We start from the raw sequence: 56,209 nt of genomic DNA on the forward strand, positions 1-56,209 counted from the left end.
CATACGTTAGAATAAGATTAGTCTCACAGTAATGAATTGTCTATTGACTCTAATGACTTCTAGCTACTGTATAAGAATAAAAAAAAGGTGGGTAAAATCCTAAATCTCATCAACCCCATGGCACTGGATTTTACCTGAGAGGTCTAAAAATAAGAATTCCTATTGTAGGTGATTTCAGTTTCACAATTCATTCTCTTTCTTTTTTCTATTTTAAGGATTTCTTCCAGTTACTCAGTCTTTAGTTACTGGAGTTTAGAACGAAGAACTTCTTACTCAGAAAGGGGAGTTCAGTTTTAAATGCTCCCAACACATCATAGAGAAGCAGGTCTCTTCCCAAACAGAATTAAGGCTAACAACTGGACTCCCAAAATTTCCTGCAAATGACAGGACATGAAAAGGGAGGGAACAGAAAGTGGAAGAAGCTAAAGACAAGACAAAAGACTGAAAACAAAGTAAAAATTTGTTTTAGCTACAACAATCTATCAAGTTAGCAGAGAATGAGAATATATACTTGCTGTTTTTCACAATGAGGATCTTTTCTCCAATGAAAATATTTTCCTTGAAAACATTTATGAATCCCTAGCCCTCACTCTGTTTTTTTTTTTTAACAACTGGTCCCCTGTAGATTTCACACTACCTTTACAAGGCCATTTGAATATAAATCTCCTCAGTAATAATTCTCAGCCATATATTCAAATAATCACAAAGCTCAGCTGTTTCTCACCCAAATATGGACCCATCTATATTTTCTATCAAATCTCAAAAATTTCTGTAAATAAAGAAAAAAATGACAACAATTTTGCCCATGAAAAGTTGTGATCCTGTTATATGCCAACAAGCAAGCTGCTATAAAATCACCTTTGAGTTTGAAATCCATCTGAGAGGGTAGGTGGATACCCTGTCTAGCAGGAAAAAGAAAATGAAGGTGCCTCCATAGAATGCAGTCAGCAAAGTCTGGGCAAATCATCTGAGGACCAGTGTGCACAAACGCACACAGGTCACAGTTTTGCTTATGTCATTGATGTAGAATATTGTTCCATACAAGCCCTTAAACTACAATGATCTAGAACAAGAAAACCTGTATTTCCATTTCTAGACCCTAACCACACATTATTCTTTGATTCACCATAACTAACTTTGAAAATGACATTTTTTCATAAACAGAAATGAAATTAAAATGAAATTCACATGACATTTTACATTTTACTTTGACGTTTCCCATGTAAAAATGGACTTTTTGTTCCTGAAATGACAAATTCCCAAATGCAATGACTGATTTTGGTAGAAACCTCATTTCTCAGCAAGGAAATACTTAAGTGCAAATATCTTGACCTTCTTTCATGGTGATCTTGGAATCTTTCCATTTGGGGAGCACAGTTACTTGAGGGTAATAAAATTTCCCTGAATACTTAAAAGGAAAATTTTGAAAGATGCTGAGAAGGCAGTAAAATCAGAGCAGTGCTGTAATTACAGTCCCAATGAAAGATGGATTACTCCATCAAAACCTTAATTGATCTGTCTGTAAGGTTAACCAGTTCAGTTAGCTTGGAATAGACATAATCATTTTGTTTACTGCCAGCACTTGTCCCACGGCTGTTACCAAAACTGATCGGTGTACTGACTCTTGCCAGCACTCATGGGTACATCTTTGTTGCCTAGGCAAGCAAAATAAAGGCTCATCTTCCTCATCTGCGGTTATGACTATGCCACACTATCCTCACTGAATCCTCCATTCAGCTCTCTGGCTCCGTATTCAGTGCAAATCTTTCTGCTCAGTCTCTGTGTCTATTTGCATTTCTCCTGTTTCCCCTTTTCTGCACTATTTGTCTGCCAGATCCTTTCTGAAGTCCTAGAGCTCTGCTGCTGCTGCACTCTGCTCTGAGACTCTCGTGGAGGCTGCCATGCACCTCGCACCCTCCCTCTCCTCTCCCCTGGGCCTGCCTCCACCAACACCCCTCCATGGGGCTCCTCAACTCACACCCCAAAGGCTGCCTCTCTGAATTACCTTTCCTGCTCCTGGCACCCATCTGTTTGCCTTTTCATATGCCAAATGTGTCTTTGGGAGTTACTCTGGGAATGCACAATGATAGAAGTCAGTGTGCCTTTCCATGTAGCTAGAAATGAAAAGTTGATCTCTGCTGTCAAGCAGTATTTACATAGGCACTCCAAATAGCTGTCTGTTCATTACTGAGTCATGCCACTCCATTTGGCATCTTGAGATTTCCTTGAAAAACTCAGTGCTGATCAGATTCTTTATCTGGATCTGATGCGGTCTGAGTGTAAGAATGCTGCAATCAAATCTGGATTTTTCACCCATCCTTTCTGCCTTGCAAAAGAAGGGATTGAGCTCTCAGAAAGTGGGACTATATGAACTCAAGGAAAATTCTAGTATGAACTCAAGGAAAATTCTAGTTTGAAATCCACTGATAGCATGTTATGGAGACATATTTTCCAGCTGCTCAGGAAAAAAAGAGTACAGAGGCCAGGGCTTCTCAGGCACTGGGGGAAACTCTGGAACTTGGTTCTGCTTCCTTTTAAGGTCAGTCCTGTAAGAAACTCTGGCCACATTTATACAGGGAAGTTGTGCTGATTTAACTAAAATCCATTTTATAATTCTTCCAGGCTTGACATCCTCAGGAAAATACAGCCAGGACAGATGAAGATGATACTGATCCCTCTGGTCCACCATGAAGCAAAGTCAAAGGTTTTCATTCACATGAGGGAGTGGGCAGAATAAAACATACATTTATGTACCGATATCTTAGCACAAAGCTACTGTCCTCAACACCTTGGGTACTTTAACATGGCAAACTGTGACTCTCTGGGTACTCCAGAATATCAAATTGTGAACTAGGATGTCTAAGGCATGAGCAGGATGCAGATCTGCCAACTCAGCTTGAATGAGCACTAAGTTCTGCAGGAGAAGCGATGCAGAGAGCTGCAAGTGCTGACATCTTAAATTGCTATGGCTAGTGTGACCAAGGCTCAGCTGTCAGAGTCCTCTCCCTGTTGGGACTCAGACTCCTTGCTTGTTCTCCTCTTACTAGTTTAAACCTGGTTTGTGCCCGTTTGGTTTGCAAGCACATTTCACTGCACATGAAACCCATGCGCTATTAACAGCAAGATTTTATTTACTGAATCTCAAGGCAATAATCCTGAAGGAACAGCAATAAGAAACTCTGCTAGGTTTCCCTTCAGGATGAAATTTTGCCACGTAGTATCATACTGACATGCAGGCGAGAATCACTCACCTCACTCCCACTGATAAAACAATAGATCTGTCAAGAGGAGTTTATTACCCTCCTGTCTCCAGCTGGTCTCTCCGCTCCAGTGCTAAAGCACACTGACAGCTCAGTAGGAGAATATTTTTGCACATTTTGCACATTCATTTTTTTTGTAGTTTTCACATACTCTGAATACATTAACTACAAGCAGGATGTACTCGCTTAAATAAAACACTGACCTTCCCTGAAGGCTTCTCTGTAGGTAATGTGCCCACAATATTTTTCAGATCTCCTTTCCTCCTAAGAAGAAACCATATTTAGGTCACAGTAACTTATCTTTGAGCAGTGTACATTTCCCTAGGAGCAGCAGGAATTGCTGACTGTATCCATGCAACAGAACAAGAAAGAGTATTTTAGGCTGATGTTTTACACTTGCTTCACAGGATGACTGACACAGGAGGAAATGGAGCAGCAGACGGAAGCACGTAATAAAGCAGATTATTTAAGCTGTCTCCTGCAGTTCAGGCACCAGTTAAAGGAGAACTGTGGAATCAGCGTGAGGGAGTTTCCTCTGTTTGTACCTTTGGCTTCTCCTCACTCACTGATTAGGGTTTTGCTTTTGATTAATAGACTGTAATGCCCTTGCAATCCATAGGACTCAATGAAGATGAGGAACTCCAGTCCACATCCTGTATCAGAAGTGTTTTAGCAGTTCCTCTTTGATCAGCTGCATATTTATTAAGGAGGAGTCTGAATTCTAAGCTTTTTGGCCTGATTTTAGCTATTCAGTAGCCTGACAACCATCAGGTAGTATCAGGACTTCTTCTCTTTCTGTCTTTTTGAATTATGGAGATCTTTCAGAACTTTGCTTTCTTGTTCTTCATGCATTTATATTATTTTCATTCATTCTGTTACAGGAAAACACATTACAAGGAAAACAAAAGCTGTGTTTTTGCAATTTTTGCCCAGAAAACGCTGTCAGAAAATAGGGGATGGCCCCTAACACCATAAAACTTGATGTGCGATCCCAGTGTTCAAAATACCTGCTGGGACAGGAAGAACAAAAAAGTAGTGAAAAGGCCACATCCTGTATATGAAAATTTGCAGTATTTCAGATGTTCAGCACAGCAAAATCCAGGCTGGCTTCTCCCTGCACCTAGGCTGGAGTGGGAGCTGTGGGAAGCATGGCACAGAGAGCACAACCACTGCAGGCTGGACACACAGCAGTCCCACTCTGGGTACTGATACATGAGCAAGATGGCTCTGTGCCCAAAGCAATCCCCCCTTCCAAGACTTACAGCTTATTAACTCTGGCATGGTGCCAGGCTAAGAAAATGATCCAGAGCTGTGCTGGAGAAGCCCCATGATGTGGCACGTGTATCTGTAGCTTAACACCAGAGCGCTGTCGCTTTGTGCATTGCTGTTCTGGTGTGGGGGGGAGACGGTCCTTAAGAGGTTTGCCCCAGTAGCTCAGATAGGGTCAGGCTCTGTATTTCCTCAGGACACATCTCTAGGGTCACTGTCTTCTGAACAGTTCAGTGTTACAGAGCCATCTGCTACCAAGACCCCTTGGGCTTTGGATTAAAGGAATTCTTGAATACTGCACCTGTTTCCTGAAGCGGGAGGAGACTGGAAAAAAAAAGGGGGGGGGGGGGGGAAGAAAAAGAAAGAAGTACCAGCTGTTACAAGCAGATGCAAGCTAGTTGGTCCCTTCTTGATCCAGCAGGGCTGAACACAGAAAAGCCTTCATCAGCCAGGACAAGTAGGCATTGGCCTATTGCCACAATCCAAGCTACATCAGTCCCTTGCTGATGTTATCAATCCTTGATTTTAATAAATGCAGAACATTTGCTGAGGTTAGTTCTTTCTAGAGGTTTTTTTTTTTTAATTTTCTCTTACATTCTTCACAGAAAACTTCACAGTTTCTGTAGCTTAAGTGATTGTCGTGTGATACAAACCACAGAAAGTATATGCCTAAACTCTGAAAAACTCCCTCTTTACATTTGGAGATCAGTCACTACTACTGAAAAAAGGAACGCTTGATTATTTTCATCCCTAAACAGTAGTGTCAGTTCCCTCTTCAAACTCCAGTTTTATGTCCTGCCCATATTAGGACAACTAATTAAGTGGTGATTTAACCAATCCAGTTCGAATTGTCATTATGCAAACCTGTTCTCTCAGGCATGTCCCTGGATCAGCAATAATGAGCTGCTCAATATAGGTAATAACAGGAATGCCTGAGGTACTATACCATGCCTCTCTATATTGCTCACTGCCAATGGAAATAACTGACTTCCAGAGAGCAACCTGCATCATTTCCTTATAATTTGAGTCAAGTTACTACAGCTGAATAATACCTGTCAGCTAAAGAAAAGGAAATTTTGTGGGCTTTTCAATATATTCCCCCCACAAAATCATCCTGCCTTTGAACCTACAGGAAGGGGGAAATGCATTATGAACTTCCTATGGTTTAATATTCATGGAGAACTGCCCTTTCATGGAACAAAGAGAGAAGGACATCTGTCATGGGGCTTTGAATGAAAACTGAATCACACTGTTTGCATTGTACTTACGTCGCGCTAAACCCATGCATCAGAGCTTCCCCTAAGGTTTCAGACCAGGAATACTTTTTTGCCTGCCCTTGATGAATAACTTGGTGAGTGGGGGCAGGGGACTGCTTTCTCTGAAATATCAGAGCTTTGCTACAGCTAGAGATGAGTGACATACTGCTGGCCTTTAGCACTCCAGTGACTTTTCACTCCTGGTCAATGATGTGCCTTGCACATCTGGGGCCAGGGAGCAACCAGTCATGGGCCAGGGCCTGACCCCCGCCCTGAGGGAGCAGGGGCCTCGGGGCATCCGGGGCAGCTCCAGCCCCGGGGGTTGTTAGTCACCATTGTGGGGCCGGGGGCCGGATCAGGGCCGGGGTTGGGATGGGGGTCAGGGGGCCAGGGGCTGGGCAGGGGCAGGGCCATGGTGGGGCTGGAGCTGGCATTGCTGCAGCATCGCGGGACAGTGACTGACGGCCCTGGGCCAGGCTGGGCTGGAGCCTGGGGATGGCAGGAGCAGGGAGGGCTGGGGGGCCCTCAGGGCCCTGAAAGGACCCTTCACACAAGTCAGGCTGTTGGGAAAAATTGGATGTCATCATTTTTTTGTCTTTCCTCTGTTCTGGAGGAGCCCATTTTCAGGATTCATCTGGCAATGTTATTTAAGGGATTTCCTGCTATTACCAGACCTAGGATTTTCAGGACTTTCTGAACCACCATACCTTTATCTTGCCAGTGGTTCACAAGCTGGCGCTCCAAGGAGCACACAGGAAAAACACAGTGCTGGCTGCTGTTCGTGTCCCTGGAGCAGGGAGCGCAGGGGTGTTATCCAAGATAGTGGAGCACTGCAGCAAAAACCCTCGCCCTGAGCTGCCCCTCAAAGCAGGGGCAGGTCGGGACAGGGAGGGCGCAGCAGCTGGGTCGCATCCCCCCCAGGGCCTCCCAGCTGCTCGGCTCTGTTTTGGTGCTGGGATGGGGCTGTGGGGGGGAGCCGAGCAGGGTTATCAGGGGCTCCTGGGCTTGGATCTCCTTCAGGCTCAGTGCTCCCAGCCAGGGCTCCCCCGGCGAAAACAGGGCAGCTTTCCCTGCCACAGCCTGACCTGAGGCAGGGCACACAAACACATTTCTTCAAGCAGAGCAGCCTATCAAAAGCCTCTGAAATATGCCGTAGATGGTCTGATAGCTCCAGCTCTGTGTAGGCAAAGCTGGTGCTAACCGGAGGGGTCCTCAAGGGCCAGGAAAGGCAACACTGAGGCAGCAGCAAGCTTTCCGCCTGGGATTGTCCCCAGCAGCTGTTTATCTCGGCTTCCCTAAAGAGCCTTAGCAGTCGTGGGATGTGTGTGTGCCAGTCGGTCTCTCCCACCCTTCCTGCCCTACCTCTCTCTCAGAAATACCCTGCCAGTTAACCCAGAACCTGTTGGCCAATGCCAACCACAACTGCTGGGGAGGGAGTTTTGAAGAACATAAAATTCTGACAAATTTGTGGGAACAGACAGGTTGTTGGGCTGAGCAACCCTACAGGCTTAGGGCAGCGGGAAGCTGTAGCAAAAGAATAACCCACATTAGGCACCAGAGTTCATGGGGAGGGGGCACTGTATAAATAATCTGATCACAGGAAGAGCTCCAGTTTGCAGCCACAAGACTGTGTGACACAGCTCTGCAGGAAATAAGGCTTTATTGCCTCCAGCGCTTTGCAAAACCAGCTACTCTGACTTGCTCTTCAGAGTCCCCAGATGCTACAAAAAGAGGTTTGGGCTGTATTTACTCTGCTACATGACAGTGCGATGAATAATGGCAAGAGGAGCTTCATGGGAAAGTAAACAGGTCTGATACTGTAAACCTGACTCTAGTACTTAGGTATCCTCAAAGGGTGCTGTGCATGTGAAAGGACTTAATATCACATTTGTGGTAGAAATGTTTGGTTCCTCGCATAGCCTGCAGAAAGCCTGTGATAACTCCTGCCTTTTGTCATGTAACCATTTAACATGCTCTTTTGCAAGAATGAAGGTGGCCTCACAGCCCCAAGTGCCCCAAATGTGTATCATACATGGGATACAGAGTGTCACTGGTTTTTCTAGACTTGTGACAGACGGACAGACAGCCACATCGCTGCATGTCATCTTCTCCTTTTTTTGGCGTACTCTCGCTTCACTCTGTACTTTCCAGTTTTGTTAGGGCTGTTTGCTTCCTGTATGCATTCAGTCAGCTGACTCTGAGTCACCGGGGCAGATTCGCAGGACTTTCTGAGAACGCCTACAAAAGCTATCATTGACAGCAGGTCAGTGCTCATCCCGAGAAGAAAGGCACCTTGCCTCCCCCCCATTCATAAACTTTCACTGAGTGTAAACTCTCTGGCTTTCAGTGACAGGCGCTGCAGTCCCCCACCGCAGCAAAGACAAAACAAGAAACCGACTTAACAATTTCCAAGAATAACACAGGAGCACTTTTCTTTTTAATTCATCATTTTCATGAATGAATTATTCATTCAGTTGTGGTAATTCCTGAATTCTTGAAAAAAAAAAAAGAAAAAAAGAACCATGGTGTTTTCTATTGGCTGCTGGTGTACAGTTGTACAGCGTTGGGATCTGCGGGGAGGGGACAGACCAACAATGAGTTCCTGAGTCTAAATGAAGAGGTACAATATAATCACAGCATTCAGCACAGCAACAGCCCCATAGACCGAAACATGGGCATCCTAGTCTCAGAGCTGAAAGTCTGCAGATTTGCACATGAGTAATTTTAGGTTGGGAACAGAAATACCTCAAATAATTGCAATTATTTTAATGCTTTGGATGGTATAATACTGATTTTATATTCTGGAGAAAGTAAGACTGTCAAATCCTGCTTTCTTCTTTTTCTCTGACTAGCACAAGCTGATTTACCAAGAATATCCCGTTGGGTATGCCTTGGCAAAGCTGGGTTTCTATTCCTATCTCTGAGTCTGCAAGGCATCCCATGAGGCTCAGACACCCCCGACTGATTAATCCCTGCTTTAACATTAGAGACAGCCCCTCAGACATTGCGTGCACCCTCTCTCCCCAGCTCCGCTTCACCCCCTCAGAGCTCTACCTTGCAGGTGATCATTTTGCAGTCAAGGGTTAACCCTCTCAGGGACAGTATAGCAGAGAAGAGAAGACTACTGAATACAGGAATACAGCCATTTTATTCCTAGAAAGTCCTAAGGGATTATGCGTACTCACAAAGTAGTGACCTGCACTCCTTTCCTCACTTTCCCCTATTGTGTGAAGTCTCTTCTGCCACCTCAGCGCCTTGCCTGCATTTCAGGCCAGGCAGAGTCCACCTGTCTTTCCTCTCTTCAGCTATTTCTCCACCACCACCTCACAGAGAAGTACCCTTTCTAATACCAGTAAAAAAACTCCAGTTTCTTCCCTCACTCAAGTCCTCTAAATATGTCTTCGCTGTTCTGCAAGGTTGGGCAGACTCACAGTCACTCCAGCTCAGCTTTGCATGCCCACCAGGAGATGCCCGGATGGGATTCAGCAAAACTGACTGAAAAATATTAAGATGGACTGTTTTTTCAAAACATGATGCAGTAACACAACACATGAAATGGCAGGTGCACAGCAGATATACCCGTCCTGATGGTATAGAAATCATTGCTCAGCTAAAAAGGAGCTGCAGCTGTCTCCTCTCCAGGCTGAACAAGTCCCTCAGCCTCTCCTCACTGATGAAGCACTTCAGCCCCCAACCATCTTGGTAGCCCTCTGCTGAACTTGCTCCAACATATCGATGTCTTTCCTGTACTGGGGGTACCAAAATAGGACGTAATACTCTACAGGTGGTCTAATGAATGTGGAGTAGAGGGGGATAATCACTTCCCTCAACCTACTGGCTTTTCTTCTGTTAATACAGCCCAGGATTCTGTTGGCCTCCTTTGCTGCCAGTGCACACTGCTGGCTCATGTGCAGCGTGGTGCCTGCCACAGGTCCTCTTCAACAGAGCTGCTCCCCAGCCGGTCTGTCCCCCACCTTGCAAGGGTCTTTTCCTTGCCAGGTGTAGGACTTTCCATTTGCTTTCATTGAACGCCATGAGGTTCCCGTCAGCTCATGCCACCAGCCTCTCTAGGTCCATCTGAACGGCAGCCCTGTCTCTTAACATCTTTATATTTGCTTCTTTCTTCAGGTTTCCTTCTTCCTTCAGTTGTTGTGCAAGTCTAGAAACAGCTGGAAAATACAAATGTTCTCTTAAAACCAGCCCTGCAAGCAGTCACAGCAAATGACAGCTACGTTGGCAGTGAAGCTTAGCTAAAGTACTTTCAACAATAGACTGCCTTAAGTTTGCAATAAGAAATAGAGTTTTTGCAGAAGAGTGAAATGTATTTTTGATTCCCTCACTTCCACACAGAGCACAGAGCACAGAACTGCTTCTTAATTATAGAGAGCAGAGTACTTCAGACAGCAGAGTACTCAGCTGAACTGAAAACATTATGAGGCATCTGTTTTGGGAAATGCTACATGAGTTTATTAGTGAAAAAGGGTATAGTGAAGGACAAATCTGGAACAGAGGGTCTTTGGTTTCCTCACGTGAAACCACCTCCCTAACTAATAACTCAAAAATAAAAGGATGGACTGACATGATCCTAGACCCTGATGTCATTAATTCTCAGAGAAAAATCCTCACTAACCCACTGTTGTTATCCTGGTCTTACACCAGAAAACAGCACTCAGAAGTTTGAAATGCACTCAGAAACTTCAAGAGCGAGCATGACCTTTCCTTGGTGTGCCTGTTTGACATATGTGATACAGCATCAACTCCAGCAGCACAAAGGGAAGGCAAAGCCTTTCAGCCTGGAAGTAGGAACAGTTGATTTTACACTCTCCATTTACCAAAAAGAGGAATGATCTGATTTAGCCATGTTACTGCCCCCTCACCAGCAACCTACCCACCTCAGAGCTCTCTGTTTATTTTTATAATGTGCCTATGACCTCTCAGGATTCAACCCACTTGACACGTAAAGGTTTCATAGGGGGTAAGGGGGGGAAACAACACCCACGATGTCTTTCAGCATACCAGAGAGTGCCTGAAACCTGCTCCCTCTCCCTCCTGCACACACCTACCTCACCCACTCTGCTGTGACCCAAATGCCTGCGCAGGGGACATTCCCTTCCCGCAGACACTTTGCCCTATGACCATGACCAAATGCTTTTCACATGCACAAAGGGCTGATGAAACAAAATGAGAGACAGAGGGTGAAGTCTAACAGGCTGCAGATCATTTCTGAACTAGAGGGCTCTGAGCGCACCCTCACTAAACAGGAAGTTGAACGACGTCAATAGAGTTACACTCTTATAAAAACAATGTAAATGAGATCAGCATTTGGCCTCAGCTGCAGCAACTGAAACAAGCCCTCTGGCATCACCGGCAGTCATCTAAATCACACATATGTTTGCCAGTGTAAAAATATGATAACCAAAAAAGAGAAAAATCTCTTTCCTGCTTAGAGTTGACACACAGATTAACAGAATTACATTCCCGTAAAGGTAAAACACTGTCATGCCACTGCTAGAAGCAGAGCTATGCAGAAAAAGGTTGCAATTTAGAAATTGCCAAGTTTTTGTCAAAATAGTAGAAAAGGTAGCAAGTCAGTGTAAAGTAGAAATAAGCAAATCAACACACATGCAAAAACTGCTGATTAAAAATTAAATATTATTTGTCCAGCTGCAATCAGTAGTCACTTTGGCAACAGGGCTGATGACTTTCCTTTATGGAAATGACCCACTTTCATCTGCCCCGTGCTGCTGGTCTCATGGTAGAAGGTCGCAAGGGTTCTCTGGTAGAAAATATCTTCATTTCAGCTATTACAAAATATCAATTTCCAAATAAATTGGTTGTTGTTGGGAAATGAAAAATAATGGTGACTTTCCCTGGTCATACAACTAAAAAAATCACTTTCAGTAAAGTGGCACTTCATTCTTGTGAAATTGGTACATTCTTAATACATGAGCTCCAGAAGCATTAAGCAGCATTGGCGAATACGCAGTATGACTAATTTAAGTGGGTTTTGTTTGCTTTTTTCACCATTATGTGATTACAAAAAAGTTTAGCTACTACAAAATTCTTGATCAATTCAGCAGAGAAAAAGGAATAATTCAAAAGTTCAAAGGTGGTACTTCAAGACAGAATTTTGCTGGGTAAGGAGAAGGTAAGGTTGCCACCTTTGAAAGAGAAAATAAATAAGGGAATGGCTATGCAGGCAGTTCAGAAGCTTGCATGATCAGAAGCTACTGGCACAACCACAGTGAAAGAGGCCAAACCCATCTGGTGGCACCTTTAGCAGGAGGGAACAATGTGGGAAAATGAAGACCTACACCATGAAGTTATATCCAGGCAGGTAATTAATTAATTTTCAATTTCCACATGCCGATAATAAAACAGCATAGCTTTGCCATTGACTTCAGCTGAGGTATTCTGATTTATTGAGGATCCAGGTCTTTGCTTAACTATTTGATTGATAAAGTAAAATATAAGACAACTCTCTGGGAAAAGAAGATGTATAGTATCTGATCTGAACTTCTCTGAAAGCTTTCAAAAGAGAGATTAACCTTATTTGGATTTGTTTCCATGGAAAACTGTGTCTTAAAAAATTTACTGGCATCACTGTGGCAAGAATGTGATTTCCTGCCTCCCCTCCTGCCATTCCCAGTCTTGCTGTCCTGCCTCTGCCATGCCCCAAACCGTGTCTGATATCAAAACTGCCTTTTTACTACCAAACTGACATGCCATGGGGCATACTTGAATGCCACCATGTAGCTGGAGTGAAACCAACTAGTGTCTATTAGGAATTACTCTTTCAGTTTGGCATGCAGTCAGAATAAGAAATAGCCCAGATTTCTACAGTGCTCATCATGCAGGGCATGACAATAAGCACATTTGGGGTGGTGGATGATGGCAAGTTTATTGAACGGGACTGTAGCCCTCCTGCCATCCTCCAAGTGACTGGGTCACTCAGATATGCTCTAGCCCATTTCCATCACGATGGCCTTCAGCTTCATCAAAGACCATGAACTGTCTAAGCACAGCGGTGTCTGGGTTCACTACGCTGCTCACCGACCTGGCAGCTTCTAGGGCTCAGATCACCAGCAGCGACAGTGTGAGCTAGTGAAGTACATTTTATGGTTTCGAGCTGCCACTGGTTGTAACTGCAGATCAGGTCCATGGGGGCACTTTTCACATCTGTCCTGCAGTGGTGGTTTTTCTAGGTTGGCTTGTCACTATAGAAACAGAAAGCAAATTCTGAAGCTAGGTATTTGCATTATAAATATCTGATTTCCCCACATTATTTTAACTGGAATAAGAATTCTTCACTTCCCTCATAAAAGGTGGAAGCATTTGGTACAAAATGACTTTTATACTAATACTACTTGGCTCCAACTGCAAACAGAATGCAAAGGTTAAGGAATTATAAGATAAACATTAGGAAACACTTCCAACTAGTGAAACTAAAGAGACCCTAGAGCAGATTGCCAAGAGAATGTGAAATCTTTATCACTGCAGACATTTAAAGGGAGGTTATATGGGGATCTGTCAGGAACAACTGAGGTATGCTGGGTCCTGCTTTGGGGGAGGAGGCAGGACAGATAACCTCTGCCTGCTGGGCTTCTTACCTTGTTTTTCATGACCCAATAAAAAGTCGTGATAGCCTGCTACTGCAAGAAGTGCTGGAGCCTTCACTGATGCCAAAAAGTGTCAAAGCCTCAGTTTTAAATATCATGAGAAAGATAGTAACTATGCAGCAACACAGTTTCTCTAACATCAGGCAGAGGTATAGGATCAGCAATGACTCAGAGAAAATAATACTGCCTCCTGAATCATTGCTTCCACTGCCACCGCGTTACTGTCTGCAGTACCCTGGAATTTCCTTCACCATCTCCCATCTTTCAACAGGCCCAAATCAGTTTGACTGCTGATGTGTGGCAGTATGACAACCTAAAGCTGTGGACAGTTAAAGGCAGTAGATTCAGTGAGGGTTATTTCTCAGTAACAAGTATTGTGCTTATCTGTTAGGGAATAAAATTCTCCAGCATGCCAAAAAGCACTTTCAGTTCTCTAGAGAATGGTCGCTTCTCTCAGATATCAGCCACATGGATAAAAGTTGTTGCTTCCTCAAGAAGACAAGCTAAGTGGGTGTCTCTAAGGTAACTCAGACCCTCTCTCTGTTTGTCTGAAAAGGATTACAGCTGTCACTATATGTACATAGGTTGATCCTAGCCCCAATGCATAGTAACACCACCATCTCAGCATGTTGCAGGCTGTGGCATATCAGTGTATTCTGCCTCCAAACTGCTTGCCAATTCCTCTTCCTTCTGTATCACTTTTGCCTACCTTGCTCAAAAGACTTTAAAAAACAGAATAGCATTTTTATTCTTATTTTACAGATTGGGAAACTGAGTCAGAGGGATGCAGAACCAAGAACACAATCCTGTCTCCTGAACCCCAGCCCACGTACACCAAGAGCTGGCTAGTCAGCAAACACTCAGTCCTCAAAGATGTATGGCCGCATCACCATGATAAAGCTTTGTCCCCTCTGTTGGTGAAAGAAGTTGAGATGAGGAAACTGGGCTCAGAGTTCAAGAGGCAAACTACACTTGCCACAAAGTGTTAGCTCAAGGAGCAAGATCCTCCTGGGGCTTTATGCCTATTTTGAGCAGGCAGGCCCTGGCCATGAAGCAGATATGCTCAACTGCAAGGTAGCTCACTCAACAGCAAAAAGAGTCCTCTGGTGGCACAAGCTACTACCTGCTTTTCTGCCAGTGTAGCAGGGGAGAGGAAGAGAGGAGACATGCCTGGAATAAATCTCGGCTGTCTTGGTGCACACCTGTGATATCCCCCCACCCAAGGACCATTACATGCTGGCCTATATAAGAGTAGAGCCTCAGGCTGGTCTCTCAGACAACTGTCTGCCAGGCACAGGATGATCTTCAGCTCTGGCAGGTATGCACCAGCCAGTGCAGTTGTACGGCAACCTGACGCACCACCATGTGAGACGCCTCCTTTACAAACTGTCCCACAAAGTCCAGTAGAAGCCACCATAATCATTTTCCGCCACTTTCAGCAAGAGAGAGGCAGAGATCCAGGGAAGAGAGCGAGGTGCAGACACTTGTTTTTCTAGGAAGACCATTCCAACAACTGCAGTAGCTCTTACTTCACCTGAACTGCTTCACAGCCATCAAGACTCCTTTTTTCCATGAAGGCTAGAGAACACAACCTGTAAATGATGGCCAGTTTGTCACTCATCACTCTTTCAGCTTTACCCACTGATTATATCTTGCCACTGGCTAAGGCCTCAGTCCTGCTAAGAATTGCACATGTGCTTATCTTTAGGTGACGTGACTGGCGCCATCAAGATCACAAACAAGCAAAACATGCATACAGGGCCTGATTCCAGGATAGCAAAGTCTGAAGATAGGAACAGCCTTTCTAACACATGTGAGAAAAGCATCATTGACCTCTGACAGGACTCTGGGATATTTTCTGATAATGGTACTTATATACACAGATGATTCAAGTAGCCACTCAGATACTAACTGTCTGGCTATAACTGTAATAAATGCCTTCATCTGAGAAATTTTTGTGTTACTCTAGTCTAGGGACTGCATTATTTTGCCTTTTGATAGCATACTTTTGCTTCAAAGCTCTTCTAATGCTTTTCTTAGGAAAGACACTATCTGGAGTTCCTCAGCCAAAATCAGACTAGATGAAGACTATGGAACAACACCTTGAATTCTTGGGAGACCTGACCACCCTCCTTACCTTTAGATTTGTGTGTGGTGCTACCTACAGGTCTGTGCACTGTGCATTTATAATCGCTCAGAGATGACTCACTCCCTTCCTGAAGGAACTGAGGGGCTCAATTTCCAATTGAATACATTTTCCCTGGGCCATCCTCCCAAAAATTGTACTTGTGTGTAATTAAAATTTGCATAAGAAAGTTTGAGCAGTTTTAAAGGCTCTCCCTCCCCACTTGCTAAGCACAGAGCTAGTGGCTTCCTGTTAAGGAAACATTTAGTCTGCTTTTGTCTTTGTTAGTCAAGTCTGGCATTTCCCTCCGAGGAGAAAAAAAAAAGAAGAAGAAAAAAAGAAGAAAAAAAAAGATCTTGCTTAAAAGAAAGCAGTCAAGTGATGCTAAGTTAGCCTATACCTATAAGGCTTTTAACAAGCGTGGGCACCTCCTCCCACATCTGGTATATGAGGTGGGCTGAGATGACTGACCTCCTCACTCACCACTTCCAGAGGCCATCCATTTCTAAGAACATCGTGGCTTTTCATTCCCACAGGGGCTTTTCATTCCCACATGCATGTATCTTTAGCACACATTTTTATTCCAGATCAGCGCAATAAGAATGGGCTTTTCCACTGAATGCACAGCAAAAGACAGAAACAAAATGTACAAGTGACTTCAATCTGTCATCTCTTGAAATGGCTACGCCAGCAAGTGAACCAGATAAGCCACTTTTGGGGTGATACTGATCATGTAACTAGGGTGAAGAAAATTGGTTGGATGTCAACAGCTGTCCCTAAGCAACAACTGATCTGTTGTGGCCACTAACAGGTATGAAAAGAATAGATGAGGCTGAGAGGGATCTAACATCTTTAGCAGAAGATTTGTTATTTCTGGAGAAAGACAGTCATAAATGTTTTATCATGCCATTATGCTGTGGAAACAAAGGGAGACAATAGGAAAGGATGAAAGTGGTTTGACCGTCTTTCTCAGATCAGCATCTCTTATTTAACTATTTTAATTCTGTAAACATGCACCTGCTAGGAGAAAAGCACTGTTGCTTAAAGCCACAATGATAGTAACTTTGCAACCTAGCAGGAATTACCGTGATGCAGCACCACTGAATTGAGTTACTGCATGATTTTTCACGCTATTTCAGCAGCAAGCAACAACAGTAGACTCTCCCCCACAGATAAAATAATGGCACGATCATTATTCATCTTCTTTCTCAAACCGTGGCAGTCTTGTGCTACTGGCCCAAGGCAACCCTCACATGATGAAACTTCTCCCTGCCACAACTGTTAGGCAGGCAAATGCCAAGGGCTCTCAGCAGCATTAAACACTTGGGTTTATAAGCCATGGAGCTCAGTGCTTTAATGTTACAGAAGCAATACTGTCAATGCGCACTCAGAAGCATGCTCTTGTCTTTGTGAGGCAAAACATTCAAAAGTGACTAGTCATCTTACTTGCCTTCATTTGGCTGTGTCTTTCTGAGAGCTATCTAAACAGGGCAAATTCTTCTACAATGACGCATGAGGGCCTTCCCTCAGTTTCTTTTGGCTGTCTAACGTATGGTATGCAGAAAAAAAGACACCCCCAAAATAGCCACAAATCTTTGAAGATCTGAATGATAAAGGGAGACATTTAAAAAATAATTACTAGTTACATTACATTTAAAAAGAGGCTTTTATATACCTCCCTAAGGAAGGTATTGCTATTTTTGTGCATGCCTTACTCAGTTAAAACATAGCTATTTGAAGATGTTCGTTAACTGATTTGGCTCTTTTTGGTCTTATTGTGAGGGAGAGCAGTTTGTCTTATGACCCATAACTGCTCTAAGGATACAGTCACTACATGGAAGAGTTACATCTCCTTCTTTTCCAAGTAGGTTAGCAGGATGATGTTTCACTCTACATATTGTTTAAGGGACGGTCTGTTTAAGCTAATTTTTACCCTCACAGGATGACACATGCATGGCCTTCTATTCTACCTTAGCTAATCAAATTTCAGGATTCATTTGAAAATTCTAAATGCCAATACTCTGACTTATGAGGGTCGGTGCTCAAACTTTAAAAAAACATAAACAAAAAGAGTAACTTAGCTACTGAGACAACCTCAGATTTTCGGACTGTAACTCTGTTCATGAGGGTGGTGTGATTTTTTTACTGAAATGGTACTATCCTTGCTTCAGACATAGCTTGCCAAGAGAAAGCTAACTTCTGTCAATATATTTTTTATGTTTTCCTGTGTTACAGAAATACAGAACACATTCACATCTGTGTAAATGTATCTACTTTGGAGCGCGACAGCTGCGTGCCCTTAGCTGTACTACTGTATTTATAAGAAGACAGAATTCAAAAACACCTACAAGATTTTGGAACTTATGCCAGACTTTTTACATAAATGCTTAGGACTTCATTTTACATTTCCTTTTTTTTATCAGTATAAACTTGCTGATAAGAGAGGTGATTTTCTGCCAACATAGTTATGCTGGTAACAGTTCTGATGTAGATGTAGCAAATACTTTATATTATCAGCTGCTGAACTGGAACAAGTTACCTTGGTATGAAACAATATTTTATATAAAATATTTATTTATAAATTTCTTTGTATTTATTTAGGTATTAATACACACACTCCACCCAACAAATACCAATACTATTTTGGTATGAGACAATATATTTATTTGCCAGTACCCACATCCAGCAGGACTAGTATGGAGAGTGCTATCTGTGAGAGACTGTCATAAACTAAAGTTCATTCAGACAGAGAAACCTGTCAGGCTGTAATATATTGGCTGAATTTGCCTCTTTACCATGTCCACAGAATCACAGAGTCGCTGATTTGGAAGGGACCTCTGCAGATCGTCTAGTCCAACCCCTCTGCTTAGAGCAGGGTCACCTGGAGCAAGTTGCTCAGGGCTGCGTCCAGTTGGGTTCTGAATATCTCCAAGGATGGAGACTCCTCAACTTCTCCAGGCAACCTATGCCAGTGTTCAACCAACCTCACAATAAAAAGTCTTTTCTTATATTTAAATGGAATTTTCTGTATTTCAGTTTGTGCCCATTGCCTCTTATCCTGTCACTGGGTGCCACTGAGAAGGGTCTGGCTCCGTCTTCTTTGCTTTTTTACTTTATTTATTTACTTCACTACTCCATCAGATATTTATACACAGTGATAAGATGCCCCCTCAGCCTTCTCTTCTCGAGGCTGAACAGCCCCAGTTCTCTCAGCTTCTCCTCGTAGGAGAGATGCTCCAGACCTGTAATTATCTTTGTGGCCCTTTACTGGACTCGGTCGATTAGATCCATGTCTTTCTTGTACTGGGGAGTCCAGAACTGGATCCAGCACTCCAGGTGTAGCCTCATCAGTGCTGAGTCAAGGGGAAAGATCACTTCCCTCTACCCGCTGGCAACGCTCTGCCTAATGCAGCCCAAGATGCTATTGGGCTTCTTTGCCACAAGGGCACATTGCTGGCTCATGTTACAGATAAGCCATAGGCTTTTCAGTGCAGATGAGACATAGGTCACTTCTGAAGGTGGGACCTGACTTCCAAATCATGCATATATTTCTGAAAATTTCTTCCAGTCCTTCTTACACAAAGGCTGCTTGTGGTTGAATTGGTAAACAGTTTATCTGGTAGGGGAGGTTTATGTGTCCATCAAAAAGTTAGCACCTTCAATTCAAAAAGTCAGAAAATTAGATCATTTGTGTATCCCAGAGCGTTACACTTCACCTCGTCACCCATGCATTGAACTCAGTCAGTTGTATTCTGTTGTATTTGGCTGATGCTTATCATCCAGAAAGGTGTCCTGTTTTGATTTGAAGACATCAAGAGATCCTGGCTCCACTTTGTTCAGATAACTAATCACCATTATTTAGTGATGAAGTCCTAACCTCTCATTTGAACTTGTCTAGGTTTGCCTTCTAGCCAATGGGTTTTGTTTTGCCTTTTTCTACTGTGAGCACCCAGCACTGTTTCCTTTAGCAAATGCCTATCAAAAAACAAGCCAATCTTTTTTCAGTCCTCATTTTTGAAAACTAAACAGATTGTGCCCTTTAAATCTCTCACTGAAAGATGTTTTCTCCAACCTGCAGCACGCCTCTTCATTTTTTGAAATGTAAATTTTCTATTTCAAACCAGAGGAAGGATTTGTGCAGCCAGAGTCTTGTCTAATTTTTACAGCTATATTAGCTGGTCAGATAAGCTATGATCTCTCCATGCACTGAACTGTCTCTTCATTTTTTCACCATTCTTTAAAAATAGAGAGTTTAGGGCAGAAGTGTGTGTGGCTGTATCCAGCAGGCTGCTATGATGAACAGATGTTCTTCCAGATAATAATCCCAATGTTCAAATATACTGGACTGGAGACAACACCATAAAGAATTATACTCAACAGTCCTGCTGCTAAATTACCCTTCTCCAAAAAATCTTCCTGGAGGAGAAGAGGAATACCATGAAGACCACCTTCCAAAAATTCAAGCAGATAAACTAAATGCTCTCTAGCAGTATGTTGCAATAAAACCTCATTAACAGGGTCCTTAGTAGCTCGGGATGAATCTTAGGACTTAAAGGTAACTTACCTCCTTGAACGGTATTACTGTTTCTATGCTCTCTTCAATATCTCAACATTCCTAGGCTTCTCACTTTCTGATCTGGCTTAGGAGCTGCTTGTCCCTAACACCTGTAGCCTCCTCCATGCCACAGGTCCCAACCGTGATTCACAGTACTTGTTGAGAACAACTCTTAAAATGCCACACCAGCAAATACAGCAGAAAATCAGTTGCCTGAGTGAGATACATCCTGTGACTGCGGTGCAGCAAAATGGTATGTCAAGAGCTGCAGCATTTTCTGCTCACAGATACTGTTAACATTTTCCAGCAGTTGATCACAGTTGATCCCAGTCCCACAACTTCAGCTGTAGCTGGAACTGCAGCCAAAGAGAAAGTAAGAATCAGCACAAATCCTTTGTTTAATGAATCTGCTTTCTTGGATTTATATTAAAAAGTGTGAAGATACTTTTGTATTACCCCTTTATTTGCTGCTTCTATAGTGTAAAGAAACCTCCAGTCTTAGTTTGTACTCACTTTATAAAATATCACATGAAGTTAAAAAAGAGAGACAAGACCTTCCTTTCTTTTGTGACTACAGTATATTAAAGGGAAATCTCATGTCTGAAACCAGGAGAAATCTCTAGTGAAAACAGACACCAGGAAAAATATATATCCTGAGTTTTAAAATGCTGCTGATAAATGTTTCACATGATGTCAAAATCATTGCTTTGAATTTACAGACTGTAATAAAATATACATTATATAAATCACACTCCAATCTTATTTTCATGGTGGAGAAGGATACATAATTCATTAATCTGATAGGGGACTTGTGAGTCATTCAGAGTTGTGAGTTTTTCTTCCCTCAGAAGTCAAATGCTTCTGTACCCAAAATAGTGATTGGATTAAGGACCTACATTTGGTCTGGCAGTTTTATTTTTACTCCACTGACGTTTTGATCATTAGCGACCTACATTTGTGAAAGGTTTCTTTCTCTGCCTTTGCTCCCAAATGGCCTCACAGACTCCTGTGACTCACAGAAATTTTTAAAAAACAAAACACCAAATGTGTGATTTTAAATATATCAGTTGCAGTTTCACTATCAGTTATTAGAGGGGATTCCACACACTCTCACTAATGGAAAGGAGTACCACTTTGCTCATTAAGATACAGGTAAATGCCAGTTCTAGGAAACTTTCTTTAATTCCAGAGCTAGAGACTAAATCTCCATCCCTGATTGTGCTGTTATATTGGTACTGTAAGTTCTTTTGATTCCATTAAACCAGAGGCATGCAAACCCCAAAGATTTCTGTAAACTCAAGATTCATTAAGATTTCCCTCAATGTCAGGCTTGGATTTCTTCTCTACTATGCTCTGTATTCGCAAATCAATATTCAAGCTAGACCTGCCCCTAATTATGCCAAATAGCAAGATAACCACTGGACTCCAAGGTAAACTGCAGACTTGTGTTTATGTGGTGTTTCTAGTCCAATGTGACTGGAACAAAAATGCATGTCCTGTTTGATCTTTAGTGAAAAGAGCAAGATGGAGGGATCTGTGGTTTATTCCCAACTCTTCAATGCTCATTTCAAATCCTGATAGGGTAGTTCATAAAACAGTTGTGATACTTGTCCATTCTTCTAAAATCTTGCTACTGAACAGACTATGAATGCAAACATATTAATTAAACACTCAAGATAGGAAATTCCAGAATTCAAGTCACCTTTGCAGGTCTAATTTAGTTGCGCTATGCCTTAGGAGACAGTCCTGTCAATTCATGATCTCATATCTTTTTCCACCCCACTGCCACCTCTTCGCATGCACAGACTGCAAGCGAGTCATTCAGTGAGCGGCTATTTGATCTTTCATGTCCTCCCCTTTGATCAGTGCATAGCCTCACACTTTATCTAGTACTCAAACACTACTCTGAAAATAAAATTACTCTGAGATTCTTGCTCTGGCCTCATTACTAAAGCATCTGAGTATCTTTGTATGTTAGCTAATCTTTGTTCATAAGTCCTGCAACATGAGGGGGTGGTACAATACCTGTTTCACGGATGGGGAACTGAAGCACAAAGTGAATAAGGTCAAAAGTTTCCACTACTTCTATGTACTCCATAGGACCTGATTTCTCAGTTTATTTGGTACTCTACAGTACTTTCTATCTTTAAAGCACAACATGCATTACTTCAGCCACAGAAGTGAGAACTCAGCACTCCTTCACATCAGACCCTAAATCTCCACCCACACATGCATAATGTAAAGAGTACCCAGTCAGTCACCACTTCTGACAAGGTAGGTTTCAAAGATTTGCCCAGCACCACATAGAAATTCTGTGGCAAAGAAGAGGGTAAAGTACAGTTTCCCAGGCAAGCATTCAACTGCCTTTACCACATGGCTGTGCTTTCTTTCATTGCAATCCCTTCCTTCAATGCAATATAGTAAGCAAGACCGAGCCCTGAACACATAGGGAGTGTCCTATTTGCTTTAGCTAACAAGCCTGACTCCCCTCAAGACAAATGCATTATACCATACCTTTACGCGCATAGCTTGTACTCTGACAAAGACAAGCTTTCTGACATATTAGACTTGTGGCTTATATAATGTTCTTAGGGGGATGATGGGATGTGTGAAGCACACAAAAGAAAGACAAATTCTATCATGCAACATCATATTTTAAGTTGCCACCTGCCACCAACGGTTCATTTACAGGACTGTGACCATCAAGCAGATCTCTGTCCCTTGGGACAGACCATCAGCCTTTATTAGACATGTCATCTGCCACCTGGCATCATGGATAATCTCTGCTGTGGAAATGGCATAACTCCAGAAAAGAGTGTGCAGCAGGGCACATGTTTTTCTGCCCATTCCCTCACATTCTCTCCTTTTCCTTCCTCACTCCTCCCTATTCATGGTCCACATACTTCTTCCTTATCCCTCTAATTTTGCTCTCTTCAACTTCCAGTCTCTATTCCTCAAGCTTCTGCACTGAGTTTCAGTCTCCTTGTTTTGCCAAGTCCCCAGTCCTCTCTTCTAGCCCTCCTGGCTCAGTCTTAATCTCTCCCAAACTCATAGTATTGGCCCTTTTGCTGATAGCCTTCACCTTCCTGTTCTCTGCTTTCTGACTCCTTGTCTTAGGCTTTTCTCTGGGCTTCTCCTATCACTGTCCCACTCTGCTCCTTCCCTAGCTTGATCTTTTTCTCCAGTCATTTCCTGTTCTTATCCCATATTTTAGCTTCTAGTAAGAACTGACTCCTCTGCCCTCACTGATTTCCCCAGTCCCAACTGGCTTTTATTCCAGTCCCATTAACCAGTCAATCAGTTGACTGAATCTCTTCCCTCATGCAGCTTCTCAGCTCCTGGTTCCCATCTCCCACAGAAACTGTGCTGAGTCCTCAGTTCACTTTCCCAAGCTCTGAAATTCAGTCTTCTTCAGCCTTAGACGCCATGGATTACCACCAAGTCTCAACTGCCACTCAAATAACATCAAGGTCTTCCCAAGTCACAGATACTCCCCTCTTCTACCATGCTTGCTAGGCAAGAGGAAGGCCACTATAAGCACAGAAGAGACAAACTCCCTCTTCTCATGTGGGATGTGGACTAGTGGGAGGCATTTAATTGCAGGAGGTCCAGCTTTGCCCTACAGCTCTGGGCTGCAGCACACCTCCGCATCACCCTGTGTGGTTGGTGTCAGCACCCTGAGGGTGACACATGGATCTGCAAGGGGATTGAGTATGCTCTATCATGCTGTGGGCATGACACACTTGCAGGATGGTGACATGCTGGAGCTCTGGGTAAAGCTGGTTTGGTTTGGTGGAAGAACTGAAAAATTGATAAATGAACTGGTTTGATCTGGAGCAAAATGTGGATTTTCCTGTTCCTCTCCTTAACCTGAAAAATTACATTTACCAGTTGGGCTGAAAAAATGCTCTTTTACTCATTAGAAAACTTTTGATTTCCATTTCCAGCATTTGTAACACAAAAACAAAGCACTGGGCACAAAGTAAAGAACAAAGAGGCAGTGTAACAACTTCTTACCTTTTAACTAAGCAGCCTGCAGTTAACTTTTTTGGAATGGGAGGGGACCCATTCTCACTCCCCGCAGATGATAGCACCAGATGTTGTAGTCCAGGATAAGGTCCTCCCAACCTTGCCTGTTGACACTACCCCACTCCATTTAAAAATATTTAACTATTAATTGGAGTAACCTCAGTAAGATTCCTCATTATTAGTGTATGATCAAAGCTAACTCCTTGATGCTCTCTCTCCTATCCAGGAAATAAATAATGATTTATTTAAGTGCCACAGTTTAAGCAAGATTGACTGAAAGACTCTTCCTGCATACTCTGTTTTGCCTCACCAGAGCTCAGAGATCGAGTTACTTGAGGAAGGGGGTGAAGGAAACCTGGGTTTGCCTCTGACCTCATGTAACTTTCTGTGTCAGAGGCAGAAAGCAAATAGTGCCAACTGCATTCTGTACATGTGACCTACCTTGGTCCATTAAGTAACTCGGGGAATTGCCACTTCCTCTTGTGTTCACCCGGAAGTATTTTTCAGGTGCAAGTATTTGATCTGACTCCTGATGGTTTCAGGTCAACCAGAACACTTTTCTTGGGTGGCAGGCAAATACATTGTTCACAGAAAGCACCAAGGCCAATCCAAGCCATGAAGTGAGCTCTGCGGTATGAGTCCAGAGACGGAGGAGGGCAGAGCAGCCCTGTGCAGGGGTTTCTGCACCACACAGCCAGCAGTTCATGCTCAGGGAAAGCTGAACCCACTCCCAGTTTGTGTCCCTGGAGCTGTTGTCATAGCAAGGAGCTGTGGGGAATTTACACAGGGTCACTCATTACAGGACCACCTATGGTTTGACCTTAAAAAAGTCTCTACACACATGTGTAAATAGCAATTGACTGACCAGAGGTTTGGATTGATATTTCTTTGAGCTGCAAATAGCACAGTCTTGACACATCAAGTCTCCCTCTTGCCGTATGTCAAGCTTCTGCTCCGAAGAATTGGTCATCAGATAAGTTTAAAGAAAAAGTTGCTGGATTTTTTTTACACAGGAAAAACAATGTATTTTTTTCCCCAGCCTCAACCTTAGAAAAGAATGAAATGTTTTAACTCAGGCTTTCTATCTCTCCCCCCACCCCCAAATTCACCATGTAGTGGAGACCAACATGAGACACTTCACCAAAAAAATTTGTGGTTCGACAAACACAGAAAAAATGGGAAACAAGGTTTTAATGACACTGGTGCTGAGCAATCTTAGTAAACTGGCTTTGCCTGATCCTGTTTATAATTAAGACATAAGGCTGAACACATATTCAGATATCATTCTTGAGAGATATTGTATCAACTGTGTCCAGGTAATAATAGTGATAGCTTAAATTTGAGCAGCTACTCTGAGTACTGAACTAAGGTAAGAAATGGGTAAGTGTGGGTAGGTGCCTCAAATCTGCAAAAATGCTCTTGCAACAGTGAATGTCCAGTTAGGGGGTTTACCTTTGATGAGCAATTCAGCTGTTAAATTAGCTATGGAGTGTAACAGCATTGTGGGGTTTTTATGCATAATCCAGTGGAACTAGGTAAACTACTGCAGAGCTTCAGTAGAATCATGCAGGGCTTAATGAGAAGGAGTTACCCATTCTGCCTGGGATACCTTTGATTCCAGGAAGTTTTTCCAGAGTTTGCAGACTCTCATTTTGAACTTCAAAGTACCAGTGTTGTTCTACTCAGGCCTAGTGTACATTGTTCCCGTTCTAGTGCCTTCTGTCCTGTCCATAAAGGAACTGTTCTCTGTACAACCCAGGAGATGATCCTAGACTAATTAATGTCTGATTATGATATATGTCCAAATAACCAAGGGAGCAGAAGAGATATACCTTCTTTATGCAATCTCCAGAAGAACCTACCACAGAAGCAGAAGGTGTAGAGATTACTTCCTCCCTGCATCTCTAGGGATTCAGTTTATCATAGAAAGAGAACAGAGTTAGACCAGATAGATCCATACTTCTACAGTCTGTGTACTGCACCTGCACCCAGAAGAGTATACAGTCATAGGAGTTCAGGGACTCCTGGGACAATATGTTTGTGTAGAATAAGGGCCCTGCTTTCTGACTACGAACTACTAATGATTGCTGTTCCTGATGGAGGAATTTTACAGGAACAAATTGTTCAGGCTGACGGTATTTGCACAGACTAGATGATAGTGACCATGTCAAGCCAGACAGATGCTAAGACACTGTCTCTAGAACTGATGATCTCAAAGCATGACAAAAAACCTGAAGCTTATCAGTCCATTTAATTTTCTATCACACTGAAGTGAAACAGATTATGCCCTTCTCAGGATGTGAATTCTGAATCATGGTTATAACTGATTGCAATGCCGTTAGATCTGCATGATACTCACAGGGGGACGCTTTCCTGCTCAGGTAGAGGGATGAATGAGTAAGGGCACTGTAAGGACAGACAGACAAGCTAACCCCCGAAACAAAAGCTCAGGGAGTGTAATGCAGAGAGATCTGAACAGCGTGGGCAGGTGCCCTCACGGGTATAGATCACAGATAGCTGTATGTGGGCCAGAGTAAACACACCCCCAAGAACAGAAAGATGTAAAGATTCAGAGCACTCATGAAGATGAGCTGAAAAGCTATTGCCAAGAGTGTCAACAAGAATGAACCCACAGGGAATCTGTGAACACCATCTGCCCCTACTCCGTAGATGTCACTCCAGAGCCTTTATCCCTACTGTTTGTGTTCAGCTGCCTCTGTCATCTCAAGCTTTCGCCTTCTCCATCCCACTTCCCTATCATCTGTGCACACATGGCACACAGGTGTGTATGCTTCCTGGAGCAAACAGTCCCTATATGACTTTGGCGACAGAAGAATGACCCACAAGCACAGACATCTAGTTCTGCAGTCTACCTACCTTGATAATGATTCAGAGTCACTGTATGCAGGAAATTGCATACCAGCTTCTCAGAGTTTCTCATAGTTGCTGTTCCCTGTCTGCCACCATTTCTTGTCACTCCTTTTGCTACTGTTCCACAGATGTCTATGTTGCCAGGAGCCCTGTTTTCGTTAACCTATATCATGCCTAGCACTTTATTTTCCTGCTACCCCGCCTTTCCATACCCTTTGGCACTCATATTGCATATGCCTTTCTGTGTTTCTCAGCAGATGATGTGACACAGGGCAATCTCCTTCATATTCATTCTCTCTCTTTTCTTCTTCTAAGCAGGAACCACCTCTGAAATGCAGCCATGTTTTTAGGAGAATATCATAGCTGCTCCTCAGTGTACACCTAAATGACTTTATTTAGGCCAGAAAATAATAGGATGCCATAAACCAATTGAAACTGTAAGGGCAAACCTATGTAGGCAGCTATAACTGGCCACACTGAAACATGTGAAGCCAGCAAAGCTAGTGACCTTTCCTGCTGTAACAAATTCCATGGAATATTTAATGACTGCAAGCTCCTTGTGTTTCTGCCTCATGTGTTTTCATAAAATTTCGTGATAGGTTATCTGAGAATTAGCCTTACACTTAGTGTTTCCCTTTTATCTATTTATTTTTAAAATGAATGAGTTTGGGGAATGTGTATAACCATAAAAGGGGAAAAATGGCAGAACAGTAGAACAAGGAGCCTGAGGCTATCAGGACTAGCTGCGTACTTGTCTTTCCAGGTTTTTTGACTACTGCTCCACAAGCTAGACATGCCCCGGTTAGGATAAAGGTGTACATACTGTACCTATATTTTTGATGTTGAACTTTCAGCCTTCATCTCGTCCGCAATGGGATATTTCCTGCAATCCGTCTTCAGCTATCATGCAGAAGCATCATACTTAGTGTTCTTACACATGATATCTATTCTTCTGTAGAAAGAAGACTTAAAATGTAAACATACTTTGATCTCAATCATGAGGAGTTGGGTAGCATTTCAGCATCTCTTGCATTTGAAAAATCTGTTTTTGCAATGGAAAAAGCAGCTTTCTGTAAATCCAGTCTATCAAAATAAAGAAATGTCTCCTCCAAGAAGGATGGCTACTTCGACAATCTCATTAGAAAGCATGTAATGTACTTTCAGACAGTGAACAATTACAGGTACATATGAAAAATGAGAAATCTTCAGCCGTTCAGTAGCTCCTTAACCCACACAGTCTGCAATGTGTCACTGTTATGGAAAGAGACTCTTGCCCCCCATAAAAAGAAAGTTAACAGGCAGAGCGATGCATTTGCTTAGTCAGACTATCTTCAATTTTAATACTCTAAGACCATGCAGATGGAAACACAGTTATTTAGGGCACTCTGTGCAGAGCAGAGATGAATAAATTTCTATAGTAGCTCCTAGATGTGATGTGATATGCTGCTTCTCTCTGTTTTTCCCAAATCTATCTGAGACTACTTTAACTCCTCTCCGCCTGCTTCAGTTAACAGTAATCTACATTAGACAGCTTGTGGGCTGTGTTTTGCAGCTACAGAAATTACAGAGGTGGGGGCATGTGACATGAAAACACATTCCCTGCATGTGGATGGCAAAAATCTTACAAAACTCTCTGTGAAGATGGAAATAGATGATTATATTAGTGTTACCAATAAGTGCTGTCATTGCAAAAATGGTGAATCCCTTCTCCCTGAAATCATTATGAATCAGAAAAAAGTCCATGGGAAACAGTACATTTTTTCAGTAAAAAACATACGATCAGAGTTAGCCCATGGAAGTTGACTAAATCCATGTTTACAAAGCAAAATTCTCATTTTCCTGATGGGAGTTGATTAATTGTTTCCTACAAATGAACGATCTGTGGACTCTTGTTGTTTAATTTAGTAAACACTGGTAAATTCCCGCGCAAAAACAAACATCCTTCTTTGCAGGAATTTTTCTTAGGGAAATTCTGGCACTGCTAATATAAGACAAATTCAGTTTCTCTCCACTTGGAAAGCTAGATTGAATTTCTGGCCACTCATATAACTCTCTTGTGTTATTCCCCCATGCACAGAATTTGCACTACGCAAAGGAAATGCCTTTCCTCTGCTTTTGAAAGTCCAAGAATGAATCCACTTCCTCATTGTCACTGAAAACAGCTGTGAGCTTTGAATGTACCCAAAATTTATTTAACCTCTTAAAATATAAGATACTGAAGCTTACTCAATAATTAACACCTTTGAGTGTTAATCCTAGTGAAACCATTTTGCTGACCTTCTGCCAAACAAGGCTAAAACCCAGACCACCAATAGTTATTCTAAAACAAGATTTACAGTAAGCTCTGCGAGTACCAGACCCTTTACACAGCTCTAACCTCATCAATGAAATCAAAATCAGATTCTCTGTACATCAAGAAGAAGTTACGAGGCTGATGCAGAAACTACAGGTGAAGTTCAATGGCCTGTGTTATTGAGGTCAGACTAGACCAATTATGAACATGAGAAACCCATCAGAAACATTGCTTTCACTACAGTGCATCATCATGTGCTGTAGATAAGACTGATAAACTTAATGCACTGCCTGTGATTCATGACTAAATTATTTTCACATGATCACTTTTTATTCATCTAGTAGTTCCTATGTAATTCCATTGCTAAGAGGTGTTGAGGAGAAGGGATATTTCTATCTTGAGAGAAAATGGCATCAATGGTTCTCCCATAGTAAGGAATGATAGTCATTCATTCACATATTTACCAAGCACATGGAAATTAACCATGATTTCAAATAGACTTACTGAAGTTTATAGAGTGTAAGGTTGGCTTAATAAATATAAAGGTATGTAGGAAAAGACATTATTGAAAAAATCAAAGAAATGAGAAAAGGTTGCACTGAATTTTTACCATCCACATGACATAAACTGCATATATTTTGGGACAATATAAAAACTTCCAGGGAGACTACTTTTCATTGGGAAAGGAGCTAAGGTAGTAAAACATGCTAAAGACCTGGAAGATCTGCAAGTCTGCTGAATTGCAGGCTGTTTTATCCAAGGAAGCTCAACTGACTGCATTACACATTGAAGCTGTTCAGGGAACAGAGGACAGAGGAGTTAAGGCTTTAATTAGGTGAAGAGACATTAGCTTAGCTCCATCCCCCAACCTTTTTCATTCCCTCCCGGAGGACTTAGCTCTGTTCTAAAGGCTTACTGCAAGCCTAAAGTCTGAATACCTGTTTTTATAATCTCATCAGAAGGGAACAGAAGAAAGCAACACAATAGTAGTTCTTGTCTCACTTTAGATGAGGCATTGTCTTTATTTGCCTATGTATTTGTTAACTAATGGCAACATCCTGGATGCTGAATTGTTGGCCGAAACAAACATGCCTTCTCAGAAATCTATTTAGGCCCCACTACTGTGGTGTGAACTGTACATTTAGGCAACATGGTAGTTGCCCCAGCATAAATAGCAATGTAAATCCCCAAATGCATGGGCCTATGTTACCTGAAGACAGTTGTTTGCTCTGTGCAGTTAAGGCATGTCTGACTACTGCCCAACATGTTTTGAGAAGACAACCATCTCTGTGTAGAACCTGTCCCATCAGAGCATTATCCATGCCATGTTTTATGCTTACAGCCCTCAAGCTAAATCAAAGTCCTTCAAGATATTCACAGTTCACAGTCAAGTGAACTCTGCTACACCTGGATGGTAACGTGCTTAGAGCAGGGACTAGGCTTTGTAAGTATGCATGATATCCATGTGTCTAGGTGTTAAGGTATGGCAAACAGAAAACAACAAAAAGCTCTATCCTGAAGAGTTTGCAGTCAAAATTAAAGAAAAGAAATATACTTATTGTACAACTGAGGAACTGCGGCATTAGAATGCTAAAGCACAGCCCAAAGGCCCACAGGAAAACTATGGCAAAGTAAGGGCTGGAAAAGTACTGGAACAGCCCACTCTGTTTCTATACCATTTCCTAGGCATTGTCTATTAGCTGCCATGAGGAACAGGGTGGTGAGCTAGATGGGCCTTTGATCTGGGCTGCTACAGCCGTTCTTATTTTCTTCAATTTAGCCCTATCTGAGCCTGTTTCAAAATCCACTGAAAGCACTTTGCTCTCCCAAGTTAAAATATTTTCGGTTTTCTGCTTATTCTTGTTGGGGACTTATTAGAATTGTCTCTATACATTGCAGAGGGTCAGTAATGCTGGGTCTTGCTGCTATCTCAAACATACACATATGTAGCTATCTGTTTCCACAGTTCTCAGAGCCCTTCAGGCTTGATCCATTATGTACAGATAGCACAGGAATGAATGACAGCTAAAAATGGAGTGGGAAAGTTATTATCCTTGCCATTACAACCTTTTCACACAGAATTTCAGAGAATTTCATGAAACAGTGCTGAAAAGACACTCTGAGATTTCATCTGGCCCACTACCTCCATGCTCCAAGGCAAGACCAGCCATACTTAAGCCATTTCTGGCTAAGATAACCTGTTCTTAAAAATATCCAGTGTTTGTCTTCATAGGTCATTTATTGCAGTGTTTCACTCGCCTTAATGTGAGAGTGTTATTCTTAATGTTTAACTTAAATCTCAACAAAGGTGGATAAGACAAGATTTAAACTTTCATCTTCTTTGGACCCCACTGCAATTCTAGCCCTTTACTTCCTGACATTTGTAAAATGGACATTAAAAAGAAGAAAAGAAGAAGAAAAGAGTGAGGCTTGGACCAGCAGCATGAATAAGGATGCCTACTTTGAGTACAGTCCCTTGCCACAATACCCCAGTAGAAGTTGCCTTGGAAATCTGAAATTTTTCTTACTGTATTCAGATGAGTATAATGGAAAATTCACAAAAACAGTTCAGCTCTTGCTAGAGAAGTGGCAGAGATGAGTTTGGGTATTTTTTTTTTGCCATCACTATTTGATTCTGTAGTAAGCATCAGTTTTCTATCTGATCAAGGTTTAAGGGATTTTCCTCCCTCTTTTTCCTATATACCAACAAGTTCTTCTCATCACTTTGCCACCGCCAGGAAAAGGAGTAACGAAAGGGCTTCTGGAAGACAGAAGTGCTGAACTCAAGCGTGACCTCAAGCACTGCTATTGCAATAGAAGGGATTTCCCTTTTATGATCCTTTTCCTCCCTTCTAGATGAATCATACCTCTTACAGAATTATCAGATACTAAAAGACCTGGCTAATGATTGAGTTATTAAAGCCTGAATGTTACTATCCATAAATATTATAATAATAATCATCCTATGATAGAATATTATAGACTATAGTGCTGTCTTGAAAATGATTCCTTCATAAAGCAATCTCTGAAGTACTTGGTAACAATCTTCTGAACACACTGAGGTCTTGGTTTAATTTAGCGAGCATGAACTCCTCCTTCCTGAACAGCAAAAAGAAGAAAAATCCTATTAAAATAATTTAGAGAAACAGAGCTGAACGAGGCCTTGGGAAATTCATTCTTTTTCCCAAAGCACAATCAACTAATGGAATCATTACATATATATGTGTGTGTGTGTGTGTGTGTGCGCGCGCGCGCGTGTGTGTGTACACTTCAAAGAGGAAAATTTTCCTTGCCCTTATATATGTGTATGCATGTATGTTTATATTCTGTGAAATATAAACATTATATCATAAATGGTGGGATACGCTATGTGGTATAATTACAAGAAATAAGAGTATATCTAAAAAGAGGAATGTATATTTACACATTCTATAACTATTTATGTTGTTGATGTTTTTAATGTAATACTATATTGCCTAGGAGATCCAGTTGACAAGACAGAACTTCATTTTCTGCTGTGCAAACTCAGATCAAATGAATTCCTGCCATCCTGCTCAGACCTGTACACTAAACATCAGCCCTAGCCACGTGCAATCAATTTTCAGTTTGTCAAGGTGCAAATAATAATTATGAATATTCAGATATGCTCAGAGTTTAGAATAACAAAAATAAGCTGTTGCCTTTTCAGGTTTTCCTGGGATTCAACATTTCCTTTATAGGCTCACAGCTATTACCTGTGTACCTGTTAAATAATCTCCTTACTCATACTTACCTTCTTTTTCTTCTTCTTGTGAGCAAAAACCAGAAGGGACTAGAACCACCTGCTAACCTATTTGCTGCAGTTTCACATATAAAGAAGGGTATAAATCAGTCAGTTTTATCCTGTTTCTTAACAAAGGTCTTCATTTCCACACCACAGTGACACTCGCTATTCCTTCAGACAACTCCTATAATACTGGCTGAGGGGCCATACTTCAAACCACATCAGATAAATGGCTTTGGTAAAAAAAAAAAAAAAGAAAAAAAGAAAAGAAAAAAAAGCTGTTTTCTAATCAGATCACTTCAGTAATCCAGTACCTCAGCACAAATGAGAGGACAGGGAAAAACGTCCAGGAGCAGGGAATAGCAGCATCTTTTTAAAGTGGCTTGCCTGCTGAAAACAGATTATAAACTGAGTAAACCACACCCCAACTGCTGCGCTAGTTATGCAAGTAATCATTCAGGCCCAGTTCCCCCAAGCATGCAGCCTCCCTGCACCATAGTCATTTCTCAGACCATCAGTCCTTGAGTGTGGATAATTCCTAGTTAACTACTACTTTGCAAGGCAGCAGAGAGGCTTAAAAAAGAGCTGCATTGAAAAAAATCAAAATAAAACCCCTAGAAGAAATGCATGCAAGGAGAGGAGGTTTTGTTAGAAAACAAAAGAATCGGAAGGGATTATTCTTTTTCTGAGCATGTCCCCGACTTCTTTTTTAACACAGGCAGAGAAGAAAGGACAGCATGGTACACAGAGCTAGACACAAGATCACTTTCAATGCTGGGGAAGAGCGTGCTGTCATATAACCACAGCATGTGATACGAAGGCATGAGCTGAGCCAGCTGGTGCTAATGGAAGTGAGGTAAGCGAGCTCAAGTCTGAACTCTTCCAAAATACACCTGCTTCATGAAGGAGTCAAGGTTTAAGGCCTGTCTCCAAGGTGCAGAGCAACCCTGGCTTCTCATCAAGTTGGTGGGAGTGGAAGATGCTCAGGAACTGGCAGGAGATCAGCATCTATAAGGATAGAGTTTTTTAAAACTGCAAGAAACTTTGTTGCACTGCATTTCATTTCTGTGTGCCTTCAGGTTGCAAGCCTGGTGGGCAAGGAACTACTTTTTTTCTTTTCCAAGCATAAATCACCTTCATAAGTAATATCTACAATCACATTGTAAGTTACAATTACAGGTTATAGCCTTAAGGATCATGAAGTGAATTTTTCCATTTTAAAGATTTCAGGATGGTAAGGTATGAATTGATTGTAATCATTATCTTTAATGATTCTTACAAACTGCTAGGTGTAGCCAAGAGTTTACACACTCTCAGATTCAGACACATTCAGACACTAAGATGTCTCTGTCTTGGTAACTTTAGTTGGAAGTCCTGTCCCTTTCCTACAATGGCTTTCCCTTGAGCAGGACCGCATTAAAATATATTAGCATTTTCTGCCTAAAATACCAGCCTATGCAGTTATGTGATTATATATCAGAGTCTAACCTTTAATTAAAAAAATGAAGTCACTTGTGGTTACTTACAATAGAAAGCCAAAACTGTGAAGCAGATGTAACCTAAAAAAAGAATACTGGTTGAGTTTGGAAACAGTCTAGAAGAACAGTCACTTCAGACAGGACAGGCTCCCTTTTCATCTCCCTGGGATGTTACCTCCAGGAGCCACTCCTGGGAGGGCACCCACAACCCGAGACTTATTTATGTGCCACAAGAAGGACACAGCAGGCCAGCTGTCACATTTGTCTGCTCGGCAGAGAAGACCGCACCGCTCAGGGGGAAGGGGAGAAACCTGAATCCCTGATCTTTGGCACTGCTGCTGGTTCTCTAGCACAACCCCCTCCAGTCTGAGGGGCCTTTTGCAGTGCTGTCCTCGCACCAGGAAGATCCCTTGCCCAAATGCAGATGACCAGGGCATAAAGGGGTCGGTTTATTTAAAGACCCGCTTAGGCCTCCTAAGAAGCGGGCAGTTGCGCCCATCCTGCATAGCCAGAGAGCTGGTGGGCAAGGCCTCGTCGGCAGTAGCGATTCAAACCTCGGGCTGCGGGGTGGCCCTTTTCCGGGACACAGCGCTATTGGGGACACCCCGTGCTGCAGCGACACCTCTGCTAGCCATGAACCTGCCCCGAGCGCCCGGCCAGCCACGAGGGCAGCAGGCAGCGCGCGTGCCGCAGGCCGCAGGGCCGGGCCCGAGGCGGGAGACGGAGTAAGGGAGCGAAGACACGCCGGCCGCGGCTGCCGGAGGGCCGGGCGGTTAGTCACGGGCGGGCAGGCCCGGGCGCGGCGGCAGGTAGGCCGGGCGCGCCGCCAGCGGGCGCGGCGGGCGGCGGGCGCGGCGCGGGGCCCCGCGGCGGCCCCTGGCGGCGGCGCGGCGCGGCGCAGGCAGCTGCCGCCGGCGCTGCGGTTGTCACATGTCGGAAAGTCCCAAGCGCTGAAGGTGGAAATCCCCGGTGGGGGTTTTTGCCAGGGCACTAAAACAGAAAGGGAAAAAACAAGAGGCTCGGCTCAGCCTTTCATTCTGGAGCGGAGGCACTGGCGGCAGCAGCTCCGGCGGGGAGGGGGCGGCTGAGGGAAGCCCGGCGCGACGCCACGAGTGACCCCGAGGCCGCTGCCAGCCCGGCGACAGCAGCAGCTGCAGCGGCGGCAGCGCAGGCTCCGCGGAGTTCATGGCCCCCGCGCTCGGCCGCGCCAGCCCGCTGCTCAGCAGGACTTAGGAGCGGAGCCCAGCGCCTGCCGCGCCGCCGGCCCCAGGATCCCGCCCGCCGAGAGGTAACGGCCGCGGGGCGGCGGCGGGCGACGCGCGAGCGGCCGGTGCCTCGGGGTGGCCGGTGCTTCGGGACGGGCGGCGCGGCGGCGGGCGGCGCGCGAAACCCGCGGGCCCGGCAGCGGCGGCGCGGGGCTCGCTGGGCCTGCGGCTGGGAGGCTGCGGGCAGGCAGGGGCAGTGTGCCCTCTGCTGACTGGCGGCGCCGTGCACGCTCGCTCGAAGCGCTGCCGATCGCTGGGGCCGCTGAAGCGGGCTTTTCTCAGCGTGCGTGTCACACAAACCACCTTACTGGGAGTTTTATTTTTAATGTTTGCTTTTGGTGCTTGCCATTGCCAGGAGACTTTTCTGCTTTAAGCTCTTCTTATACAAAGCTGGTAGTAATGCAGATGGTGGTTTGCATCTTATCTATACATGCTTCCAGCAGACCGGTGCATTATATAATTAAGCTATATAAAGCAGTCTTGTGGTTTGTAAAACATCCTGAAATCCTAATCTTGTTTTATTGCCTGGTAAATGCTGATCATATGCTTAATTCTGTACAAAGCACCTGAGCGTAGATATCAGTGGAAGCTGAAGACCCATCTGGTTAATATGTATTCAGCATATTTATTTTAGAGTTTGATGTTATCTTAGTATTTTACCAAAAAGACTTTATTATTGCCATTTTTCAGATAGAAGACAGAGAATTAAAGTAACTTAAGTAAGCCAGCAGCAGAGCTTGCAACAGAATATGGGTTTTCCCAAATATCCCAAATTTGGAGTTTTCCAGCAGCCTGTGTATTGTATGTTGGGAAAAGATGCTGCATCAGATAGCTACATAATCTCTGGCTGCTGCTTCTTTCTGAGAATTCATAGTAGCTACATGTTAAAGTAATTAAGTAGTATAGTAAAATCTTGTATAGTATAAAGTAATATAATTGTACTTGAGTTGTCTCTTCTTTGAGTCTCATTAGCTTAGGTGTCTCCTGAGTTCTGTTTGTTTCATCACAGTCTTTTAAAACAGTGGTGTGCAGGTTTTTCTTTGATTGATATTTAACCACTGTAAATGGCATAGACAGTACTTTACATGTGTGGAGGGGAAAATATACCTGTAGAATATAATATTAAATAGTATAGTTTCAGTGAACGCTTAAGTAAGAAAAAGTACTGAATTTACAGACTGTTGGAGAAAACCATTTCAGGGGTCCATGCCAGTGGTGCTTAATCATGTGATTAGTCTTTGTTCATGTAGAAAAATCCCACTGACTCAATGACTCCACTTATGTAATCAAGGAATTCAGCATCCTGGTCTGCACAAAGTACAGCCGTGGTTATTAAATAGATTAATAAGGGGTTGTTTATATTTCATTTCTTAAACCATCCATACAATTACATACAGGATTGCATCAGTAACAGGCAAAACTGTATTTTGGGGGGTGGAATGTCTGAGAAAATGAGTTTATTCCATTTTAAGGCTGTGTATTCCTAGGGGATATGTTTAGAATATACAATCTTTATTAACTAGAGGAAAGCTTTTCTGTGTGTTCCCAGCTGTGATGGCTGTGAGTACTGCCCCTTACATGAGCAGAGGAAATTTTGTGTGAATTACATTGCCCTGGTTGGGCACAGTGGACTGTACTGCCTTTGCAGCATCTCATGCTTCACCTGCCTCTGTTCAGGGCTTTATAGGATGCACATTGTCTCTCTAGATCAGTTGATTCTGGGAGAGGATATACAAGACAGCTCTTGGCAGGAAGAGTCTGAGGTCTTCTCTTACCCTGGCAAAGTCCTTTCCAGGGCTCCAGCTGAAGGTGGATTTTGCCAGTGGAAGCGGTGCAGGCAAAGAGAAGAGAAATGTTGGTTCCCTGTGTGGAGGGACATGCTTGTGTCCTGTGCAAGAGGACTCTTTGGCCTCAATAGGCTTGGGAGCACCTTCCCAGTCAGTTTGGCAGGTTATCATCCATTTTCTTCTCTTAGGCCCTCCAGACTTCCATGTCCGCAAGACAACTTCCTAATAGTTGTACTGCTCAGCTTTCAGTTGTTTCTGGTCTTCTTCAACTTAATATGGTCTATATCAAGACTAGTTGCCTTGATAGTTGTCTCCATTATATTTTATGTGATTCATAATCACAATGGTAGGCTCTCCTAATACAACCAACTTAATTCTAAATTTTAGACATTCATACATTTATTTTTCTTAAAAGAAATTTTGCATTTTTTTCTAAACAGAGTAGTAATGTACAGGGTAGCATGGAGAGTCTCTCCATGTGAAAATGCATTGTTGGTGGTGTTTCTGTTGCGCACAGGAGTCTTGAGGGACATAGTCCGTACATTTTCCTCTAGCTAGCCACAATGTTGGTGTGCTCTGAACAAGTATTTCACAGGGTGTAGCTAGTTTGAGGTTACGCGCTTTTGTTTTGTTTTGTTCTTTCTGCTGTAGCCAATGGGGCCGGAGATACTGAAGAAAGGGATGCTGGCCAGCAAACATTACTGGTCCCACCACGGAAAAATATTGGGCTTTTTAAGCCAAGTGGAAATGCTTTTTCAGCTATGTTGACTTACTGCTGAGTAATAGTGGGACTACAGTTTGCACCCCCACACACTGCACAAGCACCTCTGTGCCATAGGTCTACTCTTCACATAATATAAGGAGCCCTGAGAAGAGTAGCATAAATCTGGCCTTCAGTGCTTGCTCTGTTGCAAATTCCTCATTTGCCCTCTTCAGCCACTGTAAGTATGGGGCAGATACTAGCATGGCATGTAATTCTTCAGGCTATCTCTTTTTGTAGTGTACTAAGCAAGCTTTTCAGAATGTATGGGCTGTGGAAGTCTGAAATGGTCATTATCTGCTTTTTTTGGCATGTCATCAAAACAAAAGCTTGAAACATGCTGAAAGTTCAGCAGGTTCATAGGGGATTACACTGTGCAATTATCAATTAGTCAAGTCTCCAAGATAATTTTCCATTCTCTTCATCTTTTCTTCTTTTATCCTTACTTTGATGCAGACTCCTTTTTTAACAGTGATACAATTTCCTTGGTTCATTATGAATAAATTCTCTTTAATATCTGAGTAAATGATCAAAGTAAATGATTAGGATTAGCAGTTCAGAGTATGTATCTGAGTAATGCAGACAGATTTCTGGATATGAGCTTTAAAAATCATTATCTATAAAAGTTCGGAGTCTACTCTACACTTTTTAGGCAAAACTGCAACCAGAAAGCATGCATTTTAATTTTCTGCAGAAGTGATAGCACTCTGATACATGGACACTGAAGTGTCAATAAGAGAATCCTTTTCTTCTTCATTTCAGATTTCTTCTGGAAACATGGCTGGCCAGCACATCCTTCCTCAAGCTTTATATCAGAGCAATATGCTGAAAGCTGTGAAGATTAGAGAAAGAACTCCTGAAGATCTGGTCAAATCCCCCAATGGAATAATTCACCACTTCAGAACTATGCATAGATACACCATAGAAATGTTCAGAATGTGCCAGTTTTGTCCTCAGTTTCGGGAAATACTTCAGAAGGCCCTGACTGACCAGGCCACTCAGACTTCACTGGAGCGCCAGAGGAAGCTGAACTGGTGCATGGAAGTTAGGAAACTTGTGCCTTTGAAGACTAATGGTAAGTTAAGAGCTGGTCTTTGCACTGGCATTAAAAAGGGTGGTAAGAATGTACCACCTTTATTAATAGCATCTGAGTTTACATTACTGAAACAGAAGCACATTGCTTTTCAAAAAATTGTGCCTTTTCATTTTGACTTTGTAAACTGAAATTCTTTCCACAGGGCATATTGTCGTGAGCCTCTAAACCCCCCACACTAATAGTGGTATTATGAATAGCTTGAAAATTACAGAGATGTTTTAATAATATCAGTGACCTGTGGCATATCAGCCTATAATATCATGTGAGAACCTTGTCTTACAATCCATCGCCTTTCCATGAATCTGACTCTGTTATGTGTTGGCTGCCTCACTGAAAGTGCTGAATGGTCCCTAATGTGAGGCAAGAGGAGACTTCAGATACCTTGAGTGACAGGAATACATTCCCCTGTGTATATATAAAAGTCAATACCAGGTTATAACCCCTGCCTTTGTAACCGGCAGGCGAGGTTGAGCTGCCGTCCCAGCTGGAGCCACTGTGTCAGCAGGAGTGTCTTGGACTTACAGCCTTGGGCAAACTGACCTTGCTGACAGGCACCAGCACCCCGCGCTGTCAGGCTAACTAATACTCAATTAGCTGATAGGCTTAGCAGGCTTTGCCTTCCCTCAGGGCTCAGTCCTAATTCCAGTGTGTGCAAAATGACAGCCGTGTTTGTGTAACAAAAAGTGTGCGATGCCCTTTGCTTTCAAGGGTCAGTGCAGTTTTAGGACTTTAATTCAGGGTTACTTTGTTCAAGTGTGTTTTGTCAGGTACCCTAAATAAAAGGGTACAGCTGTAGAGCAAAGATGTTTTGAATAGGGTGCATGTATCTGTGTATTCATGAGCAGGTAACTTTTGCACATGACTATGAGGACCGCTGGACATTTCACATTCAGTAGAGGATAGGTCTGGCAATGGCTATCATGTACGGTCATGCAACTGCAAGCCTGGTCTCAGGAGTCCCTACAGCATAGAGTGCCCCAAACTGGGAAGACAGACTGGGGCAGTTAGGACTCCAAGAATATGGAAAATATATCTTCTTTGCTCAAGGAGCAGGTGCTAATGGTTATAGAAACACCAGGACAGATGGACCTTTACATTCTGTTCTTTGGATGCGTTCTTCTCATATGTGTTTATATACATGTTGCCTTTGTCTTCCTAGACCACATTCCTCCTGTCTCAAATTGTACTGTGTTTCTTAGTCCGATTGCACACAATTGTGTTTTACAGAAACCATTAAAAAATAGACCCACCATATAGAGGTAACTGGCTCAACCTTGAGGAATCCAATCCAAATTTGTGTCTCTGTAATTGTCATAGAGGCACTGACCTTTTGGTGGGCTTTTCTGGCCTGCCCCTCCACTTGCCTAAAATTCTCAAGATTTTAATTAGACTCTGCACAAAGATTGCATAATCTAGAATTTCTAGAAGGACTGGAGTTGCAGCTAGGGCAGGCAGCACTTTACAGATGCTGTGGAAGTAACAGCACTCTGTGCTGTGTCTTCAAAATATGTCACTCCAACAAGTATACTCTAAAGATTTACTAGGAAAATGGGCAATGTGCGTAATTTTTGCCCTGAGCAAAGAACAACAGTTTTGGAATCCCAGATCTAATGTTATTCCATGTTCTGCGGGGATTAATATTGCTTGGACAGGCCCTTATTGGTGGTAACACAATATTCAATGAATATGGTCTAGCATGTTGTCTCATGACTGTAGAGCAGTGTTTACAAATGGGAATAGTTTATGGATTGGTGACCTGGATCTCATCCATGAGTAGGTGTACCAATATATATGATGCTGAAATATTCAAGCCGGCTTGGGGAAAACAAGCAAGGGATTGGTTTGTGTCTCCGTCTCCCCCTCTACCCTCCCAACAATGAACTTGGCTTCAGTTCAGTGCTTCAAGGTCATTAAGAGCATGTATAGAGGAGTGGCTTTGGGAACCTGTGGTTTATGCAAAATAGTCACAGCTCGGGACCTCTGCAGGAATGAGAAGGTAAACTGTGGGTTGAAGGAAAGGATCATTGAGAGAGGGGACAGAAGCCTGTAGAAGCCATGTAATATCCCAGGAAACAACATTATTCAAAGGAGTGGAAAGGATGAGGTTTTTTTTCCCCTCACATGGCATGAAGAATATTTTTAAAAGCGTTTGGCTGCTTAACCTGTAGATGTGGGAGGAATATACTTTTTTTTAGTCAAAGGTGGGCTTTCTTCAGAAATGTCTATCTTTTTCTGATGAAGGTTTTAATTTTTGAAAACTGAAGAAGTATATCTTTTAGAATTTTATTAATGTGGATTTTACCTAATGTATACATGAATTTACAGAAATGTTATATATTTAGAAAAATAAAAGCCATCGTGAATCACCACACATTTATTTGCAGACATGTGAATGGAGGATTGAAGGAAGGAAGTAGGAGGTATAAAAATTGAAACTGTGTTTAAAAAAAAAAATAAAAAATTCCAGCATCTATTGGTTGTAGAGATTTCACTTGTATAATGAATAGGCACTCATTCCAGCTCGCCCAGCCACACCCCCCCGGGAAAGTCCGCTGGAGACTTCGCTGTTCAGCCGTGCGCACAGCAGAACAAAAAGTACAACTGTTGCTCAATTGCCAGTCAAATAGCATTGGGGAATTCCAAGTGCTGTGTAAGGAATTTTGTGCAGTGGTTCTCAATAAAGAACTGAAAGTAAGCTCTGAAAGAAAAAAAAAATCTTATCTTTGCTCTAGATTTTGCAAAGGGAAAACTTTAATGGGATTAATATGTCATCTTTCTTGGTCAGAAGGAAACCTAGTCGGTTTTTCTACATTATATGCTATTCCCTGATTCTGAGCTCAAGTATGCTGTTTGCGGATGTTAAGTAAGCTTTGCAAGACAAGATTCAGAAACCAAAAGGCAACTGCAGGAACCTGATATGCAACAAGGCTGTAACAATTTATAAAATCTTAAGTGGACTTCAAGTGATATTGTTTTCACAATCTGGGGGCTGTCGTAAATTTTCCTCTGCAGTTTCATAGAAAAACGGCAAAAGTACACAAATGATATACTTCAGCTCATAATGCATGTAGCAAGCTGGCATCTTTAGCTGACATTTTAACTCTTTTGTGGGTGGAAGGTCTTTGAATTTTTATTCACATGAGTAAAATCTAGTAGCTCTGCCATGGTTGAAGTCCTCTATTCTGAGGAAATTATTGTGGCGTTTTAACAATTGGAGGATCTGTGTACCACTGTAGTGAACAGCAGACCTAGTTCTGAATCTGAGGATGTGACAGTAGTGATTCTTGATGTCTCTCTTTCAAAAGATTTTTGAGGAAGATGGGTAGAGGTAGAATTTGAGACCCAGCCATTGGCATACTTTGTCACACCTTTCAATCAAGTTAGTTAGCTACTTTGATTCTCAGTTTCCTCACCTGTGAAATTGCAGAGCATTGCTTTCCTGCCTTCTTATGGAGTAGGGAGGACTTTTTGAATGGAAGCAGTTGTCTCAATGAAAAGCAAATCATTACGCTATTCATTTAATTAGTTTTAATTTTGTCTTTTAGAAAAACAGCCCTCTAACATATTTTCAACAGCAAGCACACAGCCTATGTTCTGAGAGGAAGGGAAGACGTGCTCCTGTGATTGCTTTACACACATCGTTTGTTCTTCCCTTTCTGTCTCTCGCTTTTTTTTTTTTTTTAATAACTCCTCCATCAAGTACAGCCAAGTGCCAAGCCCTACAATGCAGAGCTCATCGGGGCACATGAGGCTCACTGTCACTACAGGATATTCTTAGTCAATGCTTTTCATTATCTCTTACCCAAACGTATACCTGATGGCACAGGGTAATTTCCCTTATTAGCATTTATACATTCCTTTTTAGTTTTAAAATGGTTTTGTCGTGTTAATTCAGCTGTGTTTGTTGCTTGCAGTTGATCGTACAGTATAGTTCATTATATCAGTCAAAGTTAAATAAGATAGACAAGGAGCAGACTTCCCACCATTGCTGAATGACAGCTAAATACCGAGTGGTGAAGGGACAATAACAGTAGAGAGGCAACCAGCTTGCTTTCTCCCTCTGAACAGAGAGCTCATAGCTGTGATCATCTTGTTAAAAACCTTTTTGTAGAAGCCTTGGAGAGAAGTGCACGTGGGATATATGTGCTGCACAATTCTACATCCTGTGTCTTTTTTTTTTCTTAAAGTAGTCATTTAAAACAATGCACTCTTTTTTTTGCAGGTGATGGAAACTGCCTCATGCATGCTGCATCCCAGTACATGTGGGGTATTGAAGATATTGACCTTGTCTTAAGGAAAACATTGTTCAGCACGCTCAGGGAGATAGATACACGGAACTTCAAGCTCCGCTGGCAGAGGGAGGCAGTTAAATCCCAGGATTTTGTAGAAACAGGACTCCACTATGACACCCGAGTAAGTTGGTGTAAGGGAATGATGCTGTTTTCTGAATGCTCGCCATCGTCAGTATTTGGCTTGATGACATTTCATGGGTTCCGCTGTTAGTGGAGAGTAGAAACATTGTCCCTTTGAAGTAAAAGGGAAAATGTTCGTATTTTGAGCCCTGCTGCGCTGCAGTTGCTTCCTGATCTCCCCGTCTTTGAACCACTGCTGACAGATGTTGATTCTTTCCTCAGAACTGGGAGGAGGAGTGGGAATACCTCATTGAAATGACATCTCCAGAAACATCCGGGGCTCGAAACAGGCTTCCGTACAATGCACTGGAAGAAATCCACATCTTCATCCTTGCTAACATCCTCAGAAGGCCAATCATTGTCCTTGCAGGTGAGTTGTCCAGCCAGTCATCTCACATTAAGGACAGTATGCTTTAGTAGTACTTTTTTTTTGATTGTTGTTGCTTTCAGGTAGATATGTTTCAGAGCTGGGAGCTTTCTGCAATTGTTCTAAAATACAAGAATGCTGGTGTTTTCTCTTGCCTGTGACACATACGTATTTGCTTTTAACTGTTGGGTTTTTTTCTTCCTTTCTCAGATAAAGTGGTGAGAAGTTTAGAATCAGGCTCCAGTTTTGCTCCTCTGAATGTTGGTGGCATTTACTTGCCTCTCCTTTGGCTAGCTGAAGAATGCTACAGATATCCAATTGTGCTCGGCTATGACAATATGCATTTTACACCACTAGTGACTGTGAAGGACAGCGGGCCAGGTATTTTCCAAGTACCTTGTCTGGGTATTTGTGTATCCTCTTCAGTACCTTTATGCTGATAAAGCATATGAAGTATAATCTAGTTTAGATTTGCATTTTAAAGTTAAAATAAATATATGATTCCTTCTGAATCTGTCCTCAATGTGTAAGCAGGTTAAACTGTATGTAGGTATATCTGAACAGAAACTAAAAGTTGTCTTCAAAATGACAGTTGAAAGTATAATACAACTGGCCTGATTACAGGTTGGGATCACTGAAAGGATAGCCTCTGCTTCATTGTGTTCTGGCTTCCATCCATGTCCTGTCATAAAAGAAGCTTTGAAGGACATGGTCTCGCAGCTGTGTAGAGCTTCCTGGGAGGGATAGTGATATATATGTTTTGCTGCTTTTTAATGCATCTCTTCTGCAAGGGATAACACTTTTCCAGGTCCAGGTTAGGGCATCACCTTGTGAGAAGGTATAATAAACGAAGATTTACAGTACTGGCTACACTGAGAAGAAAGATGCTCTGGGGACATTAAAACTTCAGTAGGATGGAGCTAGATTTGTAGTGCAGACATGTCTGCATTCTCCCCCAGCTGCATTGTTTAGAAACTGGTTGCTCTTGCCAGCCATTCTTTTGTCTCTTCAGAATTCAGCAACAGTGGTGACATCTCCATGTGTTGTACTTTGTGGCTACTTCCCTTTGGTAAAACATATATATATCAACCCTTTTTGTTTTCATACAGAAATCCGGGCTGTCCCTTTGGTCACCAGTGAACGAGGCAGATTTGAGGACTTGAACGTGCACTTTCTGACAGACACAGAGGAGAGAGAAAAAGAGCAGCTGCTAAAAGACTACTTGATAGTGATAGAAATTCCAGTGCAAGGCTGGGATCATGGTACAACTCATTTAATTAATGCTGCAAAGTGAGTGTCACTCTTCTTTCCTCAAATTTATGCTGTTTGTGATGGTGGTAGAAGCCTGATAGCTCTGTGTGTTCCTTCAGTCTTTCCTTTCTTTCACAGTAGCGTACATGCTTACCCTCTGCCCTGTGAAATATTGGCATTACTGTTGACGTGCTTTTAAGTAGTATGAGCTCAAACCAGTTTCAAAGTTACAGCCAAAAATGTCTTCAGATTTAGAAGAGTGGAACTAATGTTTTTAGAACAGTAAAACCAATAGATTAGTTTCATTGATCTTTGGATTACTCAGGGGGAAGGCTAAAATGGATAATACCAGAAACCAGTAAGACAGAACTTTTGCATTTTATGTGAGTATAAATTGCATGAAGTGCATTTTACATAGTTTTGGCTGCATTTGGTAAAGTAGTTGGTGGTGGTATTTCCAAAATGCCAATCCCTTGAAACTTTGTTCTGTTACAGTGTTGCAGCAGTGTTGCAGGCAGGAAGCTGTGACCCGTGGAGAGATTGGAATCTGGTTTCATCCCTCTGATAGTTAATATCCAGTAAACTGAAGAGGGCATTTAGGGAACATTAGCATCAGCATCTGTCCTGACCCTTCACAAGTGCGTGAGGGAAGCAACTGCCTATGTCCTCTGTGTTTACTTCTATTACCACACAGAGAGATCTCTTTATGCTATCAGTAGTGATTTATGCTGGTTTGGCAGCCTTTAAAAAATTGAAATCCTCCAACCCAAAGGATATGTGTGTGCATAAAGAGTAGTAATGCAGCTTCCTCAGTCATACTGAACCGATGGATTCTTGAAGGTATCAGTAATGCTAGCTCGTCATCCTCTACAGCGTCTGGTAGATCTGCGATGTGGAGTTTTCCCAGAGGTCAAAGGCAGCACAGGGATTGGATTATGGATGCTAGCGCAATAGGAACTTGACTGAAGCCACTTAGTTTGTTTCAAGAATTCCTTTTTTAGCTACAGACCCAACAGAGCAAAAACAGAAGCAGCTATTGATAAACTCTACCATGAAATACTGAGGGCACTGTAAGAAAAAATTGTTTTCAGTTGTTTTCACCGGTATGGGCTGGTGAATAGAGAGGTCTTCCACTCTGACCTCAGCCTGGCTGAGCATTGATCTTCAGAGGACTTTAAGGTTTGGGGGATTTTTCTTTTTACTTCTTAGAGATTGTTCATATTCTGCCTGCAAACAACTCTCGCAGACCGAAAACCCTCACCTTGAAAACCCTTTTAAGAATAGTTCTGATCAGCATTGTATCAGACCATTTCTTTAGATGTGAAAGTCTCCATTTGACATCACTAAACACCTGCATTTAAAATTGTTTCCATTTAAAGCAACAATTTAACATCCTGGATCTTTTAGCTGAGTAATATGGATGTGCTTTAAAGCTACATTTCCTCCCCACACTGCTTGTATTTGCCTCCACCCCCACCAACTGCCCATTTCAACCACTGATAGTCTTCCTTTTCTGACTTTCAGGTTAGATGAAGGCAGCCTACCCAAAGAAATAAACCTGGTGGAAGATTACTTTCAGCTGGTACAGCATGAGTACAAGAAATGGCAGGAGAACACTGAACCTGCTAGAAGAGAGGCCTGCTCCAGGAACAGACAGGAATTGTCTTTTTCCCAGCTCTCCCTCTTAAAGGTGAAATGTGAAACTCCAAATTGCCCTTTCTTTATGTCTGTGAACACCCAGCCCTACTGCCATGAGTGCTTTGAGCGGAAATCACAGGGAAGTAAAGGAAGAAAGCAGACCTCCAAAACAGCACCTGAGAAACCAAGGGCAGCTGGGTCAGGCTTCTCCCGTGGTGAAGGTTGTGAACCTGGGGGATGGACATCTGAAGAGCCTGTAACAGGGCCTCGCTCTGCACCTCCAACTGCTCCAAGCCTTTTCCTGTACAGCGAAACCACTGCCATGAAGTGCAGGACTCCAGACTGCCCATTTACATTAAACGTGCAACACAACGGACTCTGCGAACGGTGCTACAACTCCAGACAGCTTGGTCCTTGTAACAAATTGGATGACCTAAGACATTTAGACTATGCAACGTGTAAGGTGTGCCTTCAGAAGGCCAATAGGACCTTTAATGGCATATGCAGCGCTTGTTTCAAAAGGACTACAGAGCATTCCTCAAGTGGCAGCCCTGGTTTTCTGCCCACGTGTCATCAGAGGTCTACGTCTGACCCTTCCCAGATATCACAAAGCCTCCTTCAGCATTCCTGCCATCAGGTTCCCAACAAAAACTGTGACGAGCTACCGTTGGCAGCACTGCCTCATGTTGCACATGGTTCAGAGGAAAAGAGAGAGAGTAACCTCTGCAGGAAACCTGGCTGCAAATTTTTTGGAACGCCTCAGAATGAGGGCTTTTGCACGCTGTGTTTCTTTGAGTACAGGGAAAACCATGGTAAGTGGAGCTTACCATGTTGTGAGCTTTGTCACAATTTGGCTTTGGGTAAACCTCATGAAGCTATGAAGCTGTACATGCTGGGGGTGGAAGGGCAGGTGCTGACAGAAATAGTGTAGAGCAGAAGCAGCTATGTGAGGAAAATGTGCCTTTTTGGCCCTTATTATTCTGTAAAGGGGCACATAGTAACAGTGTGGTAAATCTGTGAAATGCATTGTAAAACTTCCCATTGTCTTTCATGGCATCAGAACTAGGTCAATATGGGGTGGGTTTTGATCCCTCCCAGCCATCCGCTGCAATAATGTTTTGGTATGAATTTTTTCTGATTAAACTTCTTCACATCTAGACAGGTTGAAAGAATCAATGACAGTAATGGTATTGTATCGGTGCTACTGAAAATCCGTTATGTTTATAATGCCTTTAAAAGGCATTGGGATTAATTTGGATGTAACTGGTGTGATATTCTGGTGTAACTACCAAAGTCATCTTGATAGACAGAGCATATAGGACTGGAGATAGTGTGCTTGTATTTTGGTGTAACTTAGAATATTTTGTTAAATGTACCTTGAACTCTTTCTTGGTAGTACTGTGTACATGCATGTGGGTGTCTATAAAGTCAGGACTTTAGAAAGATAATAGCCTGTGAATAAATCATGGCATGAAATCTTCACCTTTCATAATACTGCCTTGTTACATAGGCAAAGAACCCTTGGGTACAGTGGGCGGAAGGTACATATACGAGAGGCCTATTGCTTGTCCCATAAGACTGTTTCATTGCTGGCAACTGTGCCAATACTGCACTTTCTACATACTTTTAAATTGGGGAACTTCTATGCTAGCTTGCAATATCTTATTTTCCAGTGTTGTTCACAAGTTTTTTTTTTCCCTTATTATTATGGAATATGTACAATCATTTCGTGAGACTAAAAAGCATAAGACAGTTTAACCCATTAAGCCGTGTGCCCCTCTACTTTTTTACCCAATGTGATTGAAACTGGGCAGGACAAAAGGGAAGTGTTGAGATAGATCACAGATAACATTCTGAAGCCAATGGCAAAATTTCTTTTGACTTCAGGGGGATCCGGTTCTCATGTCAAGGGCCAGGTTTTCACAAATCATTTGTTTCAACAATTTCTGATGTAAAAATCAGGCTATTATTAACTCCATTATTTATGTAACATTAAAGAAAGTGCATTTACTGAGGGGTCTGAAGATTGAGGCTAGTCGGGTTTTTTTTCTTCCTTTTTAAACCAAGGAGCTTTTCACAGTTGCTTTTCAGTCGTCAGATCTATTGGGCACATTCAAACTGTTTTCCCTTACTCTGCATTGCAGACAGTGCTTTACTACGCCATCAGAGGAGATCTCAGAGGAATTCTTGTGCAGCAGGTCAACCTGGCAGCTCTGCTGCAACCTTCCACAACACAGTTTCCTGTCAGCGGCGGGACTGTGGCACCCTGGGTAGCACTATGCTTGAAGGGTACTGTCAGAACTGTTTCATTAAAGCCCAGAACCAGCGATTTCAGGAAGCCAGAAGGACAGAAGAACAGCTAGTGAGACAGCCAGAAGTAAGTGAACTTCTGAAAATCTTCCAGTTGTTTAGCACTGCCCATTTTTTCTCTTATGAGAACAACTCGAAATATATAATAGAAAATCCTTGAATTACTGCATCTTAAGTATCATGGAAGGATAAGTAGAGTATCTCATGATTCTACCTGCTAGAACTGTGCAGCACTTGTAAAGGTTGTTGTCAATTGAGGGTTGTCAATGCTGCATTCAGTTTTGCTTCAGCTGGAATTTTACCAGTGACCTCAGTGGAAGCAATTGAACCAACAGTTCGTGTGTTTGCTAGTTGGGGAGAGGTTTTCATTCCTACTATTAGAGTTGTGCAGCTACAAGTGAGTTAGCTTCATGTTGCCTTTTTCACTGAGCACATTACAGCTTTTCCTTGTTCAAGGTTTTTTATTTGGTTTGTTTGCTTCTTTTAGAGTGGAGAGTTTACAAAGAAAAAAAAATTTCTAAGAAATGGCAGAATTTATGATTTTCTTTGATAAAGCCTTGCTTGGCTCATGTATTGTACTATTTAAAAGAAGCATGTCTCTATCTGGGAGATGAAAAGACTACTGGCTTGAATATGAGTTTTTCTGCCTTGCTTTGCAAAGCAAACTCCCAAAGCCTTTGCAGTGTTTGCAATGGTGTTTGCTTTCTGTGTTTTCTAACAGCCCCTAGTGGTTACATATACAAAACGTTAGGAGAGTTGAAAGTAAATGAAAAGCCAGTTGTGCTGCCAGCATTGCCACTGACAATGTTTTTAACATTTTTCAAGAGAACAGGACAGCACAGAGATTTACAGCGAACAGCATTGACTAGCCAGAAGAGACACTGTGGTGGGGCTTCATGTAGAAACAACTTGGCCTGCCGAAGTGATGAGTTGTGCCCGGAGTGCAAGCACCTCAGTCAGCTCGTGCAGTCGGGGAATCCTAGGGACTCAGCTGCAGAAGAGACTCCAAAACAACGTTGCCGAGCCCCTGCTTGCGATCACTATGGCAATGCCAAGTGCAATGGTTACTGCAATGAATGCTACCAGTTCAAACAGATCTACGGCTAGCAGAAAGGAAGAACTGCTAAAGAAGAAGAAAATGATACCAGCTACTTCAATAACTGAAATGGTGCTATGTCCAAAACACTTAACAGTCCTGGGAGCATGGGGGAGCGGGTGGGAAATATAAGCTGTCTGCTCTTGTTCCTGTTTATTCCCAAGAATGGGAATAAATATCTACTTCCTATAAACACTGCATACGAGGACTGCTGAGAAGTACAGTTTGCTTTCTGCACAGAGCTGTCTTTCACGACTGGGCTCCTATAATGCTGTATTTAATTCTTGGACTTCCCAGTGGGAAGTTTGAAGCATTTGAATCCAAAGAACTTCTCAGTTCTGCCTCTTTCTCCATATCCCTCCTGCTCCCAGGCAGGGGACTCAGCTACTGCTGGAGGTACAAGAACCCTCTGCTTTGGTGTACATCAGTGAGAGGCAAGACTTTCCTGAGAGAGATCCTCTGGGACAGGCTGATGCAACCTGCAATTGAAACTGAGTGAGGATGTGTAAAGAAATGTGCTTTGGTTTGCCTGCTTCCTTGCTTGTGTTCTTATTCTTACAGAGCTTGTGAAGGTTCGAGGTCCTGCATGTTAGGTTGTTGCACTGAGTGGGGCTGTGCTTGCAGATCCTCAGCACGCCGCAGTTGGAAACAAGACCAGCAATGGTCTGCCCCTTTAACATGCTTAACCCAGTGTTTAGATCCTTTCCCAAATCTGAAGATAACTGGAAATTTACGTGATTACAGAAGCAACTTTTACCAGTGTACGTGTGTGATGGGAAATCTGAATCTTCCCATTCCCAAGTTCCATGGAAGGAAGTACCTCCAACAGACTTTTAAAAAAACCCAACAAACTTATCTTAGGGTTTTATTCTGAAGCTAAAGCAACTATCTTCTGCTACACCACAGCTGTCCAAAATACATGTGCTGCTCTTAATTCTCCCACTCTCCATTTCTGTCACACTGTTTTCTGATATCCTGAATGTGATACTGTTATCATACTAATGGCTTGGAGCTTGGTAACGGGGTACTCTAGGATCAAGATTTTACTTCTGGAGTTCATGCTTCCAGTTCTCAATCCACATTTCTTTCTTTAGCAGACTTGCCTTGTGTCTGATACCAGCTTCTCTCATCCCCTTTCACATTTTTTAAGTTTTCAGCATCTATTTTGCTGCTATTATTTTGGGTGTGATATCTCTTCTAATTTGCTTTTCAACCTTAGAATCTTTTTCTAGTTATTAAAAAAACAAGTTTAAAAATTAAAATAATCCTTGACTTATTTCTGTTAAATTTTATATATTTTGTGAACTTTAATAAATGTGAACATATGTTTTAGTAAAATATTTATGTTATTTCAAACAATGCAATTTGAAATTTGCACATTTGGGGGGTTTTTTACATATATTTAGTCTTGTGTTGAATTTTGCAAACTTAAATGTATAATTGAAAAACGAAATAAATTATTGAAGGATTAAATTTGCTATTTTATATTGATGATGCGAGAAGGCACAGCTGAGCATGGGACATCCACTAAGGAAAGCACTTCTGTTCAGGACCGCAGTTCAGTAGGTTCCAAAGAGCATGTAGCCAAGCCCTTTGAGGAGGTGATAATTTGCTGTAACTCTCTGTGTAGTCCCATCTGGTGTCCGTGTCCATCAGGAAGGGCTGTCTTGCTACCCTGTGGGAGACCTGTGCAGTCAGGGTCCATAAGGACTTAGCTCTGGCGGGTACAGTGGATTTGCAGTCCCCAGAACTATGAATTCAGGAGGATAAGGACAATGCAGGACGAGGCTGCAAGGGGAGCTAAACTAGACTGACTTGACTCTGCTTTCTTTGCTCATCCATGTTGCTTGCATGCCAGCTTGGGCAGTGGTGGTGACTGCAGGCGCTTCCCACCTCTGTGCTAGGTTACGCATGCAGGAGCAAAGGCACCCACCAGCGTACCGCCTCATCCCTTGGGAGCAGCAGGGAAGCCCTTTGCCCTTTGGTCTTGGAATCTGGGTTGCTAGACAGCTCCTGAAAAGCCAGTTGCTAACTGCTAGGCTGAGTAGTACTGGAAAGCGGTGTTTTCTTCTCATTGCAAACTCAGGCTAATGGCCATGCTGCCAGGGGTTTTCTGTGCTGTAGCACTCCCTCAGTGCGGCAGGAGCGTGCCTTTTGCAGCACTGTTTTTTTCACACCTCTGCCTAGACAGGCAGTACTGCACACTGCAGTGATTTTTAGGTGTTGCCTGTGCTATGAAGGAAAAACAAGAAGGGGCTGCAAATGTCCCTGTGCAGATGGAAGAGAGGACTTCCTTTCCAGGTCAGCCCTATCCTGCTCTTTAGTCCTTGCTGGCTGCTCAGGACCATGCTCCAGCATATTTTTAAGCACTTTCCCAATTTAAACTGTGTAGGATTTAAGTTCCTGAGCATTTTTGCCTTAGATCAGCCAGTCCCCTTTGAACTCGCACACCCCTCCAGACCATGGTCCTGGGTTCCGGTCTACCTTCATGCATGCCCACTGCTCTCCTTACAGTTTAGCCAAGCTTCCCCAAGCCCATGTATCCCATCCTTTTTGGGCCAATGACTCAGAATGAAGCCCACTCCTCCAGAGCAGAGCCTGCTAGATCTCCATGCCCCATCTGTAGAGCATAGTCCTCTTTTCCAAAATCAGACTCTCTGCCCACCCATACCTTCCTACCCCTTTTTTTGGATCCATACAACTCACATGCCCTCCAGAGTCATCAAACTTCTGCACCGTGCAGAAACATAGATGACAAAAGAGAGGGCAAAGACTGGGGGGGACAACTACCACTGAGCACTAGGAGACGGAGGCAGTTCATTGCCTCCAGCCAAGGCAGCAGCCAAAACCCGCCCCTTGAAAAGGCCAAACCTTGGCCATGGTCTGTCCTGTGTCAGGGCACATCGCGTGCAGCTCTCCAGGCACACTCTGCAGCCAGGCTGGCAATGGAAGGTGGGGAGTGAGATTACTGCTAGCTGCAGTTTCTCCACACAGAAAGGATTTAAGATTGAACACCCCAAATCCCACAGATTTTCTCTGCTGCTTTCTGGGCCCATTACTCATAACTCTGAAGTCACATGAGGCTTATCTCATTCTGAAGCTCTTATGTAAATGAGTGCCCAGCCTGTCTCTTGTGATTTACTTGTGTGGGAACTTTAAAGCTAATAGCACTTTTTCTTTAAATACTCTGGTATTTCCCTAATGTCCTTAGGGGATTTTGACCCTCTGATGCTTTCTGCTCTTTGCCCAGACACCTCCTCAAGTTCATGTATTTTTTCCTTCCTGTTCTGCAAGAAAGAACTTTTATTTGGATTCTCCCTTTTTATGACCACTTATGGAAGTCTCTTTACTAAGACACAAATCTTTTACAGACAGAGATTCTTATCTTAGCAGAAAGGTAAAAATAATACGAAGCAATTGGCTTAATGACTACTCTCAGTGCACTGGAATTCCTTACAATGTAGTGCAGTAAGTGATTGCTGTGCAGGGGGCTTACACGTTCATTTAATTTTGGGAAAGGATACTTTTAGATCATTACAGTAATTCCTGACTGGGGAGATGGACAACCTGAATATTATCCATGTCTTTGGATAAGAAACAACATTTTGCGGGGATATAACTATTCTATTAATCAATAACTTCTCATACAGAAAAGAAGGGAGTTCTTAGTGAATTTTTAGTGTGGAATGAAATCAGATTGATCTGTTGGTATCACAGTGCTCTGCTAGGCAAGTCTTTGGAGTGATCTGAAGTACTAAGGTATTTAACCAGAGCTGGAAGCAACAGACAGCATGTGATCTGTTAGATCAAAACCCTTAAATCAAACTACTGATCTGGGTGTATATTCCAGAAGTCCCAGGCAGAGTTCAGTATGATTGGTGTTTTGGAGATAAAGCAAGGAGAAAGAGTTCTAGCTGTTACAGTCTTAGGTGGAGGCTGTGATGTCCTACACTTACACAGAAGGGTAGGACATCTTATTTACAATCTGAGCCATGCACCAATCCTTTTTTCCTGCACTTGTTCAGCCTCACTCCATCCTGTTCAATACTCTGTCTCAGCAAAGTGGAAGAGTCACTGCAGATGCAGAGGACCCCACAGACATGCAATCCTATTCCTCTGCTGTGGGCAGACCTTGGGAAGGAGCCATGCCTCTCTGAGCTGTTTATCAGTTATGATAAACTGATGCATGAAGCAGTTATTTCGGTAAGAATGTCCTATCTGATTAACAAGTCATGATTTGGTTCCCGTATAGCTTGGTGTCCAGAAATTTCCAGCTGGCCCACAAATGGCCTGGGAAAACTAGGAATGCAATAAAATGAAAATGAAAAGCACTTGTCTGAGTTTGTGTAAATGTATGTGTTGCCTCATCTCTACTTCACATGTGCTTAATTGAATTGCAAGAGATTACCACTTTCCCAGCTGTCTTTCATCCTGAAGCATCCCTGCACAGGCTACAGCCTGTCCTGATTCACACCACCTCATTCCCCAGAAGTGTCTAAAGTTATCAGAAAGGGAAAAAAAGCCCTTTCTGTGAAAAACCTGGGCATAGTGTCTCAGCCAGGTAGGTGGCACCACCTGGAACAGCAGGATTACAGCTTCTGCAGCTCTGACACTGCCACATCCCCCTGCCTGTGTTCAGTCGGAGAAACTAGAGAGGCCCATTCCCTGGCTCTGAGCCTAGCTCAGAGCATATTGTGGTATCAAACTCTTCTACTACCCAAAAGAGGGTGGTTACAGCCAAACTGCCTGTGAGGAATGGCCCTGCTCTGCATTAACTCCTGAACTGGGTGACAGGTTAGTTTGGAAAGGCAAAAGCTGGCTGATTTAAGTTGGCTTTGGCTGCTGGAGAGCTGCACCCTTCAGCTAGTTGGTGTCCCTAAGATTGGCTTTTGCTCGAACACTTTGGTTGTAAATTAGCAATGCTCTGCTTTCGGGGGACTGTTTGATTCCTGGGTATTGCTGTCATTTCTTCTGGGAGGTAGACATTGCAGGGCTCTACAGAAAGTGATACACGTCTGTTCTTTTTCTGCAGTATTGGCTTCCAGACTTTTTGGATTATGGATCATTGTCAAACTGTAACATTTTCAGTATTAAAATTAAGCATTTGTGTTTATTTTTAGGTCTCATGCATCACCTCGGTATGTAGAAGTTACTATATGTTACTGATGCTACAAATGCAGCTACACAGCTCTTCAGCTAAGTATCTGCAGCATGAGCCTCTGCACAGTAATTCATACACCTGCTAGAAACATCCTAGCTACCTGGGAGATTTTATTGACAGAGTTGCTGAAGGACTTTAGGCAGCATTTGAGGGAGGCTGTGAAGATTTCAGTGGTAACTGGATGTTGGATGTGTTTTGGATATAAATCTCAAAAACTTGATGCTGAGCATAACTTCATGCACTGGTGACCACAGTGCCTGAATTTAGCTTGTGCTTTCAGTCTCTGCAAGATAAGCAGTTCAGCCTGGAGGTATGATGCATGTTTTCCTTAGGTGAGGGCCACAGGGGAGCAGTGATTGTATAATTTTATCCAGCATACACGAGTGGGATGCAATAGTGTAGTATGTACAGGACAAAACTAGAAAACTGCAACATTGAACAGTTACAATTCTAGTTTATATCAAACTGACAAGGCCTCTTAAAACAAGGAATTAGAGGCACAAATGCCTTAACACCCAAGTGCTTGGTTTCTCAGCTGTCCATATTTA

At 42.8% G+C, this 56,209-nt stretch overlaps 1 protein-coding gene across 1 annotated transcript; it reads left to right on the forward strand.

Moving 5' to 3' along the window:
- Positions 1-35,686: 35,686 nt before the first annotated feature.
- TNFAIP3 (TNF alpha induced protein 3) lies at positions 35,687-51,973 on the forward strand. The gene is made up of 9 exons (XM_026121439.2): positions 35,687-35,806; positions 39,093-39,405; positions 43,649-43,839; positions 44,061-44,208; positions 44,416-44,586; positions 45,315-45,495; positions 46,981-47,906; positions 49,239-49,471; positions 50,230-51,973. The coding sequence occupies exons 2-9, from the start codon at positions 39,108-39,110 to the stop codon at positions 50,509-50,511; spliced, it is 2,430 nt and encodes an 809-aa protein (XP_025977224.2). The 5' UTR covers positions 35,687-35,806; positions 39,093-39,107; the 3' UTR covers positions 50,512-51,973.
- Positions 51,974-56,209: the final 4,236 nt, after the last annotated feature.

Source organism: Dromaius novaehollandiae, chromosome 3 (genome assembly GCF_036370855.1).
Source record: "Dromaius novaehollandiae isolate bDroNov1 chromosome 3, bDroNov1.hap1, whole genome shotgun sequence".
Classification (NCBI taxonomy): domain Eukaryota; kingdom Metazoa; phylum Chordata; class Aves; order Casuariiformes; family Dromaiidae; genus Dromaius; species Dromaius novaehollandiae.

What these genes read in the sequence shown, in the direction of transcription:
- TNFAIP3 (XM_026121439.2), top strand. Translation starts at nt 39,108, where the DNA reads ATGGCTGGCCAGCACATCCTTCCTCAAGCTTTATATCAGAGCAATATG. An exon ending in GCCAATCATTGTCCTTGCAG is followed by an intron (nt 44,209 to 44,415) that starts GTGAGTTGTCCA and finishes TTCCTTTCTCAG; the next exon opens with ATAAAGTGGTGAGAAGTTTA. An exon ending in CATTTAATTAATGCTGCAAA is followed by an intron (nt 45,496 to 46,980) that starts GTGAGTGTCACT and finishes TCTGACTTTCAG; the next exon opens with GTTAGATGAAGGCAGCCTAC.